The sequence below is a fragment of the Nomascus leucogenys genome, chromosome 3, assembly GCF_006542625.1.
Source record: "Nomascus leucogenys isolate Asia chromosome 3, Asia_NLE_v1, whole genome shotgun sequence".
In the NCBI taxonomy this organism is placed as follows: domain Eukaryota; kingdom Metazoa; phylum Chordata; class Mammalia; order Primates; family Hylobatidae; genus Nomascus; species Nomascus leucogenys.
In genome coordinates, this window is record NC_044383.1 from 119,946,090 (window position 1) to 120,018,178 (window position 72,089).

General features: G+C 37.5%; 1 long non-coding RNA gene across 1 annotated transcript; it reads left to right on the forward strand.

The window, feature by feature from the left end:
- Positions 1-10,853: 10,853 nt before the first annotated feature.
- LOC100584098 lies at positions 10,854-43,900 on the forward strand. The gene is made up of 3 exons (XR_001115557.1): positions 10,854-11,438; positions 27,432-27,561; positions 41,111-43,900. It is a non-coding gene; the product is annotated as an uncharacterized LOC100584098 (long non-coding RNA).
- Positions 43,901-72,089: the final 28,189 nt, after the last annotated feature.

Below are 72,089 nucleotides of genomic sequence, written 5' to 3' on the forward strand. Positions count from 1 at the left end.
TGTATCTGATAATCCACTAAACTCATCTAGTCATCTTAATCACTTCGTCCTCAACCCTTGAGCAGAACTTTCAAAATTCATTTAGGTAGATAATTATGAGTAGACAATAAAAATTCACTTACTATAAACTGTGAGAATTTTTAAATTGAAAATACTATAGATGAATTTGTGGTAAAGAATTTAGCCTTGCCCAAAGAGAGGTCTGGCCTTGTTCATGGTTACTTGGAAGGAATCTCTGAGCTCCTGGAATGTCACGCTCAAAAGGAGTGTCTTTGTTTGCCTGGCAGACTTGAATCACACTGGATAGCCTAACAATTTGATTTAGAGTGGGGGCTGGAAACACCAGGTAGCCTTATTAGGCTACTGATCGAGTTAATAATAACAATGTCATTAGGGTGGGGACTTTGGGTCATATGGTATCGGTTGACCTCTGGATAGACAGGAGACTGAGATCAGCTATATGAGCAATCAGTCATGCCTATAGGATGAAGCCCCAATAAAAACTCTGGACATCAGGTAAACCTCCCTGATTGGCAGTATTCCGTGCACAGTCACTGATTGACACTAGTGAAGTAATGATCTCCTGAGTCAACCACAGGAAACAACTGGAAGCTCCCTCTTTGATGTACTCCTGTACATTCCCTATGTGTCTCTTCCTTTGGCTGATTTTAATCTGTTTCTTTTCCCTTCCAAAAACTATAACTGTGAGCATAACAGCTTTTAGTGAGTTCTGTGAGCCCTTTTCACAAGTTATCAAACCTGAAGTGGTTTTGAGAATCCCCTGAATTTGCAACTGGTGTCAGAAATGAGGGTGGCTTGTGTGCACTGACCCCTCTAACTTCACAGTGAACTTACACAATTGATGACCCTACTTTACTAGACAAAGCAAGCTGTTTTCTATCACTTCTTTTAAAGACTAAGAATAGTCCACAAGTCTGTTGGCAGTCTAGAGATCCAGAAGACTTTGCATTTTATGCATGCTTCTACAATTGGCTTGATAACTGTGTTCACTGTATGTGTTACATTTCTCTCTGAACTTCTTGACTATAATGTTCTTGAAGACAGAAACTATGTCTTCTTACTCATTACAGCTCTAGTTCCTAGCATAATACAGATACATAGGTGGCATTTAAAAATGCCAAGTGGCCTATGGATGGATGACTAGAAGGAAGAAAGGATGGATAGGTGGATATATAGATGAGTGGTTGGTTTCATATCACAATCTTTTAGAGTTACAGTTAGATGTACAATGACCCAGTGAAATTCCTATGAGGATCAGAACAAGAGCTCTCCTCTTTTACTTTGATAGCCAGGTTTATAGAGGAGCTTACCAGGGAGTATTAGGGAAAGCCTGCCCTATAGTTCTGTGCTTTCCCAGATTCAGAACCAACCTAAACAGTGTGAGAAAAGTGAGAATTGAAACCAAAATCACTTCATGGACACCAGCCCCAGGCATGCCTGTAAAGAGATAATTTAGTCCTGGACTTTCAGGAAAATGCCTAAGTTAGCATTGAAAAACATTTGTGTTGATTTTTTTAAAGCCCTGATATGTAACTATTTTCATTATTACTTCCACTAGCTCCCATTAATTTGCTGAATATGTCATACATTCATATTTACTTCTCATGGCAACCCAATGGCTTCAATATTATTAGTCTGCCCTTAAGGAGCATATACCCCAACGTGGGAGGAGAAGAAGGTGCACAGAGGATGGTCCAATGCAAGCTGTGGAAAAGGCTGAGCAGCAGGAGAAAGCATCACAGGGCTCCTTAAATGTCCCTGGTTAATTTGGTCAGGGAAGATTTCCTAAGGGGAATGGTATAGAAACTCATGCTTGAAGACAGGGCAAGGGGTGGCCAGGTGCAGTGGCTCACACCTGTAATCCCAGCACTTTAGGAGGCTGAAGTGGGCGGATCACCCAAGGTCAAGAGTTTGAGACCAGCCTGGCCATGATGGCGAAACCCCATCTCTACTAAAAAACACAAAAATTAACTGGGTGTGGTGGTGTGTGCCTGTAATCCCAGCTACTCAGGAGGCTGAAGCAGGAGAATCACTTGAACCCAGGAGACGGAGGTTGCAGTGAGCTGAGATCACGCCACTGCACTCCAGTCTGGGCGACAAGAGCAAAACAGAAAGGAAGGAATGAAGGAAGGAGGGAAGGGGAGGGAAGGGAAGGGGAAGGGAGGGGAAGGGAGGGGAGGGGAGTGGAGGGGAGGGAGGGAAGAAAGAAAAGAAAAGAAAAGAAAAGAAAAGAAAAGAAAAGAAAAGAAAAGAAAAGAAAAGAAAAGAAAAGAAAAGAGAGGGAAGAAATTAGGGGTATTTTAGGCAATGTACTCCTTTTTTCCTATAAAGGAATGCCTGAGACTGAGTAATTTCTAGGGAAAAGAGCTTTCTTTGGCTCACAGTTCTGCAGGCTGTACAAGCATGGCACCCACAAAACTACTCAGCTTCTAGTGAGACCTCAGGAAGCTTTTACTCATGGCAGAAAATGAAGAGGGAGCAGGTGTGTCACATGGCAAAATAGGGAGCAAGAGAGAGAGGAGGAGGTGCCAGGCTCCTTTAACAACCAGATTTCATGTGAATTAATAAAGCAAGAACTCACTCATTATCACAAGGGTGGCAGCAAGCCCTCATGAGGGATCTGCCCCCATAACCCAAACACCTCCCACTAGGCCACCTCCAACATTGAGGATCACATTTTAACATGAGATTTGGAGGGGACAAATATCCAAACCATATCAGGCAGAATAAGCAGAATGAAGAGAATCAGTAAAAAACAGAGCATATTATTCCAGTTTGGATGAAGTATACAAGTGAACATTTTGAGCCAGCTCTCTCTCAGTTGCTATGTAACTCTCGCTTTCCTGAGCCAAACTTTTCTCCAAATATCAATATTTATAAAAATAACACCTAGCTCAGGCAGTTGTTATGTGGATTAAATAAGAAAATAACAGAGTGGTGCAGACTCAATAAATACATATTGTCTTTTGTTAATGGTGTAGTCGTAGGAGTTCTCAACCAAGGACAGTCTTCTGCTCTCTTCTCCAAAATTTGTGGATATGTTTATTATTTTATAATGCCCAGAGAGTTCTCCTGGCATTTAGTGGATGGACTCAGTGTGGCTAAATGCTCTATAATTCCTGGGACATTATGGTTCAACAAATAATATTCCCTCCCAAAGACCAATATTGTTTGCATTAAGAAACATGGGTAAGAATAATAGAAGAAAAAGCTGGAGACATAAAATGAGACTAGGTTATAGTAAACTTTGAATACAAGGCTACAGAGTTCACTTTGATAGATAAGGAGAAGCCACTGAACTTAAGCGGGAAGTAATAACACCAATGCTTTCAGAAGGCTAATATAACAGGGGCTGGCAGCATAGACTGAAAGTGAGGGAGGCTGGTGGGAATGTTATAAGTTAGCAGGTGCTCACCATTGCCCCTGCATGAAGCACTAGAGGATTGCAGTGAGCCAAAATCATGCCACTGCACTCCAGTTTGGGAAACAGAGTAAGACTCTGTCCCAAAAAATATACATATAAAATGAAAATTTTAAATAAAGTAAAAAGTCTGTGAGGACAGAGAATATATTCGTCTCCTGCACTTTATCTTCATCACCTTCTATGGTATCTGGCACCTAATTAGTATGCAACATTTGCCAAATAAAGATATGGCTGAAGCTATAATTGTGAAAAAAGTTATCTCAACAATAACTATTTAAAAAAAGATGTGAAAGAAAAGTATATTTCAACAATAAAAAACTATTACTTATTATTACTATTGCTGTTGCTACCATTTGCAGAGTACCTGTTACCTAATCTTCACAACCACATGGCAAGGTTGTAGATCTTATTAACCATAGTTTAAATAGGAGGGAAATTGCACCTCTAAAATTTACACTACTAAAAAAATTCAGGGCTAGCATTTAGCCCCCAGCCTTTTGACTCCCTATTCCAAAATCTTTCTAGAACATTAAATTCTCTTCAGTGAGGGAGGGATGAGGAACCCTGACTATTGTGTTGCAACCTAGAAAGAGACAGAACACATCAAACAGTTACAGAGATAAGTCAGGTGGCTTGGCAGGTTTAGCTTTCTAGGATTACATTGGCAAATGAGCAGATCTGCCTGAGAATCGTAAGCCACCCCATATACAGCCTGCATTGAATGTCAACTTAGTTGCTTCATTCAAGGAGCCTTCCCAAGAGAGATCCCAGCTGTTGCTGCTGGCCTTAGCTTGGCCACTATCTTGCCTTAACTTTGGCTGTTCTGTTTCTGATTGAAACTTCTGGCATACAATGGCCTATTACCTGTCTACCTTCTTCAGCAGCCGCCTCTGCTGATGTCACATAAATGCCATGTACCTTTCAACAAAGAAGAAGATGGGTGCCTCATCAACTTAGGCTTTTGCCCACACTTCTAAGGTTCACTATGTGACACCTCTAGAAAGTTTCCTATTGATTTTATCTTCTAAAAATCTCTTGAACCTCTCTACTTATCACTTACTCTCCACCGCTACTATTGACAACTCTCCCCTGCACCATTTTAATAGCCCCTGATATGGTTTGGCTATGCCCCACCCAAATCTCATCTTGAATTATAATCCCCATAATCCCTAGGTGTCATGGGAGGGACCCAGTGGGAGGTAATTGAATCATGGGGGCGGCTTCCCCCATCGTGTTATTGTGATAGTGAGTGAGTTATTACAAGATCTGATGGTTTCATAAGCATCTGGGATTTCCTCTGCTTGCTTGCATTCATTCTCTCTCCTGCCATCCTCTGAAGAGGTGCCTTTCGCCATGATTGTAAGTTTCCTGAGCTCTCCCTAGCCATGTGGAATTGTGAGTCAGTTAAACCTCTTTTCTTTATAAATTACCCAGTCTCAAGTATTTCTTCATAACAGCATGAGAATGGACTAATAGAGCTCCTTATCTGGCTTTCTCTCATCCACACCTATCTCCCTCTGTAATTTACCCTCCACAATATAGCCAGAGCAATTCTTTTTAAATGCTCATATGGTCTTTCTCCCTTTTTTCTTAAAATACCTTAAAAACTTACTTTGGGCTTAACATAAAATCAAAATGTTCAGCACAGTTTCAGATCCAACAAGATCCAGACCTGGCTGAACTCAGGGGACACATCCTCCCTCACCTTCTGTGCCCTGGGCACATTAGTCTTCCTTCAGGTCCTCACAAATGCTGTGCTCCTTCTCATGCCAGGACCATGGTACATGCTGTCCAGGCTCACCGTGTGCCTGGTTGACTCGTACTCATCCTTCACATCACAGCTCAAGGGTTACTTCTTCACAAGGTTCTTCCCAATTCTTCAGCCTCAATCAGGTCTCTCAAGACTCCCAACTTATTTCCCTCATCATACAGATCCCAATCTGTGATTACATAGTTTTGTGTGATTATTTCTAATTAATGTGTAATTCCTCCACTATTGTATTATCAGTACCAGTACAGTGCCAGCTGGCGCTCAAGGAGTATTTGTTGAATGAGTAAATGAATGAGTTTACAATTTCAGAAAATAGAATGTGTTACCTCAGGAAAAAATCCACACTATGTGGAATGCTTCGAAAAGGACATTCAATTTTGAATGAATTCATAATATTACTTTGTTTTCTACTCCATGGGTAATTTTATGTTAAGTAAAAAATATTCTGTGGTTGAAAACTCAATAAATTAGTATGATTCACAATAATAACAACAAAAATTTAACTTTCTAGTATTGATGAGGTTCTTTTCTGAGTATATAACTTTAAGCTGCTTTCTATTTATTAGGAAAAAGGTGATATTTTAATGTGCATTTCTGCTTATCTAGATTTACAATATTTAAAAATCTTTGCTCTTCAAGTTTCATTTTTTCCTTTAAGGATTTTCAATCCAAAAGTTTAGTAATGAAGCATATATACAGTTCATGAACATGAACATATTTTAAGACTTTTGGGAAACACTCAAAACAAAAGCTATTTTGAGAATTAGGAAATAGCTTGTCTGAATATTGCCAAGTGCATTTGGAATAACCTTTTGGTGGGATGCAATAAAAAAGAAAGACGAAAACTTCAACATTCTCAGTTAGTTCAAGGTTACAAGGGAATGTGAACAAAAAGTGTTTCTCATTCTGTTAACACTTGGACACACAGAACATAAAAACAGTGTCTTCTTTCATTTAAAAAAATTTGAAACACACAAAGGGAAACTTTGACCTTCTTGCCTTTTAGCTTCTCTGAGAGAGTTCTGCATAGATTTTGACCCCTTTTTCTCCTGTCCAACTTTTTACTGTGTATTTAATGAGCCTTGGATACCTATGCATCCCAATATATCCATAATGAATTGGCAGTGGGAGAGGAAGAACAGACCTGCAGATGCTGCTTATATAATGGACAATGCTGTTGTAATGTCAGAACTTCCCTCTCAGCTGCAAACTGAAGGAGAAGGAAAATGTTTCATTCATGACACATTAAACAGAAATACCATTTTTATTTGTTTGTTTGGTTGTTTTTATTTTTGTAGAGACAGAGTTTCACTATGTTGCCCAAGCTAATCTTGAACTTCTGTTCTCAAGCGATCTTCCAGCCTCAGTTTCCTAAAGTGCTGGGATCACAACTGTAAGCCGCCGTGCCCGGCCGAAATACCTTTTTTAAAAATAGATGGGTGCTGGCAGAGTCAGACCAAACAATTTGTCAGGGCAACAGCAAATTTTTAGGCAAAGATGACTCCAGCCCTTAAGAATTAGGAACCTGGCCAGGCGCGGTGGCTCACGCCTGTAATCCCAGCACTTTGGGGGGCCGAGGCTGGCGGATCACCTGAGGTCGGGAGTTCAAGAGTTCAGGAGATTGAGACCATCCTGGCTAACAAGGTGAAACCCCATCTCTACTAAAAAAGTACAAAAAATTAGCCGGGCGTGGTGGCGGATGCCTATAGCCCCAGCTACTGGGGATGCTGAAGCAGGAGAATGGCGTGAACCCAGGAGGCGGAGCTTGCAGTGAGCCAAGATCGTGCCACTGCACTCCAGCCTGGGCAACAGTGCAAGTCTCCGTCTCAAAAAAAAAAAAATAAATAAAAAATAAAAGAATTAGGAACTTTATTCTGAACATCTGTATCTTAATCAAATGTTTTTCTCCATAATTAAAAACTCAGAGCCTCAGGTAGTATTTTGTTCCTATGCAATCTGCCAACTAATGTAATAATGTTATAAGGATTTTAAATAAGTAGATAAAATAAATTAAGGATTTAAAATAAAATAAAAACGTGTTTCAGGAGTGACTGCGCAATCTGGACCCCAGACCCAAAGGGAATTTAGAGTTTTGACCAAACATAGTGTGGCCGGCGCCCCTACTGGACAAGTGAGGCACTGCACACGCAGCGGGTTGGGCCTGGGTAATACCTACCTACCTGGAGAAGTAAAAATTCTCCCGTGCCAGTGGCGTGCGTCTGAAGTCCTACCTACTCCGGCGGCTGAGGCGGAAGGATAGCTTGAGTCTGGGAGATGGAGGCTAAAGTGAGCCGAGATTCCCCCACTGTGCTCCAGCCTGGGCGACAGAGTGAGACACTGTCTCAAAAAAAAAAAAAAAAAAAAAAAAAAAGCCAGGACCTGGGCCCTAGAGTCAGGGTATTTCCTAGAACCACAGTGCCAGCATGGTGCAGTAAAACAGAACAGTTGCAGAGGGGAGAACTGAGAGTGAAGAAGAAATCCAAAAATTGTTAACTATGTACTGGATTAAAAGGAATTATCCTGTGAAAGCAAAGACTCCCAGCTTGTGTCTGTCTTGGAGCCAACTGGACAGTCTGCCTCTTCTTTGCCTAATGCTTCCCCTTTATAGCATTTGGGCAAACTTCCTCCTGTAAAAATACATCTCAGTTTTTAGAAAAGAAACTTACAGCAAATAATCCAGCTCATTCATTATGACCTAAACCCAGACATGAGGAAAATACATTTATTCAATATGGTACCAAATATTATTAAATGTATTTGTATTAGTCCATTTTCACACTGCTATAAAGAACTTCTTTGACACTGAGTAATTTATAAAGGAAAGAGGTTTCATTGACTCACAGTTCTACATGGCTAGGGAGGCCTCAGGAAACTTACAATCATGGCAGAAGGGGCAGCCAGCACCTTCTTCGCAAGGTGGCAGGAGAGAGAGAGAAAAGTGCAGGGGAAACTGCTGTTTATAAAACCACCAGATCTCGTGAGAACTCATTCACTATCACGAGGACAGCATGGGGGAAACTGTTCCCATGATCTAATCACCTCCTACCACGTGGGGATTATGAGGATTACAATTCGAGATGAGATTTGGGTGGGGGCACAGCCTAAACCACATCAGTATTAAATATGCTACTGAATAGAAATAAATAGACTTATTTAGTATACTATTAAATGTGTAAGTCAATACATTTATTCCATGCAGTATTAATTTTATAAATTGAAAAATATACTAAAGAGGCTGAAAGAAAGCTAAGTAATTTTTTAGAAAATCTGATGACATTTTACCTATAATTCACAAAGCATGAACATTGTGTACAGCAACAGAAGCAAGCTGTGATAGGACAGAGCTAATGAAAAACCAATGATAATCTCAAATTGCCCAAGAAACTATAGCAACTCATCAAAAATAGAGTATCTTCCCCAATTTTAGCCTTTTTGGAAGTAGCAGTAGGCTAACCTCCTTCAACTGATGAGAAAACTATAGCCCAGCCTCCTGGGATCACAGCTACTTGAGCAGCAAAACAAGGAATAGAACTCCGGTCATTTTAAGGCACCAAAAATCAAGATCTTTACTCAAGATACAGTCTCCATCCTATGAGTTTGCTCCCAGAAATCTCATTTTTCTAAAATCTTTCCCATCTTTGAAAGTGGTCATTATATCAGCTACTTTTTCAGACTTTTGTAGTACATAGCATATATCTGTTTCTACTTTAATTATGTGTTAGTATTTTAATGATTAAATAATTAATTTTCATATGAAATAAATAAGTTAAAATCTGTACTGGTTAAAATAAACTTATATAATCAACAAACCTGGACATTTTAGTCAGTTAAAAGCAATAGCAATTTATTTCTCACATATGTAGCAGCAGAGGGCTGGTATTCATACTAATGGGCCTCTCTCCTCAATCTACTGTGTGGCTCTCCTATCTTCTAGTGATGCATCATCATCTGTATCCAGTGGGCAGAAACTGGAGAAGAGCATGGAAAACCCCACAGGTGCACTTATAAAAAGCCTCAGCCAGCCCAGATGTGACACAAGTCACTTTCACTCAAAAGCCAAGGAAGAATGGGAAGTGAAGTCTTAGCATTTGCCTGGCAGTATTCCCTTCACTAAAGCAGAGGAGAGACTGGACTCAGGTAGATAGCTGACAACCACAGACATTCTCTCAAATCTAGTACTTAAGGCTTATGTGTTAGTCAATAAGGTAAAAAGAAAATCAATAAGGTAAAAAGTCAAATCTCAGAAAAATGCTGAGGTTTTTTTCCTTGTACTTGCTTAATTCACCCATTATTTATTAAAGGCTTGTGCTGAATGCCATAATAAATCCCTGACTTCACACAACTTATATAAATTAGCAAAGAATATAAGACTGTGCAATTAAAGTTACACAAATAAGACTTTTTTTAAATCAAAGGCATACTCAAATTGAAATGAACTTTCAGTATCACCCAAAGCACAAAATTACTACTTAAAAAAAAGTCATCAGTCAATAATACACTTTCCCTGAACGTATGGTTTGCACAAGACACTGTGTTCTGCAATGCTCTGAGTACACACAAGTATAGTATTTGCATCCTATTAGTTCCTCTCTAATCGTGGAACTAATCATTGAAGGCAGTCTACAATTTCTTTTTCAATTTTAAAATCAGCAATGCTGCTGCCACACCTCTGAGGTAAGGTCATTTCCTTGTTATATGTAACCTTGCTCTCTTTTCAGTTTTTGCTTCTATTTTGATTATTTTTATTTATAAAGTTCCCCTGTCCTGAACACACTACTTCTTCATCAAATATATCAGGTATATATAATCCAGTCTTTGTCTCTTCTATCACCATGTCTTGTAGACAAAGCAAGGAATGCCACAGTCTTGGTCTAATTACAGCTTAGCCAAATGAGTACACGCTGAGCGGTGTAAGCCCAAATCAACAGGCCACCCACCAAGAGGGTAAAAAGAAGACCCTGTGTCCTCCCACAGAGACCTGGAAGAGCTTCTGATGGAAACAGGAGATAATTGTGTTTTGCCATTGGCAAATGCATATAGTACCTAGCACAGCAACATATATGCTTTAGTGTTTAATATATATTACCGAAAGTGTGATAACGAAAAGAAAAATAGTGGTTTGACAGACATATAGCCCAGTGTCTTCCTCCATACTTTCTCCCCATATTTCTAAAGGAGCAATTCTAGGAAGAAACTAGTGGAGAAAAAATATATAGTCACTTACATTAGGCCACTTATATTTGACTGGGGCTTTTCAAACTAAGATTCAAGACACATTTAAATTAAAAGGTTGTGAGCCTCTAAGTGGATTTCAAAATATTTAAAAATGTATACCTTTTTTCTACTACCTTGTAATGCTCTAGGCAGTTTTTCACTTCACAGAATTCCTAGTTTGTTTTTAGTGTTAAATTTTGCCAATTGGAAGCAAGTGAACACTTGCGGATGTGCTACAGATAAGTGAGTCTCAAATGGGAGCTGATAGAAGAATATCAGAATCTCTGCAGAGATAATGGAGCTAGGAATGTGTAGTTTGGAAAAACTCCCCAAAATGATTCTACAACTCCCCCACCCTCATCCTCATTTAGAACTACTGTTTGAGCTGTTACTTCATAATGAGATCAAACTGCTGTCATAAATGTGGAACACCAAGACAAATGGCTAGAAACCTTGTACATGAAAACAGTGGCCCACCCAAAGTTTGTTTTTTCCTAGGAAGTTATAGAGAAATGAGGAGGTATCAGAAGAGCAGTCAATAAAAGAAAAATTTATTTAAAAGACATATGGGTGGGATGAGAACGAATGATTCTTACTTTATCTGTAGAAATTGAATTTTGCTGCAACTAAGAGAGACCTGGAAAATAGTGATTTACACTAACAAGATTTTGTTCTGTCAAGAAAACTGATATTCAGCAGTCCAGGCTGATGCAGTGGCTTTATGAGCTCTTCAGCAACCCAGGCACCTTCTACGTCTTCTTTGCCAATTCTAGTGCTAGTAACTCCTTCATCTCATCATCCAACATGGCTGCCAGAGCTCCAGACATCACATGTACATCTGAGTTCCAGGAAACTAGATGGAGAAAAGAAGGGCTTGCACGCTCACTTTAAAGAAGACTTCTAAGAAGAACCACCTAAAATTCCCCAACCTAGTCCCAAAGCTCACTTGGCTGCTTTCAAGCCTGGAAAATGCAGTCTTTAAGCTGCAAAATGCTATGACAAAATCAGGTATTTATATTACAGAAAGGAGAAGGATAATTGGGAGGTAACAGTTTCTGCCTTAGAGACCTTTAACAACCTCAGAATCAGTCATAAAATTAAATTTATATAACATATATGTAAATTAGAAATACATATGAATTTGCATTCATTGGAAATCATTTGGAAAAAAACGAATCCAAAATGTCAATGTAAAAGACTGACATAAAGTCAGTCAGGTTAGGATCAATAACCGTATTTTCTCCTTACAAATAAGTCTCATTCTTAATCTCAGACTTTAAATTGTTTGTAATTATTTTTTCATATAAATTCAATGATTACCATCAACTTTTTCTAAGCATCCAAAATTGACCTGCAGCCCTGATGCTTCAAAGTTAACTTATATTTCTGCGATTTGTCAAGTATAAAACAGGACTTTCTCCATTGTTTAAGATAAACAATACATTCACCTTTTTTGATAATTAGGTATCTCCTATCTGATTTTCACAACCTAATAATTAGTGACTGCCCAACACTAAACAATATCTTAAGAATATAAATAGTTCAATGGATGATGGTGAGAAGAGAGTTATTAAAGGTACTAATTTATAAAGGTAGCATGAAGCCAAATATTAAACAAATAAATAACAAATTTTTAACTGTCTAATATATTTAGGGACTTTAATGAGTGATTAGGTCATCTTTGATGATGTGATGACCACATCTTAATTATTGAAATAATACTAAACAAAGTCCTTCCTTACTCAATTTGGCTTTGTAAATTTTCATTAGATTTGAAATCCATATGGATGGAACTCACAAGAAATATGAGTTTAATTGAGGAGTTTCAGTAAAAGAAAATGCTTAAGAAAAAAATGAATTAAATAGAGCAACTAAAGAGTAAAAAACTTCCAGGATCTTGTCCTACACCCTACTCATTTCCATTGACATACCCTAGCCTTTGCCATTACCAATTGCAGCCTTTCTAGAATCTCAATTTTAAGCAGCCCATTCTCTGACCAACAGCTTCTGTTTTTGCAATGTATTCCTTCTACTTCTCCAACTTCACCAATCCATTCACAGTACTGCCTTCTCACTGTCTCTCAGTGCCCCCAGTTCCTCACATCTCTCCTTACCCACCTAAAATTCCACAGTTGTTCACTGTAATTTCTCCCCTGAATATACCCCTAAACACTTCATCCTCCTTTGCCTTGTTGAATTTGCTAGGAAAACCTCCAACCATGGTTATATGCATCTTTCCATCACTCCACACTTACATTACATCCAACTGAACATAGATGGAGAAAAACACACAACTATGCTAAATCTCTAGCAGCTCTTTCCCCATCTTCACTCTCAGTGGATGACCTGGCTTCCATTTTTAATGAAAATAACAGAAGCAATCAGAAGTTCTACAAGCTCTTACCCCACACCCATCTATATCCTCATACTTTCCTTCCCATCCTCTTCCTGTAAATGGACTGTATGTGGTCCTTCATCTCCATTTGTGTACCATATCCCATCTCTTCTGGCCTATTAAATGACATGTCTCCAGCAATTCTCCCTCCCTCTTTTGCCTCATCAATTGTTTTCCTCTCTTGCATCATTTCATTAGCAAATCAGTAGGTTTTCACTTTACCCATCTTACCAAAAAAAAAGCAAAACACAAACACCTTTTTGCCCCATTTCCTTCCTCAGTATATTAGTCCGTTTTCATGCTGTTGATAAACACATACCAGAGACTAGGAAGAAAAAGAGATTTTAACGGACTTATATTTCCACATGGCTAGGGAGGCCTCACAATCGTGTCAGAAGGCAAAGAGGCGCAAGTCACATCTTACATAGATGGCGGCAGGCAAAGAGAGAGCTTGTGCAGAGAAACTCCCATTTTTAAAACCATCAGATCTCATGAGACCCATTCATTATCACAAGAACAGCACGGGAAAGACCTGTCCCCATGATTCAATCATCTTCCACCAGGTCTCTCCCACTGGGTGCCTCCCACAACACACGGGAATTATGGGAGCTGAAAGATGAGATTTGGGTGGGGACACAGAGCCAAACCATATCACCCAGCTGTCACTCTCTGCTCCATACAGGAAAACTCCTTGAAAGTGTTATCTATATTTGCTGTCTCACTCTTCTCCTGCCATTCCGTCTTGAACCGATTTCATTCAGGCTTTCCTACAGACCACTTTGTCTAAGCTGCTCCTGTCAAGGTCATTGGTGACCTCCACATTGCTGCATCACAAAGTCAATTCTCAGTCTTGACCTCACTTGATGTATCAGTACCATATGACAAGCTTATCATTCTTGAGATACTTTGTTCACTTAGCTTCCAGGATAATATGCTCTCCTAGTCTTCCTCCTCTTTTACTGCTGCTCCTTCTCAGTCTCATTTGTTCATTGTTGGAATACTCCCAACCTCAGTTCCTGGGCTTCTTATACATCTATACACTCCCTTGGTAATTTTGTTCAATCTCAGGCTGAAGACTCTCAAATGTAGATCCTTATCCACGACCTCTCCCTTGAACTCCAGCTCTTTATAGACAACCAGCTACTTGAGAGCTCCACTTGGATGTCTAATAAGGCATCTCAAATCTCACTTACCTAAACTGAAACTCCTGGTCTCTCCATACACATCCAACACCTGCTCTTCTAGCAAACATCTTCATCTCAGTTAATGTCAACCCTAGCTGTATTGGTCGGGCTCAGCTGGGTTCTGTTGAAGCAATAAACGAAATTAACACTGTACCAGCTTCCAAAAGCAAAGGTTTATTTCTTGCTGCATATCTTCTGCCTGTCTCCTATAGTTGCCATCCACATCAGCTTTACTCCAGTAGCCAGAATGACAGAATAACCTTTATCTGGAAAATTGCTGGGTTTGTGGCAAAAAAAAAAATGACACACGAACCAAGTGCTGGCTCTTAAAGCTTCTGACCACTTCTATTGGTCAAGCAAGTCACATGGCTTCCCATTTTCCACAAGGCAGAGGTGTATTGTCCCCTCACAGGAAAGGAGCCTACATGGAGTGAAACTAAAATATTTGGTAAACAGCAAAACAGTCTGCCACACTGGTCCCCCAGTTGCTCTGGCTAAAACTCTTGGCTCCTCTCTTGTTTTCAAATCAAATCCATCAATAGATCTACCACCTCTAGGTTTGAGCACCCTGGTCCAGATGCCATGTACAGGTTTCTATCTGGTCTTCCTGTTTCTACTCTTTCCCCACTAGCCTATTCTCCAGATAGTAGGCAAAAGTGAACATTTTATATATTTATTTATTTATTTATTTTAATTATTAAAATTTGAGTTTAATATATTATCTTCTTTTGGAATTCTACAACGTTATTTGATAATTTTTTTCAACTTTTATTTTAGAATCAGGGATATATGTGCAGGTCTAATCATACCTTTGTAACAAAGGTATGATCTGAGGTTTGGAGTACAAATGAATCCGTCATCCAGGTACTGAGCATAGTAGACAATAAGTGGTTTTTCAGTCCTTGCCCCTCTTCTTCCCTCCTCCCGCTTGTATTCCCCAGTATCGATTGTTCCCATCTTTAAGTCCACGAGTACCCAATATTTAGTTCCCACTTATAAGTGAGAACATGCAGTATTTGGTTTTCTGTTTCTGTGTTAGTTTGCTTAGGATAATGGTTTCCAGCTGCATCCGTGTTGCCACAAAGGATATGATTTAATTCTTTATGGCTGCATAGTATTCCATGGTGTATATGTACCACATTTTCTTTATTCAATCCGCCATTGATGGCCACCTGGGTTGATTCCATGTCTTTTCTATTGTGCATAGTGCTGCAATGAACATATGAGTGCACGTTTTTGGTAGAACCTGTGGGTATATATACAGTAATCAGATTGCTGGGTCCAATGGTAGTTCAACTCTTAGTTCTTTGAGAAATCTCCAAAGTTCTCTCCACAGTGGCTCAACTAATTTACATTCCCACCAACAGTGTGTAAGTAAGTGTCAAAGTGATCATTTTAAAACACAAGTCAGATTCTGTTGTGCTTCTTCTCAAAAGTGTCAAATGGCTCCCCCTCTCACTCAGGGTAAAAGCCAACATCTCTCCAACAACCTTGTAAATTCTGACATGATCCTTTTATCCATCACCTCCCTGACTCCATTGCTTCTTCTTCATCTCCAGTTCACTCTCTTCCAGCTATGCAGAATGCTCTGCTGTCCTCAAACAGACCAAGTACATTCCAGCCTCAGGACATTTGCACTTGTAGTTTCCCCTTCCTGGAATGTACTTCTACCAGATTTCCACATGGCACATCTCCAATCCTCTTCAGGTATTTGCTCAGATTTCACTTTTTCAGTTTGTCTTTGTCAATCAATTTAAAATTTTACCCCCCATCCCTCACCCTGAAACTCCCCCTTCTCTTTCTGTTTTAATCATTTCCATAGCACTCATCCCTATGCAATTTTCTGCTGTATTTTTTTTTATTGTCTCTCTATTCCACTAGAATATAAACTCCTTGACTGTATGGATTTTTGTCCATTTGATTCATTATTGTAGCCCTAACATACTTTATCTCGATCAATTGACAATGAACATTTATTTAATGAATAAATTAGTGAATGATTCAAACTATAGAAAGCTTTGAAAAACTCAAACATAGAAAGATGTAACTTAAAGAAACAGAAGAAAATATAGTAAATATTAATAAATATTGTGCATTCACACAAACCCAAGAAGCTTGCTGGGTTATCTGTCCCAAACTAGAGAAAATGAAAAGAATCTGAGTGGGGAAATAACACAAAGAAAAAGCACTAAAAGTGTTACTTCCAAAACTGTAATATTAATGACCAAGGCAAAACTCTGAAGTTCCCTATTTCATTTATTACAAAATGCTTAATTTAAATTCCGATTTGAAAGTATATATATTTTAACTATATATCTCTGCCAAAGCAAAAATGTAGTAGACTATCTCATAAATAGCTGTGCCACTCTAAGTGGTCAATCAAAATTTACTGCACTTCTGATTCCAGACTAAAAAGAAAGCCTTTTGGCTAGATTAATTATCTGCATCCTAGGCTGGTATTGTCTTAGAGCAGGGTTTCTCAGCCTCAGCACTATTCACATTTGTGGACTAAGTAATCCTTGTAGGAGGATACTCTTTGCATTATAGAATGTTGAACAGCATACCTGGCCTCTACCCACTAGATGCCAGTAGCACTTCCCCAGTTGTGACAACAAAAAATGTTTACAGACATTACCAAATATCTTTGGGGTGGAGGAGGGAAAGGGACATCATCTTCTTTTCAGAACCACTGCCCTAGAGTATGACAATGCCCATCAAGGCAGCACTCCCGTATGGTTTCAGGTTGTGACCCGTAAAATGCTCTGTGGTATTATTAGGAATTATTGCACCAAACTAGGCAAGCAGATTCTAAATGTATGATTTGGGGAAATAACGAAAAGGCTCCCCTTGAAATAAAGCACTCCTGATTTTTTTTTCCTTAAAATTACTTTCTCTTGGAAGTGTAGAAAGATGTTGCCTGGAAGGCGTAACTTGTTATTAAGGCATGTTGGCCATTAATGCTTTAATGATGGTCTAGGAACAGAGCTCAAAACCAAGAGGAAAGACAAAAGTTTTAACAGAGAGAATGAAAGAAAATTCTAGAACATGAGATGGAGGCTCTACAGTGGGTAATCTTATTTCAGGAAATACATGAGGTTTCTGGCCTCATGGTAAGAAGATTACTCTCTGAGGGAAAATTCTGTGTGTCAACAATGTATTTAGAAATGGCTCTGCTAGTAACCTCAACTGAGGAAAAAATAAAACCGAAATGATCAATTAAAACTAATATGATAGCTTTTAATCAATATTAAATAACTAATTTTATTATTTTTATAGTCTGTACTAACATTTCAAGTTTAAATGAATTGAAAATGAAATTATTCAAAACTAATAAGAACTCTGACATAAGTACATTAGTCAAATATGAAATACTTTTGAAATATTTTAAATGAACTCATCAAGTATCAAAACTTTTTAAAAATATCTTCTTAAGCCTTTTATATCTAAAAAACTTTCGTTTTCCTTTTCTGGCAACTGTTAAATTCTCAAACTTAATGTTAAAAAAAGAAATGAGTAAAATAACTGATTATGCCAGAGAGGAGCCCTCACTCTGAGCAGAACAACCAGCAATGCTGCTCAATTCTTCTTCTGGAAACCACAAATAAGAGTTATCAGACAGATATTCAAGGCATTTGAAGATTTCAAATAAATCACCTTTTAGCTCTTTATAAAGAAAGTATATCATCAACATCAAAGAAATGCAAATTAAAACCACAATGAGATACCATCTCACACCAGCAAGAATGACGATTATTAAAAAGACAAAAAATAACAGATGTTGATGAGGATGCAGAGAAAAAGGAACTCTTATACACTGTTGGTGGGAATGTAAATTAGTACAACCTCTATGGAAAACAGTATGGGGGTTTCTCAAAGAACTCAAATAGAACTACCATTCAATCCAGCAATCCCACTACCGGGTATCTATCCAAAGGGAAGTAAATCAATATATCAAAAAGATACCTGCACTCATATGTCTATTGCAGCACCATTCACAATAACAAAGATAGGGAATCAATCTAAGTGTCCATCAATGGATGAATGGATAAAGGAAATGTGGAATATATACACAATGGAATACTATTCAGCCATTTAAAAAAAGAATGAAATCATGTCCTCTGCAGCAACATGGATGGAACTGGAGGTCATTACATTAAGCTAAACACTCCAGGAGCAGAAAGACAAATATCTCATGTTCTCACTTATAAGTGTGTGCTAAAAACAAAACAAAAAAATGTGTTAACATGGATGTAGAGAGTAGAATGATAGATAATAGACACTTGGAAGGGTGAAGGGGTGTGACGGAGGATGATTTGGAATTAGTTAATAGGCACAATGTACGTTATTTGGGTGATGAATACCCTAAAAGCCCTGACTTGACGGCTACACAATCTATGCATGTAACAAAATTGCATGTGTAGCCCATACATTTGTACAAATTACAAGAAAAAAATATATTATTAAATTATTGATTCTGTATTTCTTTCTCTCCAATGAAGACATTCTAGCGTTGAAATATGTATGGTTCCTACAGTTTAAATCCATTTTTCAATTCTACATTGTAACTGGAAGGACTGGTGTAAATAAATCTAAATGCACACATCATTAGAAACTTTATTCCAGTTTCCAGAGTAATTTAAATCTTCTCAACTCCACCTGACTTTGTACTAGAGCTATATTCAAGGAGTAGAATTGATTTGTTTCATTTTTCTATCCTCATCCTGAAAAAATACACAAATTAATTACAAGACCAAAAGTAAAAAGTTAATGACATTTTTTAAAACTTCATGTTATCTCTTGAGTCCACAAATTGGATAACTGTTCTCTAAAATTAAATATTAGTCACAATTATATGTACCTTAAAGTACTCTTAGACTAACATCTAAATATAAATTGATAAGCCAAAAGAATATTTGCCTTCATCTGTTTTAAAAACTCTTAAAATATGCTTTTGTTTAATATATGTCACTTTGATATGTTTACTTTTTTTTTTTCTTTGAAATGGAGTCTCACTTTGTTACCCAGGCTGGAGTGCAGTGGTGCGATCTCGCCTCACTGCAACCTCCACCTCCCAGGTTCAAGCAATTCAAGTGCCTCAGCCTCCCAAGTAGCTGGGTTTACAGGTGCACGCCACAATGCCCAGCTAATTTTGTTGTACTTTTGGTAGAGATGGGGCTTCACATGTTGGCCAGGCTGGTCTCAAACTCCTGGCCTCAAGCGATCTGCCAACCTTCACCTCCCAAAGTGCTGAGATTACAGGCGTGAGCCACCGCACCCCAGCCTATGTTTACATTTTATACTATAGTTAGAAATTAGTTTTAAAGGGAGAAAAAATATAGCTCATCCATCAGTAGTGTGAATTAAGGCTTTCAGTTTAAGAAGAAAACTGTGAACACAGCCCAAGCTCTCAAGTATCCATTTACAGAGGATCTTCCATTCTTCTACCAAAGCCGATTTTTTTTTTTTTTTTTTTTTTTTTTTTGAGACGGAATCTTGCCCTGTCACCCAGGTTGGAGTGCAGTGGAGCCATCTCGGCTCACTACAAGCTCTGCTTCCCGGGTTCACGTCGTTCTCCTGCCTCAGCCTCCCGAGTAGCTGGGACTACAGGCACCCGCCATCACGCCCGGCTAACTTTTTGTATTTTTAGTAGAGTTGGGGTTTCACTGTGTTAGCCAGGATGGTCTCGATCTCCTGACCTAATGATCCACCTGCCTCGGCCTCCCAAAGTGCTGGGATTACAGGCGTGAGCCACCGCGCCCGGCCTCAAAGCTGATTTTTCGAGAAACTGTGTTAAGAAATAGAGCAAAAACAAACACGCAGCTGTTTCCTACCAAATGGCTTACAATGTGCATATTCTTGAGTGATTTTAAAAGTCTCAGCTTTTTTTTTTTTTTTTTTTTTTTTTTTGAGACGGAGTGTTGCTCTGTCGCCCAGGCTGGAGTGCAGTGGCGCAATCTCGGCTCACTGCAAGCTCCGCCTCCCAGGTTCACTCACGCCATTCTCCTGCCTCAGCCTCTCCGAGTAGCTGGGACTACAGGCGCCCGCCACCACGCCCGGCTATTTTTTTGTATTTTTAGTAGAGACGGGGTTTCACCGTGGTCTCGATCTCCTGACCTCGTGATCCGCCCGCCTCGGCCTCCCAAAGTGCTGGGATTACAAGCGTGAGCCACCGCGCACGGCCTCAGCTTTTATTTAGTTGTATTTCCAACTGTTTCGTTAATCTTTATTGACTTGTGCATAACTCTCAGAAATAGGAATGTATCTGTGAGTGGAGAGAAGTTTCCTGGTGCACTCAAATGAACTGTTTACTTCCTTTGCTAACTCTCACGTCTGGTTAGGGATCTAGAAGTTTCTAAGGACCAAAAGAGTCACCTGGAATACTGTGCCCAGGGGAATGGGTTACGTCGTTTGGGTATATGTCCTATTTGAATCATAGAAAGAGCTTTCTTTGTTTTATTTTAGTTGATACTAGCCAGTTCTATTGCTTGTCACCAGCATTAAAAACTAAGAGCCCTCAGCCTGGGCGACAGCGAGACTCTGTCTCAAAAAAAAAAAAAAAAAACTAAGAGCCCTGAAAAAGGTACACAACATTCCATAAGAGAGGAAGAATGAACCAGACCAGCCATGAGATGCATGGCACAGTGCAAATACAAGTTAAGAGGATGCTGTGACTAGCTGAATACCAGAGACAGTAAGGCAAAGGTAGTTTTGGTTGCATGGTGACAACATATGTAAACTCAAAATACTTTAATCTGAATTAGCAATATGCACATCCTTGCCAAGCAAAAGCAAAGCATAAAACAAAAATAAACTTATGCTGTGTTTCCTTCTCAGATATTACAAACTCAAGCCACTTTATCTCCAATTTCTAGCTCCCTAGACCTTCACGGCCATTAGTCATGTCTTGTCTATCATTCCTCAAAATGTTTATCAAGTAAATACTTTCCTCTCCATTTTCATTGTCACTGCCTTGTTTTCAGCTTTATCCTTTTTCCAGTCACATATCATGACAGTCTCCACCACGCAACCTATACTCCTGCTTCAACAGACTATTTGCATGTACCAGAAACACCAAGTATTCTCTGGCTGCTCTTTGAGTTGACGCGTGTTACCTCTATTCATCCTTCAAGACCACCCACACCCCTTAATTCTAGAAGAATTAGCCCTTGTCTTTTTAGCATCCTCCTAGTCCTATACTGTCATAGCATTACCACGTGCACTACAATTAAAAGACAATAATTTGTATCTCTTGTAATACAAAATGACTTCTATTGAGGGCAGGATTTGTCTTATGCAACTTTCTATATTTAGCCCCTTTAACAAGGCTCAGCACCTGATTTTTAAAAATCAATAATTCGTTTAGTTTAAATAATCAACTGACCACAGAACAACTGATTAACCAATAAAGCACTTAAAATTAGCAATTTGAGGTAAATCTATTCACTGATAACTTACATAGGACTTAGTTTGGTTTCAATGTTTTTCACAATCTTTATCCATGCTTTACAATGCCCTCATAGGTATCAATTCACGTTAGAAGAAATCAAGGAAGAAATTACAGTAAAATCTTCATTCTTATCATGTGTGCTTGATAAACCACCACTTTCCTCATCTTAAACAGCAGGTAGTTCCTGGGGTCGTGGACCTTACACCATCTCAGCATTCAAATGAGTGTTATTCAAAAAAAAAAAAAACACAACTTCACACAACATTTGGACAATGTCAGAAAGAAAAATTGATACTAAGAAAACAATAAATTCACTTCCTAAATGTTGAACCTGCTCTTAATTTTATATTAACTTTTATTTCACCAAATAAAAGAGTTTTTCGTATGCCATATACATTTATATTTTCATCAAGAATAAGTAGCATCATTTGGCTAGAACTGTAATTACATTTTCTTTTCCTCAACATGATAAAAGTGTTGAAGTAGTTTTCCTAAGTGCTGTATAAAACCAGTTAAGAAACCAGTTTCCCACCCACTTTAGACTTTAAACAATGAGCAGCCAATATGAAGTTCCAAATATATACAAAAATTAAGAATTTACAGAGTAAACAGACAACCTACAGAATGGGAGAAAATTTTTGCAAACTATGCATCTGACAAAGGTCTAATATCCAGCATCTATAAGGAACTTAAACAAATTTACAAGAGGTAATAAACAAACAACCTCACTAAAAAGTGGGCAAAGGACATGAACTGATGCTTCTCAAAAAAAGACACATGTGGCCAACAATCATATGAAAAAAAGCTCAGCATCACTGATCATTAGAGAAATGCAAATCAAAACCTCAATGAGATACCGTCTAACACCAGTCAGAATGGCTATTATCAAAATGTCAAAAAATAACAGATGCTGGCAAGGTTGCAGAGAAAAAGGAATGCTTACACACTTTTAGTGGGAGTGTGAATTAGTTCAATCATTGTGGAAGACGGCGTGGTGATTTCTCAAAGACCTAAAATATAGAAAGATCATTCAACCCAGCAATCCCCTTACTGGATATATACACAGAGGAATAGAAATCATTCTATTACAAAGACACATGCACGCCTATGTTCATTGCAGCACTAGTCACAGTAGGAGAGACATGGAATCGACCTAAATGCCCATCAATGATAGACTGGATAAAGAAAATGTGGTACTTATACACCGTGGAATACTATGCAGCTATAAAAAATGAGATCATGTCCTTTGAAGGAACATGGATGGAGCTGGAGGCCACTATCCTTAACAAACTATCATAGGAACAGAAAACCAAATACTGTATGTTCTCACTTTTAAGTGGAAGCTAAATGATGAGAACACATGGAGACATAGAGGGGAACAACACACACCAGAGCCTATTGATGGTGGAGGGTGGGAGGAGGGAGAGGATCAGGAAAAATAACTAATAGGTACTAGGCTTAATACCCGGGTGATGAAATAACCTGTACAACAAACCCCTATGACACATGTTTACCTGTGTAACCAACCTGCACATGTACCCCTGAACTTAAAAAAAAATTATAATGTCTGTAAATAATAGTAATATTTAACATTTAATACTATTTTATTATGAATGTCCTTTAGTTAATTATTTTTGGCCTCATTTTACAAATGAGGAAAATTAAGGAAAATAAAAGCTAAATAATGCGGGCACTGTTAGAGAACTAGAAGGTGGCAGAGCCTGGGTTGAAATGCAGCTATGAATTCCAGAATCCATGCACCTAATTGCAAAGTTTTGTAAGGTAAGTGTGGGAAAAGGGTAAGAAAGAGGAGGGAAGAGATGCTACCAAGCTGCTTAACCAAATTGTATTATTTAGTAACAACATGTGTTCTCTTTCAGTGTTTTTGTTCTTTCTATGTTTAAACACTCCAGTGTAGTATACGTATATGGGTGTGTGCATATATACATATGTATATATGCACACACTTATTTTACTCTGAACTATCTAGGATTTTTTTTCTAGAAAGGAGAAATACACAAATATACAAAATGTACAAGTACATTTTGAAAAGGAAAACAGTTTTAAAAGACTTTTAAGTATTCTAGAAATCTTAGAAATGACAAGTTTAGATATCATGAGATTAAAGAGAAATAACCATAACCGTGATTTTTTAAAAATGATCCTGGGAATGAAAGAGGTGGATCTTCAATACACTAACATTAAATTCTGAGCTTCAGGAGAAATCGAGTTTTCATTCATGCTGTGAACCCTCTTCCCTTAGCAATGAAGCCTCAGCATCCCTTTGCTTCTCCTGTGCCCTCAAGTGAGAACTGAGTTATGGCTGGCTGTCTCAGGAAGAAAATAACTATTGCAAGCCATAAGATGGGCTGGGGTGGGGGAGGGCTAAGGAAAGGCCTGCCATTTAGCTTGTAAAGTGCAGCAGCTGTGGCCTGTTTTCACTAATATCTGACATGTTTCTTTGGCCACTCGCCAAATTGAGCTGTACCCAACACTTCTCCCATCCTTCCTGTGCCTCCAGGATCCTTTGTAAATGCTACTTGAGACTCCAGTCTACTCCAAATCAATCCCCTTGGTTCCTTCCTCCCCTTAATGCACAGGCATCCCACCCTAATTAATAAACCCAACACCAGCTTCATCCAGGACCTTCCCACACTTTGCCCCTTCACGCAGCCCAGAAACATCAGCACATTCCTGACTTCATCACTTGTCAACTCCCTTTCTGTTAAAGACCAGTGTCCCCTTTCGCTGACCTGGCCTCTGATTTGATCTCACTTTAAAGTATCCCACTTTAAGAGACAGTAACAAATGCTGCCTTTTTCCTGTTTGGTTTGTTTATTCATGTTCACCCAGTCTATTATAATTAAAGACCAAGGGAATTCTAAGAAGAGCCCAGGAAGATGGTTTATGCATTTGATATGTGGATAAATCCAATGCTGGATTTGTAACAAAGTTCACTTCACCTATTGCTAACTGTGTGAACTTGGGTGAGTTTCCCAAGCTCTTGTCATTCATTCAAATACTTACTGAGTGCCTGTTACTATGCCACATTCTATTGTAAATGCTGATGCTGCAATTTAAACAGAGAAGCAAAAATACCTGCCCTCTGTGATGTTTATATCTTAAAGAGGAAAAATAACTGTTAATAAATAGGTAGATTTAAAAATATAGACATTTAAGAAAAAATATAAGGATTGAGAGAAGAAGAATAGGGAGTGTCAAGATTAGGAGTAGAAAGGAAGGTAGCAACTTGGAACAGACTAGTCCCTAACTTCCTGATGTGATGTTTCACCAGGCCTGAGGTCATGCAGATAGCTGAGAAAAAAAGCACTCCTGAAAGAGGAAACAGCAAGTGCAAAGTCCCTGAGACAGAAGAGTGTTGCCTGGCATGTTGAGCAAAGAGACAGCTATGGCTGGCAGAGAACAAGAAAGCAGCAGCAGGTGATGTCAGAGAAACAGGGAGCTAGAACTCAGAGGGCCTTGTATGTGATAATAAAGAATGTGGATTTTACTTTGATAAAAATGAGAAATCACTAAAGGATACTGAATAAGAGTAACATGATTTGATTTACCTCTAAAGAATCTCAACTAACTCCTCTGTGAAAGAGTGTAAAATATACAATAATAACTGTGGTGAAGACCAGCCTGCCTGCTCAAATCCCAGTGCCACCACTTACTACCAGTGTGACTTTAAGCTAATTATTTAACCTTCCTAAGCTTTGATTTTCTCATTTTTTCCTTTTTTTTTTCTTTTTTACAGCGGTAATCAAAAGTGTTCTCATTTTTAAGGTGGAATTGATAGTAGTTCCTCTTTTGTAAGGTTAAGAAAAAATAAATCAAATAGGGCATACTGAGGTATTTAGCTCAGTGGATACTACCTAGAAAGCCTGAGACACGCTGATATTATCAGGCTGGTGAGAATCAAGTTCTATAATGTATGTGCAGTATTTGCTTGTGTTGTCCAGCATAGTGGAATAGTGAGCACTTACATGTCATCTACTATTAGTTACTAGCATTACCAACTACTAACCCACTGGCTGTTTTAAAGTAATTCTGTACATTTAAAAATTTTATAATATACCACCTTAAAAGAATCAGAATAGCAAAAGTTCACAGACAATTTTCAGATGTCTCTGAACCTTCTTATTCAAAGTACTCTGCAAAGCACTAGAAAGGCATATGTACTTGGGTAAAAAAGAGAGTACACACACACATTGTCTCTCTCTTTCTATCATATATATAAAATAAAACAGAGTTATATACATAATTATCTATATATTAAACATATATATATCTTTATGTACATATCTTCCCCTTTAAAAATTATTGATATATGTAGAGAGAGAATTTTATAGATAACTTTTAAAGAAGCGGAAATTATATATAGATAATATTTTAAAGGGGAAAGAGTTAGTTAAGACAAGTTTCTGTGTGTTGCTGACCCCTGTTGGGTGGAAAAATTAAAATTGGTCTTCTGAAAGAAAGAAAAGTGAATTCTCAACTCCCTGTACATGATCCTGACCAGGAACCTACTCTCATCCATTTCACTGATTGCACATCTATGGTCATGGATGGAGACATAGGAGGCCTACTGGTTCTTCGAAGCCCTACTTGTTCTTCGAAGCCCTGCTTCATTACCCAAATGTTATGCAGCTCATACCTCATTTCTTTCCTGAGACCTAGGCTACCTTAAACTGAGAGGGAGGATCTCATCTTTCTTTCCCTTGCCCACCATACTCACACACACATCCATACTGACATACTCCCAAAACAAACACACGTCCCCCAAGCATATGTCTCTTAGGAAACAACCAAATATCCTAATCTGGTCTTGATAGTCAGCTCACGAGAACAAAGGAGAGAAAGATTAATGTAGAAACCTGCACTAAAGCCTGAGTACGGTGGCTCAGGCCTGTAATCCCAGCACTTTAGGAGGCCAAGGCGGGTGGATCACTTGCGGTCAGGAGTTCTAGACCAGCCTGGCTAACATAGTGAAACCCGTCTCTACTAAAAATACAAAAATTAGGTGGGTGTGGTGACGGATGCCTGTAATCCCAGCCACTCGGGAGGCTGAGACAGAAGACTCGCTTGAACCCGGGAGGCGGAGGTTGCAGTGGGACGAGATCGCACCACTGTAGTCCAGCCTGGGCGACACAGCAAGACTCCGTGTAAAAAAAAAAAAAAAAAACCTGCGCTAGAATAAGTCCTAATTCTTTCTTTTCTTTAAAGACAGACAAAATGCGATGTTTTAATTCTCATTTTACCTAATAATAAAGAAAGGATGTACCATTAAAATCAAGCAGGAAATTATCCTTGTCTTATTGTCACTTTTTTAAAAATTGTGCTATTCTGCACAGACCAGTTTCTCTAGAATGTTCCCTTGCTGACTTTTCCTCTAGTATTATCAGTTATACTGAAAATCAGTAGTACTCTTACTTTATTTTACTGGGCACTATCAGACTAACAGCAGAGGTATATAAAGGCAGGGAGAACTACCATTGATATAAGGCCTCTTCCGGACTGAAACGCACAGCCTCACCTCTCTGTTCCGGCAGGTGGAATAGGCCCGCTACCTGGGATCTCTACCCAAAAGGAGGAGGGTAGAACACAGGTGTCCTATTCCCTTGAGTCCTCCATCCTTTACTCGACAAAGCTGCGCAATTAGAATAATAAAACGCAGCCGGGAGAAATTGTTAACGCCTGTAATCACAGCATTTGGAGAGGCTGAGGCTGGAGGATCGCTTGAGTCCAGGGGTTCAAGCCTGCAGTGAGCTATGATCGGACCATTGTACTTCAGCCTGGGCTACAGAATGAGACCTTGTCATTAATAGTAATAACAATAATAATAATAATAATAAATCCAAAACATCAAGAAATTGGGTGTGCCCTTTTAAAATACACTCAGAAAGGGAACAGTTAGAAATCTTAATTTCAGGGATACTTTACTCCTAAACCTATTGTTTTTGTTTTTGCAGAGATTGACCATGCCTACAGGGACAACTGGAAAACAGAAATGAAACCATATAAGCCAAGCACTCACGCAATCTTTGTCCTCCCAGTTGACTTAAGAACGCTTGCGAAGAAAATGTGGCCTCTAGATCTCAGGTAAGGGATCTGGCTGCTCTGTTTTTCCTGATACACCTCCATCCTGCAGGGTAGGTGGGAGTGAGGTGTGCTGAGAAGGAAGAAGTTGTCCGCTTTAACTTGACAAGGCACGGCGTCCCCCCCGTGCCTCCTACTCGAAGTATTCTAGCGGCTGGAATAAATGTTCAGGTGTTTTGGGTTTTGTCTCTTCCAGTTCCGCCCGTCTGCGCCTCTCCGGCAGAGGGCGCCTTTTCCACTGGGTCTCACTGTGGGCTGCTGGGAGTTTTATTCGGTTTGGGCCGGGAAGGAGCTGTGTTGGATCCGCGCCCCCTGCCTCGGCGCCGCCTCTGGCCCCGTGAGCCCTGGCCCATCCCACTCCCGCGCCTGCTCCCCGGGGGCTGAATCCGCCCGCCTGGGGTCCAGGTGCCCGTGAGATCCCAGGCGCTCCACCAGGAGGCCCTATCGGGATCGAAACTCGCACTAGCCCCGCCCTCTTGTTACCAGTTCTCTCCAGGCTTGTGGAAAGAGTTCCCCAACCTGAAATCTATACCCAGGAGGAGGTTAGGACACAGGTGTCCTATTCCCTTGCATCCTCCATCTTCTCCTACTCTCTGTTACTCTCCTCTTTTGTTAGTTTGATGGTGCCCAGTGAAATAAAGCAAAAGAATACAACTGATTTTCAGTATAACTGATACTACTAGAGGAAAAGTCAGCAAGGGAACATTCTAGAGAAACTGGTCCTGTGCAGAATAGCACAATTTTTAAAAAACGACAATAAGACAAGGATAAATTCCTACTTGATTTTAACGGCACATCCTTTATTATTAGGTAAAATGAGAATTAAAACATTTCATCTTGTCGGTCTTTAAAGAAAAAAGAACTAGCACTTATTCTAGTGCAGGTTTTGTTTTGTTTTGTTTTGTTCTGAGACAGGATTTCGCTCTTGTTGCCCAGGCTGAAGTGCAGTGGCGCGATCTCGGCTCACTGTATCCTCCACCTCCTAGGTTCAAGCTATTCTCCTGCCTCAGCCTCGCTAGTAGCTTGGATTACAGGCATGCGCCACCACCCCGCCTAATTTTTGTATTTTTAATAGGAACGGGGTTTCACCATGTTGGTCAGGCTGGTCTCGAACTCCTGACCTCAGGTGATCCACCTGCCTCCACCTCACAAAGTGCTGGGATTACAGGCGTGAGCCACCGCACCTGGCCTTTTTGTTTGTTTTGTTTTTGATTTCGTTTTTGTTTTTGAGACGGACTCTCGCTCTGTCGCCCAGGCTGGAGTGCAGTAGCGCCATCTTGGCTCACTGCAACTTCCGCTTCCCGGGTTCAAGCGATTCTCCTGCATCAGCCTCCAGAGTAGCTGGGATTACAGGCGCCCGCCACCACGCCCACCAACCTTCCCCTTCTTGCTGCAATCTCACCAAGACCACTCTTCTCTCCTAAGTAGCTTTGGTCTGCCCCTTTCTTGGATTCCTTAAGATCAGCAAGGAGCGGGGAGAGAAAGTGTAGCTAGCCAGTAAGGAAACACGAACTGAGAAGTATTTCCGAAACATCATTCCTGTCAGCGTTATTAGAGTACTGAGTACCCATATTACGGTGTCGCTGGTTGTATGTCTTCCCCCGCACAGTGTCCAGAGCACCGTGAGGACAGGGCTGCTTTTACTCTACCTTTGAATCCTCAAAAGGTACAGCACCCAGCCCAGTGCTTGGCACAGAGTCTATTGATGATTGATAAATAATAATGTATGTCGAAATTTGGATGAGGGTTCTCATCTTTGTGTTCTTACTTTTATTTGAATTTGACCTTATGATTAGAAGTGCAGGGGACAAATATTTGCTACCATGTTGAAAATCTTAATACTATAACCCTACTCATTGATACAAATATTAGTAAGACTACGCTAGCTAAAGCATCTGACTACATGTTGATTGTTATCAGGATAGTGACGGAGTATTTTTGCTTTTTAAAAAATATAAAGCTTTCCAGAGAAATCTGTCAAAATAATTATTATTGCATCCGAACACCTTTAATTTTTTTTTGGGGGGGGGTGGTGCCTAAAACATCAGAAATTTATTGTCTTACCGTTACAGAGACCAGAAGTCTGAAATCAAGGTATCAGAGGGACGTGCTCTCTTAAAGGCCCTAGGAAAGGATCCTTCCTTCCTTCCTTCCTTCCTTCAAGCTACTGGTGTTTGCTGTCAGTCCTTGCCATTCCTTGACCATAACTTCAATCTATGCCTCCTTCTTTACATAGCCTTCTTCCCTCTACTTCTGCGTCCAAATCTCTAGGTGTGTAAGGACACCAACCATTGAATTATGGCCCACCCTAATCCAGCCCCACTTCACCTTAACCTGATTATACCTGCAAAGACTTTATTTTTAAATAAGGTTACATGCACAAGTCTGGGTAGACATAGATTTTGGAGGAACACCACTCAACCGAGTACAACAATTATATTTGGAGATTTCAACACTCCAGTTTCAGTAACCGACGAAATAGACAAAAATCAGTAAAGATATATCAACCAACTTGATCTAATTGACATATGCAGAACACTATAACCAACAGTGGCAGAATAGTCTTTTTAAGTGCATCTGAAACATTCAACTAAATGGGCTATATAAAAACCAAATTACAATCAATTCCACAGGATTGAAATCATGCACAGTATGTTTTCTGAGAATAACAGAAAGAAAACAGAAAACACAAACAAAAAGAAATGTATAAAAACCCAAAATACTTGAAAATTATGAAAAAATCTAATAAGACATTTCTAAGAACTTTGGAATTCTGCAACAAACTTCTCAGTTTCTCCTGTGTCCAAAGAAGACGTCAAAAGTAAAATTAGAAACATGTTGATCTGAATGTGACTGAAGACAATGAATGTAATATCTGTTTTTATAAGCATACTTGGAAAACTGGCATGTCATGAACATTAGAGGTCAAAAACTGTTGAAGGGATCAGGGTATGATGGTGTCATACAGCTGCAGTTAGATAACCTACCTTAGGTCAGTTGCTTGTTTTAGACATACTCTTATTTTATTAATATATTGATTCCTAAAACTCAGTACATCTACCTGCCTTCCATGGAGGTAAACAATCCTTAGATAGAAGCAACCAAGATTTTTGAGCTTTCAACTACATGAGGAGATTTTAAAGGAAGTTTTTTAAAAATTAAATATATGTATATCCTATAGCATATACAGTGCATACATACATATCTATGAACACATATCTATATCAGTTTGTCACAGGGCTTTCTAACCTGTGACCTATAAACTTAGAGACATGATGAGAGCTTTACTGAATATTCAGATTTTTCCATTGTGTGTGCATTTTTCTGGAGAAGGCTATATAGCTTTCATTAGATTCTCAGAGAAACCCGTGAACCCAAAACTTTAAAAACTGGTCTTAAAGACAAAACTGTATTTCCACACTATTCTTTATTCTTGATAATATCTCTCTAATAGGGACCCTTCATGGTCTTGGTTTGTTATTGAGATTTTGGATGCCCAAGTAGTGAACACTGCAAAACATTAGGAATAATCCTAATGCAAAGAATGACCAGATGTGATAACATAACACATACTAACTGTATGAGACCCTTGATGTGTTTAAAATTTAAGTAGCATTATATCTCTTTACAGAACTAGCTTAAAATTAAAATGGAAACAGCTTTTATGCTGTCTCTGAGGCCAAAAATATAAATTAAACTCTGCATATTTTTTATTTGAAGGCATTCACAGATGACATGCAAGGAATAAAAGCTGGCCAAAAACCATAGCTAAGTATTGTGTTAAAAAAAAAAAGTGTGTGATTTTTAAGCCAAAAACTAGGAGTTGGTTTCTCATGTCCTAATTATTAAATTAGGAATAAAACCAGGAAAAAGATATTAAAAATGGTATGCTTTAACTATTAAGTATTCTCTTTAGGTTTAATAACAACTTTTAAAAATCAAACAAAATTGATCAACAGCCTATGTAAACAGTCATGCAGGACTGAAGAAGAATTCTCTATTTAGATTAACAAGAAAATGGTGCTAGAGGCAGCTTGGTGAGACACTGAGAACTAAAGTTAACAAAACAAATGTATACTGGGAGAAATGATTTACACACATGTTCTGAATGCTTCTGCTTAGATTAATACTTTCCTTCAAATAAAACTGGTCAAGTTCAATAATGCAGCTATAAAGATGAATCTACAGTAAGCAAGGCATTTGGTCATTCTGAGCCAAGGTATGAGAGTTATTCTAGAAAAGCATCAAATAACCAAAAGTACTTTGGAATCTCTAACTATAGCATGTGTAAAATTTTTTGCATGTATGACAATGTATAATGGAACCTCCAAACAAATCCAAACTTACCATGTCTTCAAGATGTAAGTGTCAGCATTATAAAGCATGGGAAAAGCAAGTACTTTATTTGGCATCCCATTTAAACCATATATGGCTTTTCTTTGCCTCTTGAGTAAAATGTCCTGCCATTTACCCTTAATTGTCATGCTAACATCCATCTCAGAATCCACTTCCATCTTAGTAAGATGAATAGGTATCTAACAAATCTTGATAATTTGCTTTCAGAGGGGATAGTCTAGAAATAACATCACAGCTAAGACATCCTCTTGACTTCAAACTCAAGTCAAGACTTAGCAATGCATTTTTCACATTATGGATTAAACATGTGCTTTCCTGCAGGGTGCTGTGAGAGTTAAAAATCAAGTATCAATAACTATATAAATGAATATAAGTGGAAGGTTTATGAGTCAAGGGAAAAAGACACTTAAAAGGCAGTGTTACCTCCTGCTGTCTCAAATTGGTCTCAGGGAAGCCCAATGGGCCAGAGCCATCTCCTCTGCTGCTTTCTCTTTTCTGACTATCCATGTATCATACGATTGACAAATCCACATTCTTAAGCTGTGTTTCCTAACTTAGTCTGACACTAAGTGCTCCAAGCTATTGTTTAGGAATTACCCTCTCACTATAATAAGAACTTCATTATTACTGAATAATAACTCAGTAATGATTTTTTTTATTCTTCAGTAATGATTCCCAAATGACATAGAAGTATAGGAAGAAAAGAAGCATTCTGAGAATAAGACATTCTGAGAAATGGTGTTTGGTGATCCTAATTACTATCAATGAAGAATCACGTTCTCACTGTTTCATTGTTTGGGGCCAGTATACAGAAGTTGCTAATTCCAAGGCCTACGGGGCCAGGTGGTTCTTGTGAGGTCAATGGAGAACAAAAGTTTGTTGCCCCTCATAAAATGGGCAATCCATATCCCATTCCACCTGTTACCTTAGGAAAAGAACATGAAGTATGGCTTTTCAAGATTTTTCTCAAGATAACTTAGACATCTGGATTTTTATGTGAATACTCCTGATTGTTAAATGCAGACACGAACCCCAAATTCTTAAATATTCATAGGCCTGCAGACCTGACGTAGCAGCAAATGTTTCACAAATCTGTGACCTCTAAGAAAAGAACTTCTTGAAACCAGGTTTAGCCATGTAGCCATGTGAACTTGGACTCATGACCTCATAGCTAGGGCTTCAGTGACCTCATCCATAGGATGGAGGAGAAGACTTCCCTAGCAGCAGCTCTGGAGTTCTTTACAAGATGAGCACTCAACAATTCTTGAGTTATGATCATCCTCCCCACACCCAATTTCAGCTCTCAGATGAGGATGTGGCTTCTGACTTAACTGCTGACAAAGTATAAAATGTACCTCAATCTATCAAGATCCAGTGTGGCTAGCTTTCTATACTCAATTCCACAACATGAATTATTTTTAAAATTTATTGTACTTATAAAATCAATTAAGATTCACTGTAGAAAAATTACTAAATACAGATATACAAAGGGAAATCTCCTTAAAACCCACCAAGTACCTTGATGTAGATCCTTTTAAATCTTTTCCTACGTGTATATTGTTTTTAGAAAAATGACATCATATCTAATGCATTTTTTGTAGCCTGCCTTTTTTACTGAATGTATTTACTCAATAAACACTGATTCTTTAGAGAAGTAGAAATATAATTCTTATAAGATTAATTTCAATTCGGGCTGGGCACAGTGGCTTACGCCTATAATCTCAACACTTTGGGAGGCTGAGGCAGATAGATCACCTTGAGGTAAGGAGTTCAAGACCAGCCTGGCCAACATGGTGAAACCCTGTCTCTACTAAAAATACAAAAAATTAGCCAGGCATGGTGGCGCACACCTATAATCCCAGTTACTTCTGCCTCAGCAGACTGAGGCAGAAGAATCACTTGAACCAGGGAGGCAAAGGTTGCAGTGAGCCAAGATCGTGCCACTGCATTCCAGCCTGGGTGACAGAGCAAGACTGTCTAAAAAAGAAAAAAAAAAAAAGAAAAAGATTAATCTCAATTCACTTTTTTCAACATAAGCACAAATATGTCCAATTTGTCATGAGTATAGGGTTTAGGACTAAAAACACAAAACTAAACACCAAATGCAAAGCAATTCTTCCCAAAAAAATAGCTTTCTCCAAATCACTCAGTAATTTCATGATAGAATTCCCAAAATATTAAGAAATCTAGGACTATTACCCTGTAATAATAAAGCCCTCAAAATCTAAAGAAAGAAATAAATCAAAATACATTTATTATTGAGATGTAAGGACAAAGTATTGGAGACTATAGGTTAATAGTCTGAATAATGAATCTAGAGAAAATAGGAGGAAAACAATGGGGATCACTACAACCAATTCTGAAAATTCTAGAATGCATGTGTGATCGAAAAGAGAAAAAATAAGTACAATTCATCTATATTTATATATTTAGATAATATATTAATGTACATTTAATAGATTTAGATAATGTATTAATATTAAATATATTTATATGTTCATTAAATATATTTATTAAATATATTTATATGTTCATTAAATATATTTATTAAATATATTTATATGTTCATTAAATATATTTATTAAATATATTTATATTAGTATTAATATATACTAAAGTATATATTAATAATATAAGTAACATGCAAAGTATATTGAATCCTCTACTAAATCTCTTAATTAAAACCTAACCGTTTTATTACTTTAGGATTCAACAGTGGTACAAATTTAAGTTCACATTTTCCTTGAGGACTTAATTAGTGAAATAAATGACTAGCAGACTAATTCATAGTAGAGAAATAAGAACTCGGCATTTTGGAATGTGATATCTTTGTTGAATCTCCCTCTGTTCCTTGGCCTTCTCTTGCAAAGTTTGACAATGTTACAAAAGTACATAACCAAGAGTGAGTGAGGCACAGAGCAAATGTGAAAAACTCTCTTCTATTATAAAGACAGTGAAATGTTTTTCTTAGAAAAAAATTCTCTCCCTATCAATAGTCCCAAATACTAATGCAGACTTTATTTCCAAATAAGTTTCTTATGTCAATCTGTTTTAAATAAATTCTGATCACTTTAAAAGCAAAACTTGGGAGAAAATTACGTTAGTGGGTTTCATCTGTTCAATAGTCCTACAGTGTTCTCTCAGACTTGGGTGAACCAGGATTAAGTTCCAGCAGTCTTACAAAAAAAAAGACACACAAAAATCTACTAAAGATGCCATATCACTAGTCTTATACTCATAATGAGAAATTATTAGGCCCATCCAAAGATGATAGAACTTTCCATATTTTCAGTCGCTTCATGTTTCCAAGTCACAGATAAACTTCCCTGCAAGGCATCCTGTTCTCCATTCCTGAGATTAAATAAATCAATAATAGAAATCATCTTGCAATACAGATGCTTCCTTCCCCAACCGAAATGTTCTTATAAAAATTTAACAAGAAAATTTTCAAACATCTCATAATGCTGTTTTTACAAAGCAACTGTTAGTTATAAACAAGTCTTTTAGGTCTCAAGGAGATTTAAGATACTTCAAAGGCTTGATCTAAACCCTCTAAATCCAGGTTGCTTTCACATATTTTCTAAAACATAGTATGTTAAATTTAATGTTTTAAAAAATGTTTTAAGTGTTTTGTTATGCACTGGAAAAATTTAAACAGATCTTATTCTAAGAAATTAGCATCTTCTGGAACTTCCATTTTTACTAATTGCTTTCTTCACAAAAAATAAAGAAACAAGTACCTATGTTAACTGTTTTTCTGTAAACGTTTGCAAACTTATTAAAGAAATAACACATCTCATCTACCCAAGGCAGTGTACATTAATATATTTTTATGTACATTTGAAAAAGAAATTCCTCACAACCTAGTTGTTGCAGATGTTCCTCTTGGTGACTCTTCTTATCAGGAAAGAGACTGATCTGTCTTCTTTTAGTACATCCTATAGGTCAGTGGCAAGAAAAAACAAATAAAGGCCATTTTAATAATTATTAGAAGTTTGTACAAATATTAACTACAAAAACCTGCTATTCTGAATTGTTCACTTAATATTGAATGATACATAATTTTTTAATTCTGACTTGAATAATTTATAAAAACATACATAGTGGTATTTTTTTAAAACTAAAAGTTATAGTATACATTTTTTTCCTGTCAGCTTTAAGTGATGGTGTAGATTGGGTTTACCCTGACAGGTTTGGGTTATCTGAAATAAAAGAAGTCACAGTTTCTTAGTGCGGTATTTTTTATTTCATAAGAGTGATCCAATTGAACTGAATAAATAATTTCTCAGCTTTCCGCTGTTCTTTCCTAGGAAAAAAGAACTGTATACAACAATAATTTATTATTTCTTGTTTTAGTACATATTTTGAAAGTTTTACAACCAAAAGGAACACAGATAACTCTTTAAAGGTCCATTTCCTCTGAAATAAAACAATGTGTAGCTCTTACCACCGGCTGGACATATTTCCCTCAATTTCAAAATAAAAGAAGCAAATGTTGGTCTATTTGTTATACTTGTTACTATTTCTGTTTATCCATGCAAAGTAGCAGAAGTTTAAGAGACCTTCATTTATACCAATTTTGCACAATGAGATCCTGTAATCTTTCTGTTGTATGTGTAATATATAGAAGGTGTTCATTACTTGGCACATTGAAGAGGCAACCATTAAAAAAAGAAGGATAGTCATATTATGAGATTTAATCAGAATTGACTCATGGTTATAATTATCTGTTACTTTATGCTTCCCGAATTTCCAAATTGTTCCAAAATAGATTAAATATGCATATTTTTAAAAGAAGGAAATTAGAATAATAGTTTTTAATGTTCCAAGGACTTGTCCATTGATGTCCTAGCCCATCTTTTAAATATACAAAGACAATAAAAACACAGGAGTAATAGAAACCAAAGACATGAGCTCTTTACTTGAAGGAAAAATTATGTAATTGATTTTCAGTTGATATTTTGTAAGGATTGCTGCTGAAAGAATGCTATACTATAGTGAAAACTGAGTTTATTCTGTCTCCTATAACAAAATTAACAATTTAATAATTTTCTTTCTGTTTATTCTTCTAACAATCCTAAACATGAAATTTTATTTTAAGCACTATGTACCTAATTTTGTTAGTTACTACAGAGTGGCAAATTCAAGTTCTTTTATATCTCCTTCTTTTTTCACACACATGTGCACACACACAAAAGCACAGAGTTGTATATCTGAACACATAGTAATTATTCAAGCAATCATTGGACATTTACTGGGCACTCATGCTTTTAGACAATAACAGAGCTCAGGTTCCTAAAGTGGGAAGATCAGTGTTTACGACAGTTGCTTTGTCCTCTGTATTTTCATCAAGATCCAGCCTCCACCCATTAACACAGAATCTACAAAATAATTAAACTAAAACATTTGAAATTCCCAATGAGATACATGCTTATCTTCCAAATATTCATTCCCTCTTCCCTAGAACATGAGCCTTGAAAGCCTGTATAGTAAAAGAGCTCAAACTGTTTAACTGTCCAGGTAGTAATAATAGTAACTTGTATTCTTATAGTGCAAGGAAACAAGAGAGAAGATGATAAAATGCAAATTTCCTAATTAGATTCAAAAATCCATGATAAATTTTTTCTTCCCTCCTGCGAAGACAACAGACATCTGGATTTTACAGTATATTTATTCCATCATTCATTCTCTTATTTATTCACTTATTTTTGTGTGTTTTAAGTTTAACTGGAACCCATTAGACAGTCTATACAATGGTTTTAGAAAGTGATTTGCATACTACTAATGTCAAAATACCTATACTTTAAAAGACACATGCACATGTATGTTCATCACAGCATTATTCATAATAGCAAAGACATGGAATCAATCTAGATGCCCATCAATGGTGGATTAGCTAAAGAAAAGGTGGCACATATACACCATGGAATACTACGCAGCCATAACAAAGAATTAAATGACCTTTGCAGCAACATAGACACAGCTGGAGGCCATTATCCTAAGTGAATTAATGCAGGAACAAATAACCAAATACCACATGTTCTCACTTATAAATGGGGGGTAAACATTGAGTGCGAAGAGGGAAACAACAAACACTGGGGCCTACTCGAAGGTGATGTGGGGGAGGAGGGAGAAGTTCAAAAAACTACCTTTTGGGTACTGTGCTCACTATCTGGGTGACAAAATCATTTATACAACAAACCCTAGTGGCGTGAAATTTGCCCATGTAATAAACCTGCACATGTATCCCCTGAACCTAAAATAAAAGTTGAAAAAGAAAAAAAAAAAAGAAAATATAACCCAATTAATTTGGCTTAAAAGATTTACAATACCAAAGTAACTTTGACCTCCCTAGAAAATTCAGAGGGAATAGTTTCTATCATATTAAAAATCCACCAACTAATGTATAGTGTTTGTAAGATGCTATGCATTTATAAAAATCACAGAAACCTCATTTGAATACTGATTGTTCGTTTATAACTTTTCATCATTTTTTTCAAAAGTCATTATTAAAGAAGTGTTTCTTTTCACACACACACGCACACACAAAGATTAATTACTGTATTCTATTAATTACTGTATTCTATTCTGAGAACAGTTTGTCAAGATGCTACTTGTCCTGTGATATGTAAATAACATATTTATGTTATAAATTGCTACTTGTCCTGTGATATGTAAATAACATATTTATGTTACAAATTTGTGTCATTAAGAAGATAAATATGCACAGCTATAAGAAATATTAAGTTTATTTATATCCATGAAAGAAAGTCAGGTCTCTTTTCTTGCAAAGAAAATTGCTAGAGAATAATTGTGCAATGAGGAATCCTATGTCTGGTGTGCCCAAGTACATTGTCAAATAGTTCCGACATTCTTCATTGCACCAAAGCACCTTCCTACAGTATTCAACACCCAAATATCCTTGGTTCCATGTAGAAGCACACTTGGAACCAAGCTTTCCAACACTTAAGGGAATGTTTGCTGTGTAGAATATCTTTTGAAGTGCTAGTCAGGACAAAACAGTAAAAAGCTTTAGCCATTAAGATGTCAACTGAGTGAAGTATCCTCACCTGAACTCCATACTGCAAGAACTATGCTGCCATGTTTAAAATTCTGACTCAGACAACTAACTGTACCCAATTCCAAAACACACTTCTTGCCTATACAAGTTTTTAAAAAGAGACTTCAAGGTAAGGGATATAGCTTGCATCAAGGTTTAGAACATAGATGCATTTAATCAAGATCACACATGAGAGAAAGGGAATTGGAAAGCTCTAAAATCCTGTTGAATCTTATTGCGTTAACTGTACAGTTTACACAGTTCAGGAAAGCCCATGTTCTCTCTCAAACAAAATATAAACACTGGATCTGGATTGCTGAGATTATAAAAGAGTCAATGACATCTTTTTCAGGGGTTATTATTTTAACCCTGATGCCATAGCTGCCTGATTAACTAGAATCTGTCTAAGATTCTTTCTTGCTAATTGAAAGAGATCTACTTTATTTCATTTGAAACATTATGTATGTTGAGATTTTTGGCCAAGTGCAGTGGCTCACGTCTGTAATTCCAGCGCTTTGGGAGGCTGAGGCAAGCGGATCACCTGAGGTCAGGGGTTCAAGACCAGCCTGGCCAACATGGCGAAACCCCATCTCTACTAAAAATACAAAAATTAGTTGGGTGTGGTGGCACATGCCTGTAGTTCCAGCTCCCTGGAGGCTGAGGCAGGAGAATCGCTTGAACCAGGGAGGCAGAGGTTGCAGTGAGCTGAGATTACACCACTGCACTCCAGCCTGGGTGACAGAATGAGACTCATCTCAAAAAAAATACAAACAACAACAACAACAAAAAATGATATATGTTGAGATTTTTGCAAAAGTGTTGCTGATGCTACCAAATTAAGTTTTCTGAATTATCTGCAATTATTAATGTGTATTAACTTTGTAGTAATAACCACTAGCTCTATAATTAACTCTGCACAATGTAAACCTTAATTCGGTTGGAATTACATTCGTTATTTCAAAGATAGTAAACTGCTGTGTGCTACAGATCATGTTCCATGCAACTTTTGAGTTCCAAAAGGTCTCAGGTAGTCTTAAGAGGTGCTAGATGAATCTATGTAATAAATACACTTTTATATTATCCTAAAGCAGACATCTTAATAGCTATAGTTGGAAATCAATAAATATCTGTTGGATGAATGTATAACCCCTTTTCACAGAGAACATGTATAAGTGCTAACAGCCATTCATACAATCCAGTATCATACCATGTTATGTCCCCGGAGTTCTACTTTGGAAACATTAATTGTTTTAAAATACATGGTGGAGCCAGATTCGTCACCATTGCAAGACAGAATACCAGAAATATTCTGCTAAACCTCCTAAAAAACACACACACAAACAAAAACAAATAAGCCTGCTGCCACAGAAATCAGATATTCCTTGATAGGATCAAACCAAAAAAAGGTTAAAGAAGCTATGCTTACCAAATGGAATAGAATACTACCTAAAGTGTAAGATGCATATTCTATGGGAATACAGATGCTCCTTGACTTAAGATGGGAGTTACCTTCTGATGAACCCATTGTAAGCTGAAACTATCATAAGTTGAAAATGCACTTAATACACCTAATACGCCAAATAGCATAGTTTAGCCTAGTCTACCTTAAGTGTGCTCAGAACCCTGACATTAGCCTACAGTTGGGCAAAATTATCTAATGCAAAGCCTATTTTATAATAGAGTGTTAAATATCTCGTGTAATTTATTGACTACAGTGCACTGTGTAGTATCTGTTGTTTACTGTTGTGATCGTGGCTGCCTGGGAGCTGCAGTTTGCTGCCACTGCCCAGTGTCAGAAGAAGGTATCATACTGTGTATTGCTAGGCCAGGAAAAGATCAAAACTCGAAATTCAAAGTGTGGTTTCTACTGAATGTATATTGCTTTCACACCATTGTAAAATTGAAAAATTGTTAAGTTAAACCATTGTAAATCGGGAGCCATCTGCGTAGGAATTATAATAGCAAGCATCCAAGAGTTAAGGATTAGCAGAATCAAAAAATAATCATACAAATTGTACCAGATGGAAAGTCCATAAGCAAACATAGTTAGTTCCTAACACTTGAAAGTAACTTAATTTGGTTAATTATATTAATTTGCCTATCTGCAAACAAAACAAATGTTTTTCTGTTTTCTAGGTCCCTTGTTTCCAACTGGTTCAAATAAATAGACAACTCTTCATTCCTATGGTACTTCTTAGAGATAAGCCACATGCATGTATCAGAGAAAACAACTCAGCCTGGTAAATGAACAGGAAAAACTTGGGTTAGAATTCTATTTCTTTCAAGGTGGAGAGCAAATTTTCATAATATCACATGGACATACAGACCAAGCCATGCGTGGCACTATCTACACAATCAAGGCAGAGAACACAAAAACTTGGACATGAATGTTCACAGCAGCATTATTATAATAGTCAAAAAATGGAAACAACCAAAATGCCCACCAACTGATGCATGAATAAACAAAATGTGGTGCATCCATTCAATGGAATATTATCCAGCCATTAAAAAGGATAAATTACTGATATATGCTACAACATGTATGAACTTCAAAAACATATGCTAAGTGAAAGAAGCCAGCCATCAAGGACCACAAATTGTATTATTCAATTTATATGAAATTCTAAAGTAGGCAAATCTATAAAGACAAAATAGTTTAGTGGTTGTATAGGGCTGGGGTCGGGAGAGGAGAATAGGAGTGACTGCCAGTAAGCAAGAGGTTTCTGGTGAAAATGTGGAGAGGAGGCTTGAATAATTATCTGAGGTTAGATTTGTTATTTGGAGGCACCATTACCTACTTAATTTCCTACACAACTCAGATTCACTAGAAAACTACTGTTGGCTGTACTTTTTTGATAATGTAATTCCTGTATTTCAAAACTGTTTTTAAGGCTTTTCTTAATCTCTCCCTTAAAAACAAAAATACTGAGACAGTTACAAAGTAAAATAGACTTTTTAAAATTTTACTTTCAAAAGAAGATAATCAAAAGTGATATAATCATCACAACTGGCATTAAATTATTGTTTTGATCTTAATATTTTATTCCTCATTCATTTGTTGTTGCTTTTTGTCTGTTCTAATGCTATAATGACTTACCTCAACTTTAACAAAATGAAACTTTGTTTTCATGCTTTATTAACCTGAAGCTAATAATTTTACCTTAGGTGTTATCAAAAAATGACTTATTTTTAGGATAAGTTAATATCTCAAACAACAGTGTTATGCTCTGCCACCTACCAAACTCTGGAGTGAGAAAATCCAATCAGTTTAACTGACCTTGCACAATTAAACCATCAAATACATTCCATATTCGGGCTTGGTGGCTCGTGCCTATAATCCCAGCACTTTGGGAGGTCGATGCAGGTGGATCGCTTGAGCCCAGGACTTCAAGACCAGCCTAGACAACATGGTGAAACCCTATCTTTTCTAAAAATACAAAAATTAGCCAAGCGTGCTAGTGTGCTCCTGGGAAGGCTAAGGTGGGAGAATCCTTGAGGCCAGGAGGTTGAGGCTGCAGTGAGCTGTGATTGCACCACTGCACTTTAGTCTGGGTGACAGAGCGAGACTCTGTCTCAAACAAACAAAAAATCTATAATGGACAACTTAGAAATCTAATTTGATAATCCTAAGAAACTCCCTCCTACTCCTACTTCCTCCCTCAAGTTCTCTAAAAGGTTCAAGAAACAACAATTATAACACTGACATCTAAATGTACTTTGTAAAGTATTTCTTATGTTCTCCCTGGTATTCTCCTTAAAATCATCCTAGCTTTCCCAGAACCTAGATGATATTGTCTTCTAGTTAAAATTTTCATATGCTGATGTTTTCTGCCATTTCTGTTTGGCAGAAAAGCAAACTGGAAAACTTGATAAACAAGAAAGACCTCAAGTAACAAAAATTATATGTCATTCTTGGCTCCACTAACAGCTCCAAACCTCTGAAATGTGGTAGATCTTTTTCCAAAGGAAGATCTTACTAACTCCCAGTGTAAATCTGTACCTTATCTTTATCACTGTTTAAAATCCATCTCTAAATAACATAGGCCAAGATCTCCAAAATCGATAATGGGGAAACTGCTTAACAGCGTTCCAGAAGTTCTTAACCATAAGAGTGATGCTACAGTAGAAAGTAAACCATGAGGCATCATGCATCTTGACTGAAAATTCCACCCCACACCCACTGAGCTAATCTGGAGCTGCCATAGAAGACAGGGAAGTTGGAAGTAGAGACCTTTGCGTAGGCCATCACCCCTCGCCATCAATCAAAAGGAATTCTGTGAACTTCTACTGAGAGCCTAGAGCTCTGCTCAGCAGCACAAAGACAGAGCCAGGCAGAAACAACTCCAGAGCCACACCTCCTCTGAAAGACAATTGTCAGGTGAGATTTTCAAATAAACCCACTGGGGATTATCCACTATCTCCCCAAGAAATTCAAATGTTTAGAAATATAAACACAACACATACTTTTTTTCAGTATTTTATAAAGTTCAACAGTTTTGATAATCACATGTATGCCAAATGATTTGTAAAGTGTAAAATTTGAAAAAGATCAGATATTAAATAATAAATTGGATTAGAAAACACAACAACGATAAAAAAAGTTTTATGAATGGACTACCAGTTTTTGCTTTTTTGAAAAGAAATATAACAAGGTTATTTGCTCAAATAAAACCTACCTGACACTCTTGCAAATGTTTAGGGAGGGAAAGTGTATCTCCCTTTATATTTACTGTTTCTCTCTGAAGCCAATTTCATTTTTTTCAACATCCTGGCCATCTGCATTCATATAAAGTGGTTATTTTCAGGGATAATTCACCTTATATATGAAATATAAAAGATATCTGGAATAAATTCATTGCAAAATTGATGTTACCTGTTAAATCTTCCTAGTAGTTTATTTTCACCAAAATAAAATGAGTGAGATTTGCTGCTTTCCTCTGATTTTTTTTCTGCTTCAGTAACAGTTTTAGAAGCAAGTGAATAATTATCTTTTACTTTAGATATCTTGAAATTTGCTTGAAGTCATTCTGGACCCCTTTACAAAAGCTACCTGCGGACCAATCCTGGGGCTCATATTAATTTTACAGACGTCGGGCACCCAGGGTTGCCCCGAGTAGGGGAGGGTGGAGTGCGCGATGCCACGTGTAAGTTAGCAATCATCGGCTCTATTAAAGCGGTTCCATATCTTCCAGCCCCGCACTCATGATTCACAATAATGCCTAGTGTTAGCACTCACTAATCGACAATTTGATGGGGAAGGTGAGGAGGAAAACGACCCTGGAAGCAGAGTGCTGGTTTCACACCCGCTGGGTATCTGTTACATGTGAATTTCCTCTGGCGCCAGCAGGTATTTTGAGCAGGCATCTAGAGGGATCCCAGAGGGGAAAGATGGGAGTGCGTAAGATGGAGCTGTAAGCCTGCGGATCAAAGCTTTAAATATCCCAGAGGAAATCGGTAACATCCGGATTGATTGGCCGAAGGGGTTTAAGTGGAATGGGGAAGATAATTCGAATTTCTGAGGTTTAGAGGAGCAGGGGAAGAGGGTGGAACGGTAGGAAGTAAACAAGATCTCAGAGGAGGGCCCACATCAGACAGGCGCACATTGAAGATGGGAGGCTTTACCCTCGCTTTTAACCCTGGGAACCCCAGAGGGCAACTCCAGTTAGCAGATAGTGCCAGCGTGCAGGGGATGGGATACGACCGCTCCCAGTGACCCCACGAAACCCGGAGGGGAGGCTGAGGCTCTGAGGCCAGCCAGGGGAGCTGACGGTCTCGCAGAGGCCGCGGCGAGTCTCCCCCGGAGGTCTAGGAGGCAGAGCCATTAAAGCCAGGCTGCCCGCTGAAACGCACAGTAAAAGTGACTGCGATTTATTTGGATTAGTCACTATAAAGGTCTGGGGAGACAGCTATTTATTCGATACGAGACCTTGACAAATTGGGCAGTGCAAGAAAGGACAGTCCCTCTGACCTCAGGCGGTGCTGGGGCGGAAGATAGGATCCTCCCACCTGCTCCTGGCCCCAGGCGGCGCGCATGCTCAGCGGGAGCGCATCTTCACCTGCGGACGCGAGGCTGCAGCGCTGCCGGCCCCAGCCAGCCAGGGTGCCCTCTCCCGGCTTGAGGGGTTCAGACTGCTGCCTCCAGGCCTCCAAGGGAGATTTCCGCTCACTCTCTGGCGGCACTTTCTCCCCAGCTTCTGGGACGGTCACCAAATCTGAGATCCTGTCTGGTTACCCTGCAGGTGACCCAGTACCCCCGAAAGGTCCACCTGGATAAAAGTCGTTTGGTCCGGCAGCATCCGGGTCATATATCTGAGAGGTCGTTTAGAAGTCTTTTTTTTTTTAAGCGCTGACAAGTGATTTGAACGTGAAATTTAATTCCACTTAATATGAAATGTAACTAAAATATACTGGTTCTTAACAGCAGATAACCCTTGGTGTCAGCGACCCTGCAGTAGATCCGCTCCAAAACCCTGCAAGCCTTGCTCCTACAGCTCTAACGTGAAAAGAACAAACCACTGCCACATTGATTCGTTCTGTATTTCCGAACTTTATTTATTTCTGTTGTTAGTATATTAGGTGCTACATTAAAATCCTTTAAAAACAAAGACATTTGTATTAAATATCTACGCACAAACATAAATAGGTAAATTTCTAACTGCAATGCAATCAAAAGGAATTATTTTTCCAGAAGTCTATTACTTTTAATGTGATTTATTGCTGCCTCAGCTTTAAGGCCAACGCTGTCTTATCAGAATATGCAGGCTTAGATACCTAAAATACGTAGTTCTGAACAAGAGCTCCCCGTTGATAACAACTAAACCTAATCACTTTGCTTTCAGGATCTGAAATAGCACTTTTTGGACAATATCTAAAAGGCTGTGCATGAAGCAATGAGGTTAATTTGTTTAATTGTTTGCTTTTATTTTGGTTAAAGACCTAAGACTGGGAGAATAAATTGAATAAAATTCTTTCTTATTCAGTAAAAGGAATCGGATCCCTTGAGTTAAAAAGAAGAAAGTTCAATGTGGCCAGAAGATGAGGGTTTTAGCCCTTTTGATGGAGACTATTTGAACCTGAAAATTTTGCGTGGCTATCTATCTTGCTAAAAGTCAGGGTGAGATAAAGTGTAATCTGGCTCTGATTTCGGCTGGAAAGAAAACATTGAAATGACTGCTCATTTATCACTGTGCCCACCCTCCCCCTCCTCCACCTTGGTTTAATTGACAATGTAACACCGAGCTGTTTGTGTCTTCCCTTGACTGTTGGAAATGAAACCAATTCGGTTGAAGGGAGAGTTCTAAATTATCCGGTTTATTATGTAAAGAAATCATAAGAAAAAAATAGAGGAAGCAATTGTAAAAACTCTACTGTCTGCATGAACACTGGAGAACCATCTAAATTTTGTGATAATTCATCAGGCTTTCCTTCTTGTATGGCTGCTTGGTGAATCTGCATATATAGGTTCCCTGACAAAAGCAGCTATTTAAGAGTTTAGTCAAGGTACTATTTGTGGCACTGTTGTTAAACTGATTGCAAGACTACCTACTTAATGATTATGGAAAACAAAATGATCAGTCCAGATAGTTATTTTAGCCAAATAGGCACAGTGTTAATTTCTTCTAAATAGATGCCTAAATTCAGAAAAGAAAAAAATAACCAATATGCATATATATTAAAATTCAATCTCAGTTGTAATCATTTATGTAATATAATAATAATAATAGGATTATCTTTCAAGTGGTCCAATTGGTCAAAATTTCCTAATATGTAACACCCAATATTGACAAGAATTCAACGAAACAGCCACTCCCAGATACTGTTTGAGAATGTGTAAATTAGAACAACCTAGGAATGTCCAAAGGTATTAGTAAAAGAGTTTAAAATGCATATACCCTTTAACTTTAGCAATTCTATTTCAGGGAATTTATTTGATAAAAAATAAGGATATACACAAAGATTTTACTTACAGAATATTCACAGTAATAAAAAACTAGGAATAAATATATACAACATGAAAAATTGTTTTGTCATCAATTATGTCATAGAAGAAAATTTTATGACATCCAAAAATGTTTATGATGTTAGATGACAAAATGGATTATCATAAAATATAATTCATCTTTTTGAAAAATGTCATAAAAAGGATCTGAGAAGATATATAGAAAGGTGGTTTATCACAGGATAATGATGTTCTACTTCTTTGTTCAAAAGTTTTACATGTATATAATTTTAAAATACAAAATGATTATATGATAGAAGTATTTTTCCTTTATCCATGTTGCAATTTAAGTTGTTGGCTTTTTTCTTATTGGTTTGAAAATTTCTTGATAGATTAAGGAAATGAGCTGTCTTTCTATCATATATTTCCAAATATTTTTCTACTTGAAATGTGTCTTTTTATTTTGTTTATTTTTACATGTATATGTAAACACATTTGTCAATCTATTCTTTCATGGTTTTTAGGTTTTACATTTGCTAAGAAAGCTCCCTCCTCTGCATACACACACACATGATAAAATTACATTTTTTAAAACTTTTCTCACTTTTCTTCTAGTACTTTTATAGTCTTAATTTTTTACTTTTAAATCTTCAGTCCATTTAGAAATTATTTGGGTTCAAGCAGTGAAGTAAGGATACAGTTTATTTGTCCTAACACAATTTATGGAATATATTTTTCCACTGATCTAAAATATCAGCTATCCCATAAATTAAATTTTTATTTATATTTGAGTTTCTAGGCTCTTCACATTGGTTGAATAATGTGTCTGTTTACTCAGGTGTCAACATATAATTATTTAAATTAGTATATATATGTTAATTTATGACATCATTCTTCCCTCATTACTTTATTACTTATTCTTTTCTTTAATGTTTCTGGCAATATAAGAACAAGTGTACCTAGCTTTAAAAAATTTACATATATTATGTTTGGGACTGCATTGAATTTATTAATTAGATAGGGAGAATTCGTGTTTTCAAAATACTGAATCTTCTGACTCAAGAGCAACTATGGTTTTATGGCAGAAGTTTTTTTCCCCAAGTTATAAAAATGTTCCTCAGTGAGATTTAGATTGTCCAGGAAGAAGTATATTACACTGATTAAGAGCATAGACTCATGTTTATGAGACCTTGAGTAAGTTGCATAAACACTTTGTACCTCCATTTTCTCACAGACAAAATAGTAATAACAATAGCACCTGCCTCAGAGAGTGGTAATAAGAATTAAATGAATTAAAATAATTTAAAGGTCCATTTAAAGCACTTAAACAATGTTTGGCAATAGTAAATGCTCCAAAAATATTTATTATTATTATTAGGTCCTGAGCATTGCTTTTTGAGTTTTTTTTCTAAAGATTGTTTCCTTTGTTTTATTGTTTTATTATTCTTATCCTTTCCATAGCTTTTCAATTGATTCTCTTCAGTTATGCAGGTATACAGGTTTATGATCTGAAAACAATAATAAATTGTCCTATGCAGTTTACTAATTCAATTTCTTCCTCTTGGTTACTTGCCTTGGCTAAGACTTCCAGAACCATAATAAATAATAGTAGAGATAATATATCTTTTGTTTTTGACTTCAGTGAGACTGTGTCTAGTGCTTCATCATATGTTTTTGTGATATTACTAACATTTCTATTTAGTTATAACAAGATTTTATTTTATTTTATTTTATTTTATTTTTTAATTTTTATTTTAGGTTTTGGGTACATGTGAAGGTTTGTTACATAGATAAACACTTGTCACATGGGTTTCTTGTACATATTATTACATTACCCAGGTATTAAGCTCAGTACCCAGTAGTTATCTTTTCTGCTCCTCTGCCTCCTCCTACCCTCTACCCTCAAGTAGACCCCCATGTTTGTTGTTTCCCTCTTTGTGTTCATAATTTCTTATCATTTAGCTCACACCTATAAATGAGAATATGTGGTATTTGGTTTTCTGTTCCTGTGTTAGTTTTCTAAGAATGATAACCTCCAGGTCCATCCATGTTCCTGCAAAAGACATGATCTTGTGATTTTTTTATGCCTGTATAATATTCCATGGTGTATATGTACCACATTTTCTTTATTCAGTCTGTCGTTGATGGGCATTTAGATTAAGTCCATGTCTTTCCTATTGTGAACAGTGCTGCAGTGAACGTTCATGTGCATGTGTCTTTATGGTAGAATGCTCTATATTCCTCTGGATATATACCCAGTAATGGGATTGCTGGGTTAAATGGTAGTTCTGCTTTTAGCTCTTTGAAGAATCGCCATACTGCTTTCCACAATGGTTGAACTAATTTACACTCCCACCAACAGTGTGTAAGGATTCCCTTTTCATTGCAACCTTGTCAGTATCTGTTTCTTTTTTTTTTTTTTAACTTTTTAATAATAGCCATTCTGACTGGTGTGAGATGTTATCTCATTGTGGTTTTGATTTGCATTACTTCAATGATCAATGATATTGAGCTTTTATTAATATGCCTGTTGGTCAGATGTATGTATTCTTTTCTTTCTTTTTTTTTTTTTTTGAGACAGAGTCTCACTCTGTTACCAGGCTGGAGTGCAGTGGCACGATCTCGGCTCACTGCGACCTCCACCTCCTGGATTCAAGTGATTCTCCTGCCTCAGCCTCCAGAGTAGTTGGGACTACAGGCACACGCCACTACACCTGGCTAATTTTTTTATTTTTAGTAGAGATGGGATTTAACTATGTTGACCAGGATGGTCTCGATCTCCTGACCTTGTGATCTGCCCACCTCAGCCTCCCAAAGTGCTGGGACTACAGGCATGAGCCACTGTGCCCGGCCCATATGTCATCTTTTGAGAAGTGTCTGTTCATGTCTTTTGCCCACTTTTTAATGGGGCTGTTTGTTTTTCTCTTGCAAATTTGTTTAAGTTCCTTATAGATGCTAGATATTAGATCTTTGTCAGATGCATAGTTTGCAAGTATTTTCTCCCATTCTTTAGGCTGCCTGTTTATTCTGTTGATAGTTTCTTTTGCTGTGCAGAAGCTTTTAAGTTTAATTAGATGCCATTTGTTAATTTTTGCTTTTCTTGCAATTGCTTTTGGTGTCTTTGTCATAAAATCCTTGCCCATTCCTACGTCTAGAATGATATTGCTTAGTTTGTCTTCCAGGGTTGTTATAGTTTTGGGTTTTACATTTAAGTCTTTAATCCATTTTGAGTTAATTTTTGTATATGGTATAAGGATGGGGTCCAGCTTCAATCTTCTGCATATGGATAGCCAGTTATCCTAGCTCCATTTATTGAATAGGAACTCTTTTCCTCATTGCTTCTTTTTGTGAGCTTTCTCAAAGATCAGATGGTTGTAGATGTGCGGCTTTATTTCTAGGCTCTATATTCTATTCCATTGGTCTATATGCCTGTTTTTGTGCCAGTACTGTGCTGTTTTGGTCACTGTAGCCTTGTAGTATAGCTTGAAGTTGGATAACGCGATTCCTCCAGCTTTGTTCTTTTTGCTTAGAATTGCCTTGGCTATTTGGGCTCTTTGGTTTCATATAAATTTTAAAATAATTGTTTCTAGTTCTGTGAAGAATATCATTGGTAGTTTAATAGGCATAGCATTAAATCTGTAACTTGCTTTGGGCAGTAGAGCCATTTTAATGATATTGATTATTCTATCCATGAGCATGAGATATTTTTCCATTTGTTTGTATCTTCTCTGATTGCTTTGAGCAGTGTTTTGTAATTCTCATTGTAGAGATCTTTCACCTCCCCGGTGAGCTGTATCCCTAGCTATTTTTGTGTGTGTGGGAATTGTGAATGGGAATGCCTTTCTGATTTGGCTCTCAGTTTGGTTGTGGTTGGTGTATAGGAATGCTAGTGATTTTTGTACATTGACTTTGTATCCTGAAACTTTACTGAAGTTGTTTATTAGCTGAAGGAGCTTTTGGACCGAGACTATGGGGTTTTCTAGATGTAGAATCATGTTGTCTGTAAACAAACAGAGTTTGACTTCCTCTCTTTCTATTTGGATGGCCATTCTTTCCTTCTCTTGCCTGATTGCTCTGGCTAGAACTTCCAATACTATCTTGAGTAGAAGTGATGAGAGAAGGGATCTCCGTCTTGTGCAGTTTTTAATGGGAATGCTTCCAGCTTTTGCCTATTCAGTATAATGTTGGCTGTGAGTTTGTCATAGATGGCTCTTATTATTTTGAGATATGTTCCTTCAATATGTAGTTTATTGAGAGTTTTTAACATGAAGAGATGTTGAATTTTATCAAAAGCCTTTTCTGCATCTATTGAGATAATCATGTGGTTTTTCTCTTTAGTTCTGCTTATGTGATGAATTATATTTATTGATTTTTATATGTTGAGCCAACCTTGCATCATGAGATGAAGCCTACTTGATCATGGTGGATTAGCTTCTTGATGTGCAGCTGGATTTGGTTTGCAAGTATTTTGTTGAGGGTTTTTGCATCAATGTTCATCAGGATATTTGCCCAAAGTTTTCTTTTTTTGTTATGTCTCTAATCAGTTTTGGTATCAAGATGATGCTGGCCTCAAAGAATGAGTTGGGGAGAAGTTCCTTCTCCTTAGCTTTTTGGAATAGTTTCTATAGGAATGGTACCAGTGCTTCATTGTACATCTGGTAGAATTCAGCTGTGAATCCATCAGGTCCTGAGCTTTTTTCAGTTGGTAGGCTATTTATTACTGATTCAATTTCAGAGCTCGTTATTGGTCTGTTCAGGGAATCAATTTCTTCCTGGCTCAGTCTCAGGAGGGTGTATGTGTCCAGGAAGTTATCCATCTCTTCTAGGTTTTCTTGCTGGTGTGGTTAGAGGTGTTCTTAGTAGTTTCTGATGGTTGTTTTTATTTCTGTGGGGTCAGTAGTAACATTCCCTTCATCATTTCTAATTGTATTTATTTAGATCTTCTCTCTGTTCTCCTTTTTTAGCCTAGCTAGTGGCCTTTTTTTTTTTTTTTTTTTTTTCAAAAACCCAACTCCTGTATTCATTTATCTTTTGAATGGTTTTTCCTGTCTCAGTTTCCTTCAGTTCAGCTCTAATTTTTGTTGTTCCTCATCTTCTGCTAGCTTTGGGGTTGATTTTTTCTTGCTTCTCTAATTCTTTCAGTTATGAAGTTAGGTTATTAATTTGAGATCTTTCTAACTTTTTCATGTGGGCATTTAGTGCTATGAATTTCCCTCTTAACACTGCCTTAACTGTGTCCCAGAGATCCTGGTATGCTTTATCTTTGTTCTCATTATTTTCGAAGAACTTTTTGATTTCTGCCTTTATTTTATTATTTACCTAAAAGTCATTCAGGAGCATGTTGTTTAATTTTCATGTAATGGTATGGTTTTGAGCAATATTCATTGTGTTGACTTCTATTTTCATTACACTGTGGTCCAAGAGTGTGTCTGGTATAATTTTGCCTCTTTTACATTTGTTGAAGACTTTTTTTTTCTTTTTTCTTTTATTTTATTATTATTATACTTTAAGCTTTAGTGTACATGTGCACAATGTGCAGGTTTGTTACATATGTATACACGTGCCATGTTGGTATGCTGCACCCATTAACTCATCATTTAGCATTAGGTACATCTCCTAATGCTATCCCCCACCCCACCCCACCCCACAACAGTCCCTGGTGTATGATGTTCCCCTTCCTGTGTCCATGTGTTCTCATTGTTCAATTCCCACCTATGAGTGAGAACGTACGGTGTTTGGTTTTTTGTCCTTGCGATAGTTTGCTAGAATTATGACTTTTTAATGTCCAATTATATGGTCGATTTTAGAGTATGTGCCATGTGGTGATGAAAAAAATGTATATTCTGTTGTTTTGGGGTGGAGACTTCTGTAAACGTCTATCACATCCATTTGGTTCAACCCTAAGGTTAGGTCCTGAACATCTTTGTTAATTTTCTGCCTTATCTGTCTAATACTGTCAGTGGAGTGTGGAAGTCTCCCACTATTACTGTCTGGTAGTCTATGTCGCTTAGAATTTGCTTTATAAATCTGGGTGCTCAATTCATCAAGAAGAACTCACCATCCTGTGTTGCGTGAATATATATTTAGGATACTTAGGTCTTCTTGATAAATTGAACTCTTTACCATATGTAATACCCTTCCTTGTCCTTTTTTATCTTTGTTGATTTGAAATCTGTTTTTTCTGAAATTAGAATTGAAGCCCCTGCATTTTCCATTTGCTTAGTAGATTTTTCTCTACCCCTTCATAGAGTGTCATTCCCTCAATAGTGTTACCATCCCTTCAATGAGTGTCATTATGTGTGAGATGTGTCTCTTGAAAACAGCATACCATTGGGTCTTACTTTTTTATCCAGCTTGCCATTCTGTGCCTTTTAAGTGGCCCATTATGCCTGTTTACATTCAGGGTTAGTATTGATATGCGTGGATTTGATCCTGTCATTGTGTTGTTAGCTGGCTATTATGTTGGCTTGTTTGTATGGTTGCTTTACAGTGACACTGGTCTGTGTGTCTAAGTGCGTTTTTGTATTAGCTGGTAGCAGTCTTTCTTTTTTATATTTAGTGCCTCTTCCAGGCTCTCTTGTAAGGCAGGTCTGGTAGTAATGAAGTCCTTCAACATTTGCCTATCTTGAAAGGATCTTATTTCTCCTTCACTTAGGCAGCTTAGTTTGGCTGAATATGAAATTCTTGGTTGAAGATTTTTTTCTTTAAGAATGTGGAATATAGCTCCTAATTTCTTCTAGCTTGTAGGGTTTCAGTTGAGAGGTCTACTGTTAGCCTTCATTAGTCTGAGGTGGCAAGGGCAGTTCCACTGCACAGGGAGTGGCCAAGAGGCTTTCAATTTCCCCTGGAGGCTCTGTCCAGATAGTTGCTGAGTTGGTATTGGCTCAATAGCTCTGGCAGGAGGTGGCTGGAGGCCCAGGCCTGAAGGCCCTGCCTGGTAAAGAGATATGGGAATAGCCACTCATGTAACAGTCTGGCCACTTTTCTGTAGGGCTGCTGTGGTATGCTTTGGGCCCCCTCCAGTCTCTAGCCACCTTGGATTTTCTAGAACCTAGAGGTGTCACCAGTGAAGCCTGCGAAAATGTAAAGGTGGCAGCCTGCCCCTCCCTCTGGAAGCTTTGTCCCAGGGAGTTACATGCCTGTTGCTGGTCCAAAGACACCTGTAGGAAGTGGCTGGAGACCCTGGATGTGAGGTCCCACCCAACGAGGAGGAATGGGATCAGGACCTGCTTTAAAAACAGTCTGGCCATGTTTTGCTAGAGCATCTACTGTGCTACGGTGGGGGTCCACTTCAGCTGCTGGTCACCTCAGACACTCTGAAGCCCAAAGGCTGAAATGACTAAGTCACCCAAACAGCAAAGATGGTTGCCACCTCTCCCTCTGGGAGAGTTGTTCCAGGAGGAATTCAGAATTCTCTCAGCAGGAGAGCTCAGGCAGGAGTGTCTGGAGGCCCTGTTTGGAAGGACCTGCCCAGTAAGTAGGAACAGGGTCAGGCACCCACTTAATGCAGCAATCTGGTCCCATTTTGGTAAAGCAGCTGTGCTGTGCTGGGGATTCCTTCCACCCCAGGTCGACTCAGACTCTCCAAAGCCCAAAGGCTAGAACAACTAAGTTGCTTAAACAGCAAAGATGGTGGCCTACCCCTCCCTCTGGATGCACTGCCCCAGGGGAATTCAGATCTGTGTTGGCTGGAGAGCTTGGGCAGGGGCGGCTGGAGGTCCTGGTTGGGAGGTCCAGTCCAGTGAGGAGGAATGGGATGGGGCACCCACTTAAAGCAGCAGTCTGGCCATGTTTTGGTAGAGCAGCTGTGCTGTGCTGGGGGGATCCCTTCTGCCCTGAGTCAGCTCAGACTCTCCAAAGCCTGAAGGCTGGAACAGTGAAGGCATCGGGGCCAGATACCCTAAACCATCTCTCTAAAGTTCAAAGTTCCACAGATGTCTAGGGCAGGGGCAAAATGCTGCGAGTCTCTTTGCTAAAGTATAATAAGAGTCAGCTTTGCTCCCATTCCCAACAAGTTCCTCATCTCCATCTGAGGCCAATTCAGCCTAGACTTCATTGTCCGTATCACTATCAGGATTTTGGTCAAAGCCATTCAACAAGTCTCTAGGAAGTTCCAAATTTTCCCACATATTCTTGTCTACTTCTGAGTTCTCTAAACTGTTCCAACCTCTGCCTGTTACCCAGTTCCAAAGTCACTTCTACATTTCCAGGCATCCTTATAGCAGCACTCCACTCTACCAGAACCAGTTTACTGTATTAGTCCATTCTCACGCTGCTATGAAGAAATACCTGAGACTGGGTAATTTATAAAGGAAAGAGGTTTAATTGACTTACAGTTCCATAGGGCTGAGGAGGCCTCAGAAAACTTATAATCATGGCAGAAGAGAAAGCAAATACGTCCTTCTTCACATGGTGTCTGGAAGGAGAAGAATGAAAGAAGTGCACAGCAAAGGGGGAGAGCCCTAACAAAACCATCAGATCTTAAGATCTTGTGAGAACTCACTCACTATCATGACAACAGCATGAGGGAAGTGCTCCCATGATTCAGTCACCTCCCTTGAGGTCCCTCTCCCCACACATGGGGATTACAATTTGGATTACAATTCAAGATGAGATTTGGGTGGGGACACAGAGCCAGACTGTAATGGTTAATACTGAGTGTCAACTTGATTGGATTGAAGGATACAAAGTATTGATCCTGGGTGTGTCTGTGAGGGTATTGCCAAAGGAGATTAACATTTGAATCAGTGGGCTGGGAAAGGCAGACCCACCGTTAATCAGGGTGGGCACAATCTAATCAGATGCCAGCATGGCTAGAATATAAGCAGGTAGAAAAATGTGAAAAGAGAGACTGGCCTAGCCTCCCAGCCTACATCTTCCTCCCATGCTGGATGCTTCTTGCCCTTGAACATCAGACTCCAAGTTCTTCAGTTTTGGAACCCCGACTCTCTCTCCTTGCTCCTCAGCCTGCAGACAACCTATTGTGGGACCTTGAGATCATGCGAGTTAATACTTAATAAACTCCCATATATATATGTAGTTTATTATATATAATAAACTTATATATAATATATATAATATACGTTATATAATATATAATATATATAAGTTTATATATATTATATATAATATAACGTATATTATATATATTATATATTATATTATATATTATATATGTTATATATAAGTTTATTATATATAATAATATATATTATATATATTAATTTATATATAAATATAAATTATTTTTATATATATATAAATTTATATATAATTTATATATTTTTATATATGATATATATTTTATATATAAATATATAATATGTATTTTATATATAAATATATAATATATATTTTTATATATTATATACAATAAACCATATATATAATACTTAATGAACTCCCATATATATACACACACACACACACATACACATATATCTGTATATTCCACTAGTTCTGTCCTTCTAGAGAACCCCGACTAATACACAGAGCATAGCAATGACTATATGATTTTCCTGACCTATGAATATAATGAATATGTTAATAGATAATAGAGTCCCTGATACTAAAACATCATTGTTTTCATACACATAAAAATGTATAAATGTACTTATATGTATCATATTAGTCTGTTCATATTGCTGCTTCATTCTTTTTATAAATATTTTGGTTAGGATTTTTGCAAAGATTTAGAGGAAAATGGACCACAGTTCTTGGATATGGTGGATGGTTGGGTATACGTATGCACAGGTTCAAGTGCACTAGCATTCTTAACGTTTGGTATCAAAAACGTGTCAGACTAATATCTACTGTCACAATTTGGTAGTAAATTTTTTGGAGTATTAGATATAGATATCTAAGTATGAACAATTTTAATAAACTAGTAGTAATGTATGGGGCATTTTTAAAATTTTTAACTATACTTCAGTTAAAAGTTTATATTTCAAAATTATGTATTCATCCCTTGAAATTGTTCACTATTGCCACAAGTAGATATATATTAAACTAATAATACCACATTGTATCCTATATCTCATACCCTAAACTATAATGATATATATCTAATCAATAACCAATGTTATTTCTTTAAATAAATAAAATTTCTGGCAAACAACTCTGTATCAGCCCACTGTCTGTCTCTTTGTTTTTGTCTTTACAACTCCTCTTGCAACTGCTGCTAATCAAAGTGTAGATTCCAGGCAACTTGAGTCTTTGCTCCCAGGTTATAATCCTTAAACTTGACCCAAATAAACTGTCTACTTATAAAAAAAAAAATTTGGTATCGATGTTATACTCACTTCATGAAAATAATTTGGGAACTTTCTTTTCCCTCTATCCTCTGAAACTGTATAAGTAATAATGGAGTTATCAGTTCCTTAGAGATAGAATCCCATGAAAAAAACATCCAGGCTTGTTGCTTTTTTGATGAGGGGACAGTGGAAAGTCTTGACAGCTTTTCAATTTTTCTAACGACTGTTAGGGGATTTTTTTGTCTCTCCTAGTTTAAGTTTTACTATATCGTATTTTTCTCCAAAATGATCGTTGTTTACTCTTTAAGGAGAAATTTCTTTAAAGTAATTTAGTAATTAATCTCTTTAAATTTTTCTGATTCCCTAATTATCTGTGATAATTTTCCCTTTCTATTTTCTAACTTGTATCTTATTTTAACATTTAAGAACAGTAATCTTGCTCAGTTCTCATTTATTGATCTAAGTAATAGCAGTTTGGTAAAATATTTTATGTAGGTCTTCTTTACAAGATTTTGCCTAACTACTAAAGAACCTAATGAAAACAGCTCTAAGTTACTGAATACCTTTTGTGTGCCAAGCTCTCCAAAGCAGATTTTATATGTATTTTCCCTTTTAATCCTCACAATAGGAACTGCTGGTGTCCCTACTTTCCAGATGGAGAAGTCAAAGCCCAGAGAACTCAAGTAAGTTTTCCAGTGAGGAAGCAGCAAAACAAGCAGGTTCAAACATTGACGGTCTCACTCCAGAAAAGTCAAAACTCTTTATACTGTACTTCCTATCTATCATGTTGGTCTTATAAGTGAATTTCAGTACTAATATGATCGCTCAGAAAATTATCTACAAAAACAAGTTTCATCTTCATAGCAGGTAATAGTAACTTTTCATAATATTAAACCATGAGAAAACACATTTAAGGCACTACTCATTTCTACATATTTAAAACACTAAATTAATAAGTATATGTGCCACACTCAGTCCATCTCCCACCAAAAACCAGTATTGGTTTTTGCTATAGTTTTAATGTTTGTGTCTCCCCAAAATTCTTATGTTGAAACCTAATCTCCAATGCACTAGTATTAAGAGGGGGCCTTTAGGAGGTAGTTAGGTTATGAGGGCTCTGCCTTAACGGATAGGATTTGTGCCCTAATAAAAGTAGCCTGAGGGAGCCTCCTTGCCCCTTCTGCCTCATGAGGACACAGAAGGTGCCATCTATGAGGAAAAGACACCAAATCTGCTGATGCTTTGATCTGGGACTTTCCTCAGCAATAAATTTCTATTGGTTCTAAATTACACAGGCTAGGGCATTTTGTTATAGTAGCCTGGATGGACTAAGACTGTTTTCAACTTAAATGCAATGGAAAGGAAAGAGTTTAAAACAGAAGACTGGCCTAATTAGAATTGTCTTTCCAAAGATTACTTTGGCTGCATCACGGAGAATAAATAAAGGTGGGCAAGAAAGGATATGGAGAGACTTCTTCGTACTAATTCAGTTGCAGTTATCAGGGTGAAGGATAAGGGTAGCTTCAACATTAGTGTTAGCTATAAAGATGGAAGAAATGGATGTATTCCAATGATTTTTAGAAGGTAGAGTTAAGAGAAATTGGTTATGGATTATCTGATGTGGAAAATGAGACAGCAAGAAGTATCAAGAATCCGTCCTGGGTTTCTGTCTCCTCTAGTCTGTGTTGCTCGAGAAGAATGAAGCTTGCTTGCTCTATGTCCATGGCCTGTACCCCTGGGAACAGGAGTATCTCAATTTTTAAATTCAAGAAAATAGAGACATAATTAATAAGTTAATATACATATATATGCAATTAGTAGATGTCTACACATATTACAAAGATACTAAGCCGACTCCCTAAAGTAGTTTGAGCATCCCAGAACTTTGGGAGGCTGAGGCAGGAGGGTCACTTGAGGACTGAAATTCAAGACCAACCTGGGCAACACAGCAAGACACTGTCTCTACAAAAAATTTAAAAATTAGCTAGATGTGGTGGCAAGTGCCTGTAGTCCTAGCTACTCATGAGGCTGAGGCGGGAGGATCACTTTAGCCCAGGAGTTTAAGGCTGCAGTATGCACTCCAGCCTAGGTGACAGAGTGAAACCCTGCCTCTAAAAAAATAAATAAATAAATATTTAAAATGTTGTTGATAAATAAGTAAAATAAAATAAAAATGAAACAGTTTGAACAATTCTAAAAAGATCCAAGAATCCATCTCTGAGAGAAAACCAGTCCATCTAACAAATAAAGGCATTTGGAAGTTTCTCTACTAAGAAATATTTCTACCACAAGCAGATAATTAGGAAGTGGTGTGAGGCAATGGAGAAATACGACTCAGAAAGACTTGGTTTTCATCAGCTTCTCCCTGCTTTGAAAGAGTGAACTTGAGTAAATAATCATTCTAAGTACTGGTTTTATGTGTGTAAAGGGAGATTTTATCTACCTAGAAACATTATTATGAGATTGAATATGATGATGCATGTAAAGCCCTCAACCCACCTGGCACACAGATCTTTTCCTTCAAATTAGAGGGTTTTTTGAATTGATAAATTTGCTTTTAATAAGCAAGTAATTAGTGAATGTAAGACAGCTAGTCCTGTGCACCTTGGTACAAATTATTTTACCGCCTTTTAAATGAAAATAGTACTTTTGGAGGCTAATATTGATGAAATGAGCTTGTACTCTTGTAAATACTTAACACTTGATGCAGAAAGAATTGTTACAAAGGATCATATAAAATTTACATTTGTATGAAATTACCAAATGTGTTGAAGAAATGTAAAATATAATCTTATCACAGTGAAATATGGCCATTAAAGAGGCATGGGATCCAGATTTTTCAAATATATTTCTTTGCTTTGAACTTCTTTAAATGTCACATGGTAGAATGGTGTTTTTATATCTGTCCACATGTATAACACATCTCAGTAGTTTTATCAAAATCATGACAACGATATGGATTTAATTCTTTTATAGCAAAAATTCAAGTATTTTAAAATCTCAACTATTTTGATTGCCTTGAAATTCACATTTTAGACATTGTTTAATAAAATACATCAATTCTATGGGTTTTATAATCATTTTGTTATACAGAGATTTCCATGGTAACTTTGTTTGCTCAAGCACATAGAATTGGGATTGATAGCTGACAATTCATTAACAGTTCACATTATACAGAGAATGATGATTTTTCTAGAAAGTTTAGATTAAGGTATACATCTAAATAAGTGAAATAATATATTTTACTTTAAAAATGGCAGAAAAAGACCTCTAACCTAAAACATACAGGAAACACAAAATAGAGCATGTAATAATGAATTAATACTTATCGCGTACTTAAGATGTGCTATTTGTGTGTGTGTGTGTATATTTGTACAATCTCACATCATCCTCAAAACAAGCATATGAAGCTACATAGGTTAATTATGCCCAAGCTCATGCAGCCAGAAAGGAGCAGAATGATCCATTCTTCTGGCACCAAACCTAGCTGTACTATTCTGCCTCTAAGATACTCATTTCTCTCCAGCAGCTAGTTCACTGAAAGAAGAGAAAGGTCACTATAAACTAGGGATCCCTTTTCGCTTCAGACTTGGCTATTTTGCAGCCAAAAAAACTCAATTGTTTTCTTTAAGGCACAAATCTAAATTGATAAAAACAGACTAAGACAGGAAAATGTGACAGTTCAAAACGTGTGTTAAATGTAAGGAGAAAATAAATGCCCATTCAGCATTTCATCTGTTGATTTGCAGCTTGCAAGTACAGCCTGCTGGCCTAAACAAGATGCTGTACCTTGTATTTCAACCCAAAGAATAAGACGGAGATGGAGATGAACAAGAGGCATGCAAATCATAAAAGTCCACAGAATCTTGTACATTACTTGATACATGGAAGGTACTAATAAATATTTGCTAAATGAAAAAGGAGCTTGAGGGGCAGGCAAGAGGCATGAGTTGTTATAGGTATTGATAACATTATTTTATATATTTAAGGAGAGTCCTGCTTGGACAGGAATAATTCCTATTGTCTGTACTTTTTATATTGATCAATTTATTGATATTATGGCTTTATTAATGCAAACCCTACTTATACAACTAATCAATCAAAACATATAATTTCACAAAAAATTACCTAACATTCAGTAATGATTTCAAATTCATTCAATCAAAATTCTCTCAAATATTTCATTGAAATCCCAATTACTTCTTCTTATCAAATAGCCAAGGCTTCCTTCTCATCAATGATCAATATTGACATGGAGGAGTTAGTTTGAAAGAGAAAGTAAAGAGCTTAGCTTGGGGCATGCTGCCTGTGAGACAAATGCATAAGGAAATGACCAGAAGGCATTTGAAGATTCATTTCTGAACTGCAGGATTTAAATCCAGAGGAAAAACCTAATTGGACAATCATACATGTACAACTACTAATTAAAGACTTGGAAATGACCATGACCATTTAATGTAAAGAAAGAAAATGAAAAAAAAAAAAAAACAGCAAGAGAAACTGAGAATACCCACATTTAGGTAATTTGTGTAAAAGGACCCAGTGAAAATAAAACAAGTGATCAAAGATAATGTGAAAACAATATAAAGTGTGTAGCGTCACAGGATCCAAGCAAAAGGAGTATTTAAAAAAAAATAGAGAAAGTGATATAGCATTATTTGAAATAACATTTTAAAAGTTAACCTAAATGCCTATCAATCAGGAAATGATTAAATTATGATGTAATACCACAGTATATTACACAACCATTGGGAAAGGTAGATCTATGCTTGCTACCATGGGAAGATTCCCAAGCCCTATTATTAAATCACAGAATAATATATATGTGGTTAAGGTTCCAAATATATAAGAAGAAAATTTAAAACATTATAAAATATATGTAAAATATATACTCACACACGTCTATATATCTATATTAATAGATGATAGATATTCATGGACTAAAAGTATTTGGTGGACTTTAAGGTTGACCACCACATGGAGAAAAAAGGAGGCATAGAACAGCAGTGTGAAGTGGAACTTTCTCATTTTCATTCTGCTTTATTTGAAGCTTTACCATAAAAAATATACTTATGCACTCTTTGTGTAAACTGGTGGTAAACACTATAAAATGTTTATAATAAACCAATGATAAACCAGCTACCAATGCTGTACGAAAAAACCAAAGAAGATGAAAACCAAGAAAAAGGCCATTGGCATTTTTCATTAGAAATATGACAGTGGCTTTACAAGAGCAAGTTCAGAATACTGGGAAGGAAAGAATTCTCATCACAAGAGTGAGTATAGGTGAAAGTGGGGGTCAAAGATATGACATAATGACATAATCAAAATATTCATCTGTGCCTGGGGGAAAGACTAGAGAGAACAAGTGACCCACAGATTTGTTCAGGTTTAAGTCTGTGCTGTCCAGTGGGCCTTTCACAGCTGCAAACCTTTTGCTAGAGCTGCAGGAGAAGAGCATTCCCTCTTCTTCCCACCAAGGCTATGCCTGGGAAGAGGTCTGGACTATCAGGCAATGACTGTAATGCCATTTGGAGCCTGACACAGAAGTCAACCAGCAGAAGGCAGAGAGAAGGCCAGGCACAGTGGGTCATGCCTGTAATTCCAGCACTTTGGGAGGCCAAGGCTGGCAGATCGCTTGAACCCAGGAGTTTGAGACCAGTCTGGCTGATATGGCGAAACCCCATCTCTACAAAAAATATAAAAATTAGCCAAGCATAGTGGCATGCACCTGTAGTCCCCTCTACTCGGGAGGCTGAGGTGGGAGGATCGCTTAAGTGTGGGAGGTTGAGGCTACAGTGAGCCGATATTGCACCACTGCTCTTCAGCCTGGGCAACTGCAGTGAGCTGTGATGGTGGCACTGCACTCCAGCCTGGGCAACCGGTGACAGTCTCTCTCAAAAAATAAAAATAAAATAAAAATAAAAAAGAAGGCAGAGAGAAATATGAACTGATTTCTTTCTTTCTTTTTTTTTTTTTTTTTTTTTGAGACGGGGTCTTGCTCTGTCTCCCAGGCTGGAGTGCAGTGGCGCAATCTCGACTCACTGCAAGCTCCGCCTACCGGGTTCCCGCCATTCTCCTGCCTCACCCTCCCTAGTAGCTGGGACTACTGGCACCCGTCACCACGCCCGGCTAAATGTGGACTGATTTCTAATAATTTAAGCTCTATAGTTGGCAACTATATCCTCGGACTTTTGACCTATACGGGCCAATAAATTCCCCACTTCTTTCTTAAATCAAAATGGGTTTTCTGTCACTTGATGCAGAACCCATCCAAAAGGTCTATTTTTATTTGTAACTCTAAGAACACCTTTCAATAGATAGTGAGTTTCACAGATAATCCAAAATATTTGGTATGGCTATTAATTTCAGTGTCTGTCCCATAACTCTCACCAGTACAGCTTGCTAACCAACACTGAAATAACAAACCTCCTCTCCTTCCCTTTCCCTCCTCTCTAATGGAGGTGCTTAACGCGTAGTGAAAAATCCCAAAAGGTGAATGGGAAAAATAACTTAACAATCAGTCCCAAAGGCTAAAGTGGTAAACCCCAAATATATTCAGTCAAGTTGGTAAAAAAAATTGTTTGTTCTCACTGAAGTTATCACTTTCAACAGGTTGTTATTTCTGGCATATGGCTGGAGAGTGGATTGTAGATTTTCTTTTGAATGTTAACAATGAAAATATTCAGTACTATGAAAGAATGACTATCATCATCATAAATATAAATCAGTTTCTACATTATTCCAGAAACTATAAATTAATGACTTTATAAAACTTATGAGGTTATATTGAGTTTCATGGTTTTATATCATACAAGTACGTAATTACATAATATTTGATCCACACAAACACCTTAGCCACCATTCATTTAAAACACCCAGAACCACCATTCAACACAAAAACTACATTGCCAACACCTATAAATCTATTTTTGTGCTCCTCCAATCACATACCCCTAAAATCCCTAGATAAAATCACATTCCGAATTTTGTTTTCAACAATCCCTTATGTTTCTAGATAGTTTTATCACATACAATATATAATATACAATCATATTGTATGTAGTCTGTGGCTTGATTTTTCATTCAACATTCCTATGATTAAGCACGTTTCTATGATTCATCCATGATGTTGAATAAAACTGTAGTTTGTCTCAATATTCCTGGTGCATAATATTAAACTTTTGCTTTCTATCTTGTATTGTTGTTCAATTTTTTCCTCCTTCTTCATACCTAATGTAATCCAAGAATAGAAGCAAAAATAATATATCCAAGCCAGTGTCTGCATGAAAAGATCATGGTAGTAACATAGTTTCTTTCTCAGGAATTACTGATAGAAAGAAAAATTTGGTCTATCTATTATAACCTTCCCACAACAAATTACAGTGTTGTAGAAACTGGAAGAACTAGTCATCACACTCCAGTATGGTTTTCAGAAGTGAAAGGACAGTACTTATTTTGTTTCTCTTTAAAACACTTAATATATGGTTCTTTTTTTGTTTGTTTGTTTGTTTTGAGACGGAGTCTCGCTCTGTCGCCCAGGCTGGAGTGCAGTGGCACAATCTCGTCTCACTGCAAGCTCCGCCTCCCGGGTTCACGCCATTCTCCTGCCTCAGCCTCTCTGAGTAGCTGGGACTACAGGCGCCCGCCACCACGCCCGGCTAATTTTTTTTTTTTTTTTTTTTTTTTGTATTTTTTAGTAGAGACCGGGTTTCACTGTGTTAGCCAGGATGGCCTCGATCTCCTGACCTCGTGATCCGCCCGCCTCGGCCTCCCAAAGTGCTAGGATTACAAGCGTGAGCCACCGTGCCCGGCCTATGGTTCTTAATACTAAAGTCAAAAATGCTGGCCTTTAGCTGGGTCTGTGTTTCCATAATACACCAAATATCTGGTTAAAAATTGAAATGCAAGAATACCACTCAACGATTAAAAGGAACAAAATACAAATATATGCCATAATATAGATGAACCCCAAAAACATGTTAAGTGAAAGAAGGAAGATACAAAGGATTACATATTCTGATTCATGTAATTTATAATTTCTATAGTATGTCTAGAAAAGGCAAATATTTAGGCACAGAAAACAGATCAATGATTGCCTGGGGCTAGGTAAGTGAGGATTAACTGCAAATGGGCAGGAGAGAACTTTTGGAGTAATGGAAATGGTCTAAAATTGGATTGTAGTGATGGTTTCACAACTCTATAAACTTACTAAGATCATTGAATCGTAAGAGGTAATTTTATGGTATGCAAGTTGTACTTCCATAAAGCTGCTAAAAAGGGAAATTCTGTCATAATATCTTTAAAATACTTAATTTTTTCTTTTCAGTCAATTAATGCAATCTATACGTTGTTTGCCATTTTGAAGAAAGAGCTCCAGTGTGCTAAATTTTAATATTTACATACTCTGTTTATGTGCCCATATTGAAGTGAAACTAGAATTTAAAAAACACAGCAATTTGAGAAGACCTGCTGATGAAGATGGTATCTGAGTAAGAATGAATTGAACCACTTGCTAAGGGGCCTAGAATATGGCATTGGAAAGATAACCACCATTCCACATAGAAGCAGAGAAATCCTACAACAGCAGCAGATTTCCCAAGGGATCTTATGTCACGATGAGGAAGGATTACAGGAAACTTCTACTAACACTTTATTTTCCTTCCTGGAGTTGGGGAGAGGTTTCAGTAACTTGGTAGACAGGTCAATAGCTACTTACACTATAGAGTTACCCACAGCCCTCATGATAACTTATGCCTTGCCTACCCTTTTAAAAATCCTTTTCCCTTTTGTCAGATGCATTTAAGTTTTTTGTTTCCACAAGTTTACAACTCTCAGTCGAGTTTGGTTGTGGAGTAGTAGCTGTTAACTGAAGTTAACATTGTGCATGTCGTCAAAGGAAATCAACTATAGAAACTAGAAACAAAAAGATGGTTTGGACAAAGTGATCCCACTCTTTTGGATGTAATTGTAAATGAAACAGAGCATGTTTACCTCAATCTGGCCCAGACCAAAAATTAAAATATGAGAAAAGAAAACTAAAATATTTTAGAATATTTAAGAACTTACAATGATTCTGAAGCAGAGGAAGGAAGGCAATTATTTACATAATTTAAGCTCTTTCCCAAAATACCAGTTTGTTATCTTTATATTTTTGAAGAAAAAAAATTGGCATGGATTATCCTAATGATGAAAATTCCTCTGATGGTTTTGCATATTTAGAAACAATGTAAGTGAAGCATGTTAATGTAGTTTATTTAACATTTCAGAAACAAGCAGTCAAAAAAGACATCATCCCTCTCAACATTTTCCCTGTCGAAATATTTGTGGGATGATAAAGTATGCTGCCATCTTACAAATAGCCATCAGCCTAGAGTATACTACGTTTTTCTTTCATGTCACAAACACAATATTTTTTGAAAAATAGACATCAGTTGCTTGATATAAAAATTCATGAGTATTCTAGGATGTGATAAAGAATGTTTTATTCCTATTTGTCATTTTGTATAGGTGAAGGACAAAAAAATAGCTGCAGACGCTTTGAGATAAAATTACTCTTTAACTCGTTTCACATGGTATGTGTCAGTAACACTTTCAGTATGTAAGATGGAAGCCCCTTACAATGTGAGTTGTTTTTATATGTCGATGTTTAATTTTTGTAAAAAAAAAAAAAAAAAAAAAAAAAAGAACACGTCTTACCAAGCATATTATATTCATGTTGTCTTTTAAGGATTTTTTAAAAATGTATAACACAAATTGAAGAGCCCAAAGGGAAAAAGAAAAGACATCTGTCTGATCAAGAGTCTCTTCCACAGTAAGAAAAGTTATTAAAAAATAAGGGGGAAAAGTGGAAATGCTGCCTAACCTATATGGTTTATGTAAAGTTTCTAAGGCTAATTCTTTATTGCTTGGGAAGTCCATGAAGCTTTTGATCTAATGGATAAAAGTCCACAAGGCATGAGAAGATAAACTACAGTTATTCTAAGATTATTCATCATTAAGATACTGACTTTGAACACCTTGTAAAAGATAATCAAAAGGACAGAAAAGGATGCAAAATAATTGGAATCAAGTAAAATCACTTGGTAGAAATAGAAAAATTGAAGGTGAAACATTTAAGCCTTTCAATGCTTTTCTTGACATAACAATAGACTATAATTTTTAAAATTTCTTCTTAAAGACAAAATGATAAATAATACATGCAATAACTGATTCAGTTCTCAGATGATTTTTTAATACTAGAAATATATATGAATACGAATGCATATATGAAAATTAAAATAAAATGTATATATTTAAGTAAGACTGAAATGGAGGCTTCATGATTCTATTACCTGCCCCCATTTAATGGGAAATCATATGTAAATATCATTATTAGAGATGCATGACTATCTATTCCTTCTTTCTAAAAGTTTAAAGTTTTTATTCAATAGCATCATTTTTCTTTTTTTGAGACAGCCTTTTGCTGTGCCACCCACATTGGAGGGCAGTGATGTAATCAGAGCTCACTCCAGCCTCAAACTCTTGGGCTCAGGTGATCCTCCTGCCTCACCCTCCTGAGTACCTGAGATTACAAGTGCACGCCATCACACCCAGATAATTTTTTTATTTTTCATAGGGACAGGATCTCACTTTGTTGCCCAGACTGGTCTCAAACTTCTGGCCTCAAGTGACCTACCCACCTCAGCCTCCCAAAGTATCAACAGCATCATTTTAAAAAGCATTTTTGTTTATTTGGTTGGTTTGTTGATTGAGGGCTTCCCTCATCAGCAATAGAAAATTTGGCTCCATTTTCCATAAAAAATCCAATGCAAGTCTATGTTTTTTCATGATGCAAACATATGACTATCATCTTTTACTCATTTTGAGTTATTATTATTATTATTTTGTTATTGCTGAAAGTCTTATATTCTATAAAATCTTACCCCTAGCCAAAAATGGAAATGGAAAAAAAAAATGGAATGTTACTGTTAAAAAGGGCCTAAGAGACGGCAACAACTACTGTTACGGCAACCACCAGTATTTGTAAATGTTTACTACATGTTAAGCACTAAACAAAATCCCTTTGTATGCATCATCTCAATTAGCCCTATGGAACCCATCCCTGCTGTCAGCACATTAAAGAGGACACTGAGACCCAGTGAAGTTAAAGGGCTTGTCCAAGTTCATACAACTAGTTAGATGTATAAGCAGAACTTGGATCTGGTCCTTTGGTTCACAGTCCAGAAGTATTTTCCCACCACAATAATTTAAGAGAAAAATATAAAATGAACAGAAAATCATAATTCTATGAAGGACTTTCATGTTTTAAAATTTGATAGGATGTAAGCTTTATACTTTCCATCGAACATTTAGTTTACTCTTCCACTCAAATTCATTTGAGAAGTGTGACTCCTATCCTTCCTGGGCAAGTTATTTCACTGTAGATGGCTTTGCAATTAGATTGAGAGGAAAAAGAATTTACTTATTCATGTGAGAGGAAGAAGTGTAGTATCTGCTTAACATTCTAGCTTAAAATAATACTGACTTTATCTAAAATATGTCAGAGTGACCAGTTGAAAAGACCCCAGTACAGTCAATCAACTAACTGTTTGTTTTGTCTATGGAGTAACCCCCCAAAATCATTTGGCAAATGTTATTACTAAATTGATCTAACCCATGTCTATTGCTGTGTGGGAGCGGTGTGGTGTACTCAAATGCACTAGATAAAGAATTCCTAAATTCTTCTACGAATGGTTCTTTAAAATTGATTTAGAGCTTCTAACTAAAGAATAGTCCTCTCTCTTTGCAAATTTTAGGAATGAGGATCAGATGACCTCCCCGCCCCCATCATAGATCATGAATCTAGATGTACAGTTCATCCTAATGATTCAAGGAAAATCAAGACAGCCAATGCTTTAGGTTTACTGTTGTTACCATTATTGCCAAAGGTATAAAATCTACAGTAAATCTTCAAACGAGAGAAGAGTCTTAGGCATATCTTCTCTTAATCTTGAATAGGTAGAAAACTGGGAATAATAATAAAGAAAAGACATTTTTTGGTTATAATTTCTAATAGCGAATTTTGTGGGCTGAATTGTGTATGCCCGAAATTCATGTTGAAGTCCCATCCCCCAGTGTAACTGTATTTGGAGATAGAAATTTCAGGAGATAATTACACTTAAATGAGGTCTTAAAGGGGGTTCCTAATTCGATAGGGCCAGTGGTGTTATAAGAGGAAGAGATTTCTCTCTTTCTCTCTCTGTCTCTCTGTCTCTCTCTGCCTGTCTTTCTGTATGCACTCAGAGGAAAGGCCATGTAAGGACACAGTGAGAAGGAGGCTGCTAAATGAAATTAAAGTTAAAGCTAGGAAGAGAGCCCTCACCAGAACCTAATCATGCTGGCACCCTGATCTTGGACTTCCAGCATCCAGAACTGTGAGAAAATAAATTTCTGTTGTTTAAGCCACATGGTATTTTGTTATGGCAGCCTAAGCTGACTAAAAGAGCACACTACTATCAAACCTTGAAAATATGTCAGGCCGGGTGTGGTGGCTCATGCCTGTAATCCCAGCGCTTTGGAAGGTCAAGGCAGGAGGATTGCTTGAGTCCAGGAGTTTGAGCCCAGCCTGGGAAATATAGTGAGACCTCATCTCTACAAGAAATTTAAAAGTTAGCCGAGCATAGCAGCACACACCTGTAGTCCCAGCTACTTGGGAAGAGGAGGTGTGAGGATTGCTTGAGCCCGGGAGGCTGAGGTTGTAATGAGCCAAGATTGTGCCACTGCACTCCAGCCTGAGTGACAGAGCAATTTATTTTAAAGAGCTGCTCTCAACTCTTATAAAACAACTTGGAGGGCTTTAGTGAGTGCCATTGATTGTTAGTAAATATAACCTATACATTTTTACTGTTCTAGCCTCAAAAACAGGATTTTATAAAGCTGTGTTTTGAAGGTAAGTTAATGACAACATTAGTTGGAATGCGTGACATTGGTGTGTGACCTCAAGCATGTAGCCAGAGGTGAGTTGTTAAATGTTTTTCAACTGATTCTGAGCTCCAAATAAGACATGAAGCCCACTAGCCCTAGATTCTGACTAATTATAAATTTCACAGAGAACTGTCATCTGCATAAAAACAATGAAGCTAGCTTATACAGAAAGTAAACTTTATATCAGGGTCAAACAAGAGACTCAGGTTTTTACATTATAGTTAACTTTATCATTTGTGCTATAAATACACTGGCAGATTCTGTCAACTGGCTCCTTTTCTTTTTTCTAATAGATTCCCCCTAACCCTAAGTTTCAGCACAGCATATTTAGAAACCATATTTCCAAATTCCCCTGCAGCTAAAGAGGCCAATGGATGGGGGTGGAACTTATATGCATAACTTTCAGATCCCATTATTACAAGGAATCTGCTTGCCTTCCATCCTCTTTTTCCCACTTCCTCAGGGCTGGTGAAGGTAAGCTGGCTTCACTCAGGTATGTCACCCACCAAAGGATGAGAGAGTAACAAGGTAGAAAAAACTTGGATCCCTGTGTGTCCTTATGGAGCAGAGTCATCCACTTGCCTGGGTCTGCACTGATACGAAAGAGAAAAGTAAATCTGTGGCTTCTCTGAGCCACTGTGTTTTGAAGATTTGTTAGTACTCTAAATAATTATTATACTTTACAGTTTACAGTGTACCTTCCAAATGTTAAAATCTAAAATATCTGACACTGGGGACTGAGCAATCTTTTAAAAAGATAAAATATCCATCCATTCATTCTTTCTTTCATTAATTCAACAACTATTAAGTACATATCATATATTAGCCCTGCTTTAGGTTCTGAGTACACAACTGAGCAAGACACATCAAGGCCCTGTACTCACGAAGCTATCATTATAGTTAGAGAGGGGTTGGCAGAGAGATAATAACAAAGTAAACAGAATTTTAAAAAATAATAATTTCAGAACATGGTAGTTTAAAGTGAAGGCTCAAGAGTCAGATTGCCTGTGTATTAGTCCAGACTCTGGCATTTATGCACTGTGGTAACCAACTTCCAAGGATGACCCCCACTCAACCCCCCATCACCCCCACTGAACCATACCTCCTGGTATTCATGCTCTTATACAAGCCCTGCTCTTGAATCTGGGATGGCCCCAGAACTCGATTTTGACCAGCAGAATGAAGCAGAAGTGATGTTGTATAACTTCCAAGGCTAGGTCATAAGAAGACTTCCATCTTGCATCTGGGTCTTGTGGAATGCTCACTCTGAAGGAAGCTGGCTACTGTGTTAGAACTTCAGCCACCTAAGATTGTCAGGTTGAGGAAGCCACATGGAGACGCTGTCTGGAGAGAGATGCCGGCCCAGAACTAGCTGCTCCTGCCATCCCAGCTGAGGCTTGGATGTGTGAATGAAGAAGTCCCCTTTGATTTCAGCTTAGTCCAGCCTTTACATGATTCTAGCCATGTAAAATGCCTTCTGGCTGCAACCCCATGACAGTCCCCACATGGGAACCACCCAGCTGCCCAGTCAACCCATAGAACCAAGAGAAATAATAATAACTTAAGTCACTAATTTGGGTATTACACAGCGATAGATGACTAGAACACTAATTTTATGAATTAAAGAAGTGTGTTAATTTCTCTGTGTTGCAGTTTTCTCATCTATAAGTTTCCTACCTTATAAAGTTGTTACTAGGGCTAAATTTGTTAAACTGGAAAGGGCTTTACAACAGTGCCTGGTATGTGATAAACAGTAAATGTTAGCTACTGTTTTTTATTATTAGGAAATAAAATAGAATCATGGAACAAAAATATTCTTCATTGGATGCTCATAAAAGTTCTCACATGAAAATGACAGTTGAGCTCAGACCTGAAATCTAAGGGCTCAGCCACGCAGAGGGCCAGACAAAAACATCCAAACTGGAAAACCAGCAAGGCAAGGGTCCTGAGGGAGGCA